Genomic DNA, 72,089 nt, shown 5'->3' on the forward strand with positions numbered 1-72,089 from the left:
CCGAGCCTCTCCAGATCGGTTCCTGACCTGCGGTTCGCTGGTTCAGCTCTTGCCCGAACCTCTCCAAATCGGTTCCCAACCTATGGCTCGCCGACCCAGCTTTTGCCCGAGTCTCTCCAGATCGGTTCCCGACCTGCGCCTTACTGGCCTAGCTCCTGCCTGGGCCTCTCCAGATCGGTTCCCGACCTATGCCTCACCGACCCAGCTCCTGCTTGAGCCTCTCCAGATCGATTCCCGACCTACGGCTCGCCGGCCCAGCTCTTGCCCGAGCCTCTCCAGATCGGTTATTGACCTGCGCCTCGTCGGGCCAGCTCCTGCCTGAACCTCTCCAGATCGATTCCGGATCTACGGCTCGTCGGCCCAGCTCTTGCTCGTGTTGGGAAGAAACCTGTTAATGCGGAATAATCTTTTCCCTCTTTGTGTATCAAAATGGGTTCCTCATCAAAATACCAACTTGATATCAAAATGCTAATATCAATCAGCACAGCATAAACAATAGAGCAATAAATCAATCACACAGTGAGACCAAATCTTTTAACGTGGAAAACCCAATGTGGGAAAAACCACGGGACCGCAGTCCACCTCAAACTTCCACTATCAATAATAATGATAACAGGTTTACAGTAGGTCTTCTCTAGAATAACTAGAGGATCAGAATAACATCAAGATCATAGATCTTGGCTCAAGGATAGCATATCTTCATCACGTGGGATGAATCTCCTCAAAAGAGAATTCTAGGTCTCACAGAGTGAATATCGTAGGAAAGTACCTTAGAGAGGGTAAACTGTAGATCAACACCGTTAGGATTGTAGAGTTTGCTGCAAGGATTCTCCACATAAAATTTGGGCCGAAACTGACAACGTTTGGCCACAGATCGTCAAGCAGAAAACTCAGAAACCTAATTTTTCTCTCTCTATTTCTCTCTCATCTTTTCTCTGCACGCCGCAGGCTGCACGCTACAATCTCACTGTGCGCACACACACACTGCACACTGCCCAATTTTATCCTTTCTCTCTTAATTACTGATTTGGGCTCAATAGGCCCAATTGTCCAAGCCCACATATGGACTGGACCCAACAATTCTCCCCCTCCAGCTCATATGGTGGGCTGTACCAAGCCCGCTCTTCGCCTACATGCTTCAAGCTTCTCCTTAGGCAAAGACTTTGTCAACATATTTGAACCATTATCATTGGTATGCACCTTTTCCAACTATAATTCTTTCATCTCAAGCACATCACGAATCCAGTGATATCTCACATCAATATGCTTGGATCTAGAATGGTATGTTGAATTCTTGGAGAGGTGAATAGCGCTCTGACTATCACAGTAAACAGTATATCCTTCCTGTTTCAAGCCCAATTCCTGTAGAAACTTTTTCATCCATAAAGCTTCCTTGCAGGCTTCAGTAACTGCTATGTATTCTGCTTTTGTGGTTGATAGAGCAACACACTTCTATAACTTAGACTGCCAAGAAACTGCTCCTCCTGCAAATGTCATCAAGAATCCCGAAGTGGACTTCCTGGAATCAGTATCACCTGCCATGTCTGCATCTGTGTACCCTTCTAACACAGGTTCATCATCACCAAAACATAAACACAACCTGGAAGTACCTCTTAGATATCTTAATATCCATTTCACTACTGCCCAATGTTCCTTTCCAGGATTTGAGAGAAATCGGCTAACAACTCCAACTGCATGAGCTATATCTGGCCTAGTACAAACCATAGCATACATCAAACTGCCTACTACAGATGAGTAAGGCACTCTGGACATTTCTTCTTTTTCTTTCTCACTTGTAGGACATTGTTTTGAACTCAGCTTGAAATGACCTACAAGTGGAGAACAAACTGCTTTGGCTTTACTCATGTTGAATCTTTCAAGAACCTTTTCAATGTAAGTCTCTTGAGATAGCCAAATCTTCCTTTTCTTCCTATCACGAAGAATCTTCATGCCAAGTATTTGTCTCACCGATCCTAAGTCTTTCATGGCAAAAGACTTACTTAGCTCTCTTTTAAGCTTTTCAATTTTTCCAACATCATGGCCAACAATCAACCTATCATCAACATATAGCAGTAAAATAATAAAATCATCATCTGAAAATTTCTTTATAAACACACAATGATCAGATATGGTTCTATCATACCCTTGGCTCATCATAAAGGAATCAAACTTCTTGTACCACTGTCTAGGTGCCTGTTTGAGTCCATATAAGCTTTTCCTAAGCTTACATACCAGATTTTCTTTTCCCTTGACTTTGAAACCTTCTGGTTGCTCCATGTAAATTTCTTCTTCTAAGTCACTATGAAGAAATGCTGTTTTTACATCAAGTTGCTCAACTTCTAAATTCAAGCGGGCAGCCAAACCAAGAACAACTCGGATAGAGGACATTTTCACAACCGGAGAAAATATTTCTTCAAAGTCAATACCTTTCTTCTGACTGAATCCTTTCACAACTAGTCATGCCTTGTATCTCTGTTGTGAGCTATTATTTTCAGTCTTCAATTTATAAACCCATTTATTCTTGAGAGCTTTCTTCTCTTTCGGCAGCTTTACCAAGTCATAAGTGTGGTTCTCAAGTAAGGATCTCATCTCTTCTTGCATGGCTTTAACCCACTCACTCTTATTCTCATGTAGAATAGCTTCTTGGTAAGTTTCTGGCTCTCCCCCGTCAGTAAGCATAACATACTCATATGGAGGATATTTGGTAGAGGGTTGTCGCTCTCTAGTGGATCTTCTCAATGGAATCTCAACTAGTGGTGGAGGTGTCTGTTCAGTTGGTTCAGTATCATCAACTGTAGGTGTATCATCACTAGTATTCTCACCACAATCTTCTTGTTCATCTCCCCCATGATCATCATGAACTACAGGTGAAGGAACTGGACCCAAACTCCAAGGAATATAAACAGAGGTTTCTGGCTTCTCAACATTATCACCATCATCAAACAATTGGTCTTCAAGAAACACAACATCTTTGCTTCTAATAATCTTCTTATTCACTGGATCCCATAATCTGTACCCAAACTCTTCATGACCATATCCCAAGAAGATACATGCTTTTGCCTTATTATCAAGCTTGGACCTCTCATCTTTGGGAATATGAACAAATGCTTTACACCCAAAGACTCTCAAATGATTATAAGATATATCTTTTCCTCTCCATACTCTCTCTGGAACATCACCTTGCAGAGGAACTGATGGAGAAAGATTTATCAGGTCAACTGTAGTTCTCATAGCCTCCCCCCAAAATGACTTTGGTAACTTGGCGTGGGAAAGCATACACCTAATCCTTTCTTCATTGGTTCTGTTCATCCTTTCTGCCACACCGTTCTGCTGAGGAGTTTTAGGAACTGTTTTCTCAAGCCTGATACCATGGAACCTGCAATAATTCTCAAAAGGACCCCTGTACTCGCCACCATTATCTGATCGAACACACTTGAGTTTTCTGCCAGTTTCTCTTTCAACACTGACATGAAACTCCTTGAAAGCATCGAGTACCTGGTCTTTAGATTTCAAAGCAAAAGCCCAAACTTTTCTAGAATGGTCATCAATAAAAGTAACAAAATAAAGAGCACTTCCAAGAGTTCTAGTTTGCATAGTACAAACATCAGTATGAACTAAATCAATAACATCAGATCTTCTAGATGATGGATATGTCTGAAATGTAACTCTATGTGTTTTTCCAGCTAAGCAATGATCACAAGATTTAAGAGATGTACCTTGCAACTCTGGTAAGAACTGCTTTCTAGCAAGAGTTTGAAGTCCCTTCTCGCTGATATGTCCAAGCCTCTTATGCCAAAGATCTATACTTTCACCTTTTCGAATTGCATTAATCTCTCCTTTGTGTAGCTTAGCTTCCATGATATAAAAAGAGTTAATCTTCTTTCCTTTTACCATAATTAGAGAACCTTTAGTGAGTTTCCATTTACTTTCACCAAAATAATGTGCAAAGCCCTCATCATCAAGTCTACTTGTAGATATCAAGTTAAGACGAATATCTGAAACATGCCTTACATCTTTGAGTATTAATTTGCTCCCAATACTGGTCTCCAAACAAATATCTCCAATACCCACAATTTTAGATGTACCATTGTTTCCCATTCTAACATTACCAAAATCACCAACAGTGTAAGATCTAAAGAAATCACCATGAGAAGTAACATGAAATGAAGCACCAGAGTCAATTACCCAATTACTGTCCTGAGCTACAAGGCTAACATAACCTTCATCACAGACAATAGTGATATTACCTTCAGCAGCAACTGTATTGATCTCTTTCTCATTTTTCTTCATTTCATTCTGTTCTCGCTTCCAAAACCTACACTCTTTCTTCATGTGACCTGGCCTATTTCAGTGAAAACATTTGATATCTCTTCTAGACTTGGATCTTCCTCTATAACCATATGGATTTCTGCTATGACTTCTTCCACGTCTTTCTTGTTTTTCAGTAACAAATGCATCAGAAGAAGATTCACCCTGTTCTTTCCTTCTTGCATCTTCATTTAGCAAACTGTCTTTAACCATATCTATGGTTAGAGTCCCCTCTGGCGTGGAGTTACAAATAGTCACTACATACGTTTCCCAACTTTCTGGTAAAGAGTTGAGAAGTAATAATCCCAGCATCTCATCATCTATATTCATTTTCATAGCAACCAACTTGTTTGCAAGACTCTGAAATAGGCTTATGTGCTCAATAATGTTACCACCATCTTTATACTTCAAATTTACAAGCCTTTTGAGGAGAGAAATTCTATTTCCCACTATCTTTTTCGCAAAAAGATTTTCTAACCTTTGCCAAACAACATCAGCTCTGGTTTCATCTGAAATATGCTCATGCAAGTTTATATCCATCCATCTTCTAATATAGGCAATAGCTTTTCTATGTTGAACTTCCCATTCTTCATCGTCCATAATAGAAGGTTTATCTTTAACCTTGATAGGCTTATACAAATCTTTGCAATAGAGCAAATCTTCCATCAGACGCCTCCAAGTGGAATAATTTGATGAGTTCAATTTAATCATACCATCTGACTGCTCCATTTCAATCACACAAGAAAACTAGCACCAAACAACCTGATGCTCTGATACCACTTGTTGGGAAGAAACCTGTTAATGCGGAATAATCTTTTCCCTCTTTGTGTATCAAAATGGGTTCCTCATCAAAATACCAACTTGATATCAAAATGCTAATATCAATCAGCACAGCATAAACAATAGAGCAATAAATCAATCACACAGTGAGACCAAATCTTTTAACGTGGAAAACCCAATGTGGGAAAAACCACGGGACCGCAGTCCACCTCAAACTTCCACTATCAATAATAATGATAACAGGTTTACAGTAGGTCTTCTCTAGAATAACTAGAGGATCAGAATAACATCAAGATCATAGATCTTGGCTCAAGGATAGCATATCTTCATCACGTGGGATGAATCTCCTCAAAAGAGAATTCTAGGTCTCACAGAGTGAATATCGTAGGAAAGTACCTTGGAGAGGGTAAACTGCAGATCAACACCATTAGGATTGTAGAGTTTGCTGCAAGGATTCTCCACATAAAATTTGGGCCGAAACTGACAACGTTTGGCCACAGATCGTCAAGCAGAAAACTCAGAAACCTAATCTTTCTCTCTCTATTTCTCTCTCCTCTTTTCTCTGCACGTCGCAGGCTGCACGCTGCAATCTCACTGTGCGCACACACACATACTGCACACTGCCCAATTTTGCCCTTTCTCTCTTAATTACTGATTTGGGCTCAATAGGCCCAATTGTCCAAGCCCACATATGGACTGGACCCAACAGCTCGAGCCTCTCCGGATCGGTTCCTGACCTATGCCTAGCCGGCCCAACTCCTACCCAAGCCTCTTTAGATCGGTTCTCGACCTATGGCTCGTCGGCCCAACTTTTGCCCGAGCCTCTCCAGATCGGTTCCCGACCTGCGCCTCGCTAGCCCAGCTCTTGCTCGAGCCTCTCCAGATCAGTTCCTGACCTTCGCCTCGCTAGCCCAGCTCTTGCTCGAGCCTCTCCAGATCGGTTCCTGACCTTCACTTGGCCGACCCAACTCCTGCCTGGGCCTCTCCAGATAGGTTCCTGATCTGTGCCTCGCAGGCCCAACTCCTGCCCGAGCCTCTCCAGATCGGCTCCCAACCTACTACTCACCGGCCCAGCTTTTGCCTGAGCCTCTCTAGATCGATTCCTGACCTGCGCCTCGCTGGCCCAACTCCTACCCGAGCCTCTTCAGATCGGTTCTCGACCTACGGCTTGCCGGCCCAGCTCTTGCCCGAGCCTCTCCAGATCGCTCCTGACTAGCGACCCGTGAGCGCCCCAAGCTCGATTCTTTCTCGGGTCACTCTAGATTGCTCTTGACGGGTGATCCGTCAGTACTTAATTCAGAGCCAAGCTCACACCTTGATCCCTAAATTCTATTCAAAGCTAAGCTCACAACTCGATCCCCAGATTCTCTTCGGAGCCGAGCTCACAACTTGGTCCCCAGATTCAATTCGGAGCCGAGCTCACACCTCGGTCCCCAGATTCTATTCGGAGCTGAGCTCACAACTCGGTCCTCATATTCAATTCGGAGCCGAGCTCACACCTCGGTCCTCAGATTCTATTCGGAGCCGAGCTCACAACTCGGTCCCTAGATTCTATTCGGAGCTGAGCTCACAACTCAGTCCCCAGATTTAATTCGGAGCCGAGCTCACAACTCGGTCCCCAGATTCAATTCGGAGTCGAGCTTACAACTTGGTGCCCAGATTCTATTCGGAGTCGAGCTCACAACTCAGTCCCCAGATTCTATTCGGAGCCAAGCTCACAACTTGGTCCCCGGATTCAATTCGGAGCCGAGCTCACACCTATGTCCACAGATTCTATTCGGAGCCGAGCTCATAACTTAGTCCCTAGATTTAATTCAGAGCCGAGCTCACACCTTGGTCCCTAAATTATATTCGGAGCCGAGCTCACAACTCGGTCCCCAGATTCAATTCGGAGCCGAGCTCACAACTCGGTCCCCAGATTCAATTCGGAGCCGAGCTCACAACTCGGTCTCCATATTCTATTCGGTGTTGAGCTCACAACTTGGTCCCCAGATTCTATTTGGAGGCGAGCTCACACCTCGGTCCCCATATTCTATTCAGAGCCGAGCTCACAACTCGATCCCCATATTCAAATCAGAGTCGAGCTCACAACTCGGTCCCTAGATTCTATTAGGAGCCGAGCTCACAACTCGGTCCCCAGATTCAATTCGGAGCCGAGCTCACACCTTGGTCCCTAGATTCTATTCAGAGCTGAGCTCACAACTCGGTCCCCAGACTCAATTCGGAGTCGAGCTCACACTCGGTCCCCAGACTCAATTCGGAACCAAGCTCATAAACTCAGTCCCCAGACTCGAATCAGAACCAAACTTATTCGGTCCCTAGGTCCGATTCAGAGCCGAATATACCCACTCGGCCCATAGGTTTGGCTCCGATGCCCGAGTCACATCTTGGCCAGATCCAATGCCCAAGCCATGCCTCGCGGCCAATCAAATGCCCGAGTCACATCTCGGCCTGATCCAATGCCTGAGCAATGCCTCGCGGCCAATCTAATGCTCGCGTCACATCTCGGCCCGATCCAATGCCCGAGCCATGCCTCGCGGCCAATCAAATGCCTGAGTCACATCTCAGCCTGATCGAATGCCCAAGCCACGCCTCATGGCCAATCTAATGCCCGAGTCATATCTCAGCCCGTGCCACGCCTCGCGGCCAATCTAATGCCCGAGTCAGATCACGGCCCGATCCAACGCCTAAGCCACGCCTCGCGGCTGTTGAATCTCAGATTTTGATGATGAAGTCAATTGTCATTTGTTGTCTAACCTATATGTTGAGATAAGTGTGCAGGATTAACTACGATGAAAGTAAGACATGCAACAGGAGTTACGCCGGAGTCATGACAATGATCATGTTGGGAGTTCGAGAGCTCGACGGAAGTTAGGACAGTCGTCGGAGGTTCTACGGGAACAAATCCGAGAAGTCCATAAGCTTGCCAAAGAAACTCATCGGAACTCGCTAAGTGGATCGTCGCAAGTCCAGGAGTTTGCCGGAAGTCCGCAGGAGAATCACCGAGGGTTCATCGGATGATCGACGGAAGTTCGCCGGAAACTCGCCGGAAGAAGCGATTGACGCACCGGAGCAAGCTGCAGAAATTGTCTTAGGATTTATCGTAGTTAGCACAATGATTAAGTTGGTAATGGGAGGTGATCCCATTGGCTTAATCTTGGGGCAATTAGGCCCTTGAAAGACCCAATTTAGGCCGAATGGATCTACCAATTCGGACCCTGATTACTGTGGGAGGTGCAACCGCCCAAGCCAGGAGGTAGCACCGCCTGGGCTAAGTCTCCCAAGGAGACTGGGCGGTGCAACCGCCCCAGCCAGGAGGTGCAACCGCCTGGGCTCAGTCTCCAAGCGAGACTGGGCGGTGCAACCTCTCCTGATAGGAGGTAGCACCGCCTGAGCTCGGTCTTCGAGCTCTGGTAGACGGTGCAACCGCCCTAGTCAGGAGGTGCAACCGCTTGAGCTCGGTCTTCGAGCTTTGGCAGAGAGGTGCAACTGCCCCTGACAAAGGTGGCACCGCCCAGAGGCTCAGTCTTCGAGCTCTACTAGGCGGTGCAACCGCCCCAGTCAGGAGGTGCAACCGCCTGATCCCGGAATTCTGGGAATTGACAGTTTTGAGCTCCAAATTTGAACTAGGTTGGGGCCTATAAATACCCCACCCATTCAGCACTAAAAGGTAGCAACTAACACTCGAAATCTTGACATCTTTCTGTGATTCTTAGAGCTCAAAATTGTTGTAAAGGCCAAAAGTTCTCCTCCCTCTGTTCTTCAAAATTTTGAATTGTAAAGAGAGGAGAGAAAATTTCTGTAAGGGTTGTCTCCTAAGCCCGTCAAAAGGAGTGAAACTGTAAAAGGGTGGTTGGCCTTCGCCTATTGAAGGAAGGCCTCTAGTTGATGTCGGTGACCTCGTCGGTGGAGGAAGCCAAAAGTGGAGTAGGTCAAGATTGACCGAACCACTCTAAATCTCGGTTTGCATTTACTTTGAGCATATTATCTTTACTGCAAACCTCCTCTGAAGCTTACTGCCTTCTGCGCTTTTACGATCGGGTTTCAAGCCTTTTTCTTTCCGAATCAGCGTTTAGACGTAAATCTGCCTTTTTCGTACGATCATCATATTTCAGATTGCGTTTATGTTTTGAGCTTTACCATAACTACAAACTGCCTTCATACTCTTGCTTAAACTGCATCTTGCCTAATCAAGTGATTTACGAATCAGCATTTAGACATAAATCAGTTTCTTCGTACGAACGTCGGATTTCAGTTTACGCCTATATTCTTGTTTTCATCATAGCTGCAAACTGCCTAGATTAACTTTAATATCATCTTGCTTAGAATTGGATTTTACACAGAAATTGTTTTTATCATTCGAACGTTGTTTCGTTTTAATCGCAGAAAATTTACCGCTGCACTAATTCACCCCCCCTCTTAGTGCTCTCAATCCTAACAATTGGTATCAGAGCAGGGTTAACTCTCAAACGGATTAAAACCCTAGAGAGATGGCTTATGCCGGAAACCAAGAGGGCTATTCTATTACACGTCCACCCATGTTCAATGGGACGGACTACACCTATTGGAAGACTCGAATGAGGATCTTTCTTATTTCTATGGATTTTGAACTTTGGAATCTTGTTGAAAACGGTTTTTCAAAGTCTTCTCTTCCAATGATCGATTGGAATGATTTGGAGAAGAAGGCTTTCGCTCTTAATGCAAAGGCTATGAATGCCTTATTTTGTGCACTTGATAAAAACGAGTTTAATCGTGTTTCGATTTGTGAAACCACATTTGATATTTAGCACACACTCGAAGTGACTCATGAAGGCACAAGTAGAGTGAAAGAGTCAAAAATCAATCTTTTGTTATTCTTTTGAACTTTTCCGGATGAAACCGAGTGAGACTATTGGCGACATGTTTACCCGTTTCACGGATGTCATCAACGGTCTAAAAGGACTCGGAAAAAGTTTTTCGGATTTTGAGCTCGTAAATAAAATTCTAAGATCCCTTCCTAAGAGTTGGGATCCTAAAGTCACTGCTATTCAAGAGGCGAAAGATCTAAACAACTTCCCTCTTGAAGAACTAATTGGGTCATTAATGACCTATGAGATGACTTGCAAAGCTCATGAAGAGCAAGAAGACATCCTTCCAAAGAACAGGAAGGATATGACACTTAGAACTTTGGAAGACCACTTGAAAGAAAACTCAAGTGATGAGGATTGTGACGATGACTTGGCACTTCTAATAAGAAAATTTAAAAAATTCATTAAAAGAAACAAGTTTAAGAATGACACTAAAAATAAACTTGAACCCAAAAAGGACCAAGTTATTTGCTATGAGTGCAAAAAGCCGGGACACTACAAGAGTGATTGTCCCCAAGTCAAAAAGAGAACAACAAAGAAGAAGGCGCTCAAAGCAACATGAGATGATTCGAGCGCGTCCGAAGAAGAGGAGTCCAACACCGAGCAAGTTGCTCATGATGCCTTAATGGCCATCGGAGAAGAGGTAACGAATTTAATAGATGCAGATATATCTTTCGATGAATTATTAAATGCCTTCAATGACTTATTTGATGAATGCAAAATTATTGATATAAAATACAAATTGCTAAAAAAGGAGCATGATAGTCTTACTTGTGATTTTGATAAGTTAAAAACTGAATATCATGATAGTTTAAATTCATGCATCAAATGCCATGATCTAGAAACTTTCCAAATGGAAAACTTACTACTTAAGGACACCTTAAAGAAATTTGAGGTTGGTAGTAAGTCACTGAACATGATCCTTGCAAACAAGGGTCACGTTCCCAAAAGAAGTGGAATTGGATTTGTGAGAAGTCCTCACCAAAATCCAACCACCTTCATAAAAGGCCCCATCCTACATGTTCGACACCAAAACAAATGCAACTTTTGTTGTAAATTTGGACACAAGACGCATTATTGTCCATTCAAGAAAATTAGTCCAAAAAAATTGATTTGGGTTCCTAAAGGAACCATGATAAACTCTATGTAATATGATAAACAATGTAGATCTATTTGTGAGGCACTCAAAAGCAAATGGGTACCTAAAAATTATCCCTTCCTGTAAAAACATTAAAAACATAAAAATTTTAGGCTGGAGCAAGAAATAATATTCTGCTCCTTGATTCTCGATATTCATAACCCAAGATCCAAAAGGGAACTCGCAATGCTCTCTAGCCTAAATTACAAACGGAGATTATAAATTTAAAATCACAAATGCGACTTAGATACAACCTTATTTGACTTTTCAGAATTAGAAACGTATGATTCCCAGATTCACATATCCCCTGGATTTTCGAACCCATCAATTTCATCCGTTCATAACCTTCGAATCTAACTCTGTATCATGAAGTGACTAAGTCTGTCATGAACTTGCAAGACTTACCAACTTGAAGAAACTATCACAAACATGTGTACGACATTGAGAGTATGCACGTTAAAAATCTATCTTGATCGTGCAAAAGTCCTTGTCTTAAAACAAAAATTCTTATGTAATTACGTAAGTAAAGTTGATTGCTCTGAATGAAAATTATCCTCAAGACAGAAAAACTCTCATATCAGATCAGACTGATCAGAACAAGTGCTCACTGCCTGCAGGCGGTGGCACCGCCCCAGCTGGAGGTAGCACCTCCAGCTGTCACGTGTTGCAAGCGGTTGCACCGCTCCAGCCAGAGGTGCAACCGCCCGCAACTCTGCCCCTTTTTAACCCAAGCTAGGGCCGACGGTGAAACCGACCCCAACTCACTCCCTTCCCTCCTCTGCTCTTCCAAGCCTCCTCCATCCCCATTTCTCCCATCTTAGCATCCTAAATACCCCTCATTTCGAAGCAAAGCATCAACAATCCTTCCCTCCCTTGAAGATCTCACTAAGGTACTCTCTAAGAAGCCCTTAAACTCTATTTTTTGATTCATTTACTCTTGCTCATCACTATTGTTCTAAACAACAGTAGTTATGGGATCTAGAAGATCCTCAAGGGATAAAGGAAAGAGGAGATTAGTAGAAGATTTTTATCTCACCCTTTTCGATTCAAAATACCATGCTGAAAAATTTTCCTCTTTCGAACTTAGGAGTGTCAATAAGGGAAAATACTTAGACTTAAATGAACTAAGAGACTTAGAGACAATCCAATGGTTTGCAAACTTAGATCTACTTCCAATTTTGCAAATTAACGAACCCATCTATCCAAGACTTGTTAGATTGTTTTACAACAACATACAAGTAGATGAAGAATAAAGAATGTCCACCTATCTTTTAGGACAACACATCTCAATTACGGATATATTCATTTGCGACATGATAGGCATTCCCATGAAAAGTAGAGGACTTTACTTTAGAGGATCATGGGATGATGAAACTGTTGGAACAACATACGTTGAAGCCCTAGGAACAATTTTTGCCAATCCCAATTTAGCATTTGTTCCTAAAAGTTGTGAACATCTACTGCCTCTAAACACTAAGGTACTTCATCATATCCTAACTAGCATCATTCTCCCTAAACAATACCATCATGATGAAGTAAGCCAATTAGAATTAGGAACTATGTATTTGATCATGAAAGGACATGACATTTGTCTTGGTTATCTTATCCAACAAAACATGTTAGAACTATCTAAGAAAGACATGATGCTCCCATATGATAGTATAATAACTAGAATAATGAAAGCCTACGATATTCTAATACCACCGGAAGAAGAAGTAATAAAAGTAGATAGATTTAGCATAATTAATAAAAATCTACTTCACCGATTAAGATATTTTTATAGAAACGATAACTGGGTTAGAATGCCAAGAAGAACTGATCCACCTCAACCTGAACCAGAACCGGAAACACTAGTATTTAGGGGTACCCAATCTCCTACGATCTGTCCCTTTGAGGAAACATATCCATCTGAGCAAACTCATACATCATCTGTCGAAGATATTGGGATTCGGATGGACCGATTCGAACAAAGACAAGAACGGCTTGAACAACGACAAGATCAAATCCTATTTGAGCTGCAGCAAATTCATCGTCAATTTGACTCCTTGTTTAGGCACTTTAATTTTCCACCTCATGAATGAGCTTGTATGAACACAATCATCTGTTGTTATTGTAAACTCCTTATGTTACTCACCATGATGTGCTTTGACTTGATCCTTGATATGGTTACTTGATATATTTTGAGCATATGTAGAGTTGTAAACATCTATCGTGGTGAATATATGCCCTGTGCCTTGTGGTAAATATAAACTAAATGGTTATCTCGGATTTTATATTAAAACTAAAAGTTTTGAAAACCTTGTGCTTTGATTTCCATGATAAATATAGTTTGGAAAAGTGATATACCAATGCAGTTGATAAGTCATTGTCATTGATACTAAACATCAACTAGTTGACATGTTTTGATTTCATAAGAACAATTTGATTTCATAAGAAGAGAATTAGGAATATTGATGTGTCCGAATAGATAAACCAGTCAAAGTTATTTTTCGGACTTTATTGAATGATCAAATCACTTGATTGCCATGTGTTGAAATGTTTTGATTTTTGAAAAACTGTAGCATAATCTTGTCCGAATGCATGAAAGAATTCATCCCATTTTCGGACTCGCTTAACAGTTGGAGTGACAAAAATCAAATACACTCTTATGAAAAATATTTTGAAATGGATTTGATAAAATGACTTTCCTCCTTCATGCACAAAGGATTATAACAAAAAAAGGGAGAAGAAGTATTCAAAGCATTATACGTATCATGCCTTACTTTATATGCTTGATAACTTGCTTATATTGTTCTCCTGGTATCACATCTATCATGCTTTTTGTTGATGACAAAGGGGGAGAAATATATGAATTGATTTGATGCTATAAACACTGATGCTATGATTATGCCATGCCTGCATCATCAAGAGATATATGAACGGATGCCATATATAGAATATGCTATAAACACTGATGCTAATGATATCAAAATCTTACTTCACAGCTTTACATGTTGATATCTTACAATATGATGAATTGCTTCGATTATCATCATTCAAAATTATTATGTAAGAATGAATGTCAAGCCTTGACATCATCTTCAGAGATGTCACTTGAATTCTTAGAATGACTGATCTCAAGTATGACATGTAGACAGGGGGAGTTAAGGTTAACTCCATTATCAATTGATTGCCATCATCAAAAAGGGGGAGATTGTTGAATCTCGAATTTTGATGATGAAGTCAATTGTCATTTGTTGTCTAACCTATATGTTGAGATAAGTGTGCAGGATTAACTATGATGAAAGTAAGACATGCAGCAGGAGTTGCGCCGGAGTCATGACAATGATCACGTTGGGAGTTCGAGAGCTCGACGAAAGTTAGGACAGTCGTCGGAGGTTCTGCGGGAACAAATCCGAGAAGTCCATAAGCTTGCCAAAGAAGCTCGTCGGAACTCGCCAAGTGGATCATCGCAAGTCCAAGAGTTTGCCGGAAGTCCGCAGGAGAATCACCGAGGGTTCATTGGATGATCGACGGAAGTTTGCCGGAAACTCGCCGGAAGAAGCGATTGACGCACCGGAGCAAGCTGCAGAAATTGTCTTAGGATTTATCGTAGTTAGCACAATGATTAAGTTGGTAATGGGAGGTGATCCCATTGGCTTAATCTTGGGGCAATTGGGCCCCTGAAAGACCCAATTTGGGCCGAATGGATCTACCCATTCGGACCCTGATTACTGTGGGAGGTGCAACCGCCCAAGCTAGGAGGTAGCACCGCTTGGGCTAAGTCTCCCAGGGAGACTGGGCGGTGCAACCGCCCCAGCCAGGAGGTGCAACCGCCTAGGCTCAGTCTCCAAGCGAGACTGGGCGGTGCCACCTCTCCTGACAGGAGGTAGCACCGCCTGAGCTCGGTCTTCGAGCTCTGGCAGGCGGTGCAACCGCCCCAGTCAGGAGGTGCAACTGCCTGAGCTCGGTCTTCGAGCTCTGGCAGAGAGGTGCAACCGCCCCTGACAGAGGTGGCACCGCCCAGAGGCTCAATCTTCGAGCTCTACCAGGCGGTGCAACCGCCCCAGTCAGGAGGTGCAACCGCCTGATCCCGGAATTCCGGGAATTGACAGTTTTGAGCTCCAAATTTGAACTGGGTTGGGGCCTATAAATACCCCACCCATTCAACACTGAAAGGTAGCAACTAACACTCGAAATCTTGACATCTTTCTATGATTCTTAGAGCTCAAAATTGTTGTAAAGGCCAAAAGTTCTCCTCCCTCTATTCTTCAAGTTTTGAGTTGTAAAGAGAGGAGAGAAAATTTCTGTAAGGGTTGTCTCCTAAGCCCGTCAAAAGGAGTGAAACTGTAAAAGGGTGGTTGGCCTTCGCCTATTGAAGGAAGGCCTCTAGTTGACGTCGGTGACCTCGTCGGTGGAGGAAGCCAAAAGTGGAATAGGTCAAGATTGACTGAACCACTCTAAATCTCGGTTTGCATTTACTTTAAGCATATTATCTTTACTGCAAACCTCCTCTGAAGCTTACTGCCTTCTGCGCTTTTACGATCGGGTTTCAAGCCTTTTTCTTTCCGAATCAGCGTTTAGACGTAAATCTGCCTTTTTCGTACGATCATCATATTTCAGATTGCGTTTATGTTTTAAGCTTTACCATAACTACAAACTGCCTTCATACTCTTGCTTAAACTGCATCTTGCCTAATCAAGTGATTTACGAATCAGTATTTAGACATAAATCAGTTTCTTCGTACGAACGTCGGATTTCAGTTTACGCCTATATTCTGGTTTTCATCATAGCTGCAAACTGCCTAGATTAACTTTAATATCATCTTGCTTAGAATTGGATTTTACACAAAAATCGTTTTTATCATTCGAACGCTGTTTCGTTTTAATCGCAGAAAGTTTACCGCTGCACTAATTCACCCCCCCTCTTAGTGCTCTCGATCCTAACAGCGGCCACTCAAATGCCCGAGTCACGTCTCAGCCCGATCCAATGCCCGAGCCATGCCTTGCGGCCAATCTATTGCCCGAGTCACATCTCAACCCGATCCAATGCCCGAGCCACGCCTCGCGGCCAATCTAATGCCCGAGTCACATCTCGGCCGGATCCAACGCCCGAGCCATGCCTTGCGGCCAATCAAATGCCTGAGTCACATCTCGGCCCGATCCAATGCTCGAGCTACGCCTCGCGGCCAATCTAATGCCCGAGTCACATCTCGGCCCGATCTAATGCCCGAGCCATGCCTCGCAGCCAAGCCAACACCTGATCCATGCACCTCGACCAAATCTAACATCCAAACCATGCGCCTCGGCCATCCAATGCCTGAGTCGCATCTCGGTCAAATCCAGCGTCCGAGCCATGCACATCGACCATCCAACGCCCAAGCCATGCATCTTGGCCAAAATCCAATGTCCGAGCCACGCACCTCAGCCATCCAACACCCTAGTCGCATCTTGGCCAAATCCAGTGTCCGAGCCACGCACATCGGCCATCCAATGCCTGAGCCACGCATCTCGGCCAAATCCAGCATCCGAGCCATGCCTCGTGGCCAATCTAATACCCGAGTCATATCTCGGCCTGATCCAACGCCCAAGCCACGCCTCGCGGCCAATCAAATGCTCGAGTCACATCTCGACCTGATCCAATGCTCGAGCCATGCCTCGTGACTAATCTAATGCCCGAGTCATATCTCGGCCTGATCAAATGTCCGAGCCACACCTCGTGGCTAATCCAATGCCTGAGCCACGCACCTCGGCCAAATCTAGCTTCTAAGCCATGCACCTCGGCCATCCAACGCTCGAGTCGCATCTTGACCAAATCCAATGTCCGAGCCATGCACATCGGCCATGCAATGCTCGAGCCATGTATCTCGGCCAAATCTAGTGTCCGAGCCACGCACCTCGGCCATCCAACGCCCGAGTCGCATCTTGGCCAAATCCAGCATCCGAGCCACGCACATCGGCCATCCAATGCCCGAGCCATGCATCTCGGCCAAATCCAGCATCCGAGCCACGCCTTACGGCCAATCTAATGCCCGAGTCACATCTCCGCCTGATCCAATGCCCAAGCCACGCCGTTCGTGCTTAGTGCACTAGGGGAGGGGGGGGGGGGGGGGGGGGGGGGCGCGGGGGGGGGGTGAATTAGTGTAGCAGAAAACTTTTGATGATTTAAAATGATGTTCCGTATGATGAAATCGTTTCCGACGTAAAACCATTTTCGGAAACTTAACTTGAAAGCGAGTTCGTAAAGGAGTGCAGCAAAAGTAATGAGGAAGTAAAGCATATATGGAGGTTTGCAGTAAGGTAAGCAGCAAGAATAAATGCCAACTAGAGAGCCTCGTAATTTTAGAGTGGTTCGGTCAATCTTGACTTACATCCTCTTTTGGCTTCCTACTCCGACGAGGTCACCGACGTCAACTAGAGGCCTTTCTTCAATAGGCAAAAGCCAACCACCCTTTTATAGTTTCACTCCTTTTGATAGGCTTATGAGACAACCCTTACAAAATTTTCACTCCTCTCTTGAATGATCGAAACTTGGAAGAAAAGTGGGAGGAGAACTTTTAGCTTATACAACACTTTTGAGCTCTAAAAATCACAAAGTAAGATTGGATTTTCGGTGCCCTTTCATGTAGGAAAGGGTGGGGTTTATATAGGCCCCAAACTGGTTTGAATTTGGAGCTCAAAAATATTATCTCCCAGATTTTCGGGGTCCTAGCGGTACTACTGCCATAACTCGACGGTACTACCTCTCGGAGACCGAGCTCAAGTGGTACCACCGCTTGACAGGGGTAGTACCATCGCCCAGTCTCGTTCGGAGACTGAGCCCATGCGGTACCATCGCTTGATAGGGGCGGTACTACCGCCCAGTCTCGCTAAGAGACTGAGCCCAGGCAGTACCACCGCCTGACCTGGGCGGTTGTACCGCCCAGCTTTCCTGAGCTACTAGGCGGTGCCACTACTGGCTAGGAAATCTGGGTCCGAATGGGTTGATCCATTTGGCCCAATTTGAGTCTGTCAAGGGCCCAATTGCCCCCAGATTAAGTTAATGAGATCACCTCCCATTCCTAGCTTAATCTACATGCTAACTACGATATTTCTTAAGACATTTATTGTAACTTTCTCCGGTATGTCAATCGCATCTTCCGGCGAGCTTCCGGCGAACTTCCGGCGAACATCCGACGAACCCTCGGCGATGCTCCGGTGGACTTCCGGCAAACTCCTGGACTTGTGATGATCCACTTGGTGAGTTCCGATGAGCTTCTTTGGCAAACTCCTGGACTTCTCGGATTTGTTCCCGCAGAACCTCCGACAACCATCCGGACTTTCGTCGAACTCTCGAACCCCCAATGTGATCATAGTCTTGACTCCGACCCAACTCCTGCTGCTTGTCTTACTGCCATCGTAGTTAATCCTGTATACTTATCTCAACATATAGATTAGATAACAAATGACAATTGACTTCATCATCAAAATCCGAGATTCAACAATCTTCCCCTTTTTGATGATGACAATCAATTGATAACGGAGTTAACCTTAACTCCCCCTATCTATATGCCATACTTGAGATAAGTCATTCTTGAATTCAAAGTCTTTGAATTCAAGAGACATATTGATAAGTTAAGATCGTTTAACCTTATCAATACTCCCATCATGATTCCTATCATGATGTATTTCTCTGAAAATGATGTCAAGGCTTGACATCCATTTTCAGGGTTTACATTTCAAATGTGAAAGATAGTAGTTGTAGCAATTCATCATATGGGAAGATATCAAAATATAAAATTATGATGTAAGTTCTTGATATCTTAACATAATGCAAATATTTCAAATGTTTAGCAATCATAGCATTTCATCACATGACAAGATATTAATTTGTAGAATTGCGATATAAGCTCTAGATATCTTAACATAGTGTAAATATGACAATCATAGCAATTCTATCACCAATTTATCATATATTTCGATGCAAGCTTTTGATATCTCAACATAATTCAAATTTAAGTATGGCACTCATAGCATCAATTCATATAGCATTAAATTCAAATATGACACTCACAGCATCAATTCATATATTTCTCATTCAAATATGACACATAGTATCAATTCATATATTTCTCCCCCTTTGTTATCAACAAAAAGGAGAATGATATAAGCAAATTTTAACTCGGTTTATATCATTTTTTAACAATGAGGGATAAGATACCAATAATACAAATATCTCAAGGAAAACATGACATGGAGATAACTTTCATTACTTCTTCCTCTTTATTTGTTATTATCTTTTTGCATGAAAGAGGAAAGTCATTTGTGAGCTTACTCGAATGAAGTTAAAATTGATAAGATATTAAAACACACTTCATTTTTACAAGGATCAAGATATGTGTATGAATCAAATCCTTGCACGTAAAACTATTTCTTAAAAGATATAAGAAGGAATCATCAAATCCATTTCTCGAAAGATATTTTTCACACGATAAGTCTATGAGAGATGCATTTGCTAGTTGATTTTATATGTCAAAAATCAATAATGTGAATCAAACTCGATATGACATATGTTTATTAAGTCCAAAAGAGAATAATGTATCGAGAAAATCTGATTGTTAGGATCAAGAAGATCCGAAAATGAAATTTAACACTTTTATGCATTCGGACAAGGTTTTGCTATAGATTTTCAAATTCAACCATGAAGATAAAACATGCTTATTATCATGGAAATTTTTGTATCCAAAACACATAATTTCCAACATGTAATTAAGGCATGTAATTATGTAAAATCATCATGGCAATTAAGTGATTTGATCATTAAATAAAAAAATCTGAAAAATAATCTTAACAAGTTCATGCATTCGGACATATTAACATTCATAATTCTCTTCTATTGAAATCAAATTGTTCTTCACTTAAAGGTTTTATAAAAATATCAACTAGTTGATGCTTAGTATCAATGAACTCTATGATTACATCATAATTAGTGACATGATCTCGTATAAAATGATGTCTAATATCACTATGTTTTGTTCTTGAGTGTTGAATATGATTCTTTGTTAAACATATTGCACTTGTGTTATCACATTTAATGAGAATGTTTTTAAGAAGGACTTTATAATCTTCTAAGGTGTTTTTCATCCATGTTTCTTAGATGACCAAGAAATAAGGGAATGTCCAAAAAATTGACATGTTCCTGATGTGCTTTTTTTTATCTAGTCTACACCCAGCAAAATCCACATCAACATAAGTAATTAACTCAAAATTCTCAGTTTTTGGATACCATAATCCTAGATTTGTGGTACCTTTAAGATATCTAAGTATTCTTTTAATCGCTTTGAGATGAGATATCTTAGGGTTTGATTGAAACCTAGCACAGAGTCCTACACTGAACATGATATCTGGTCTAGTTGAAGTGAGGTAAAGTAAACTTCCTATCATACCCCTATAAGTTTTTTGATTGAAGCTTTCTCCACTTTCATTAACTTCTAACTTAGTGGAGGTGCTCATAGGAGTGTTAATAGCTTTTGAGCTATCCATATTAAATCTTTTTAGCAGATCTAAAGCATATTTAGTTTGACTAATAAAGATGCCATTGCTTAGTTGCATAATTTGAAAGCCTAAGAAAAAGGTTAATTCTCCCATCAAACTCATTTCAAATTCGAGACTCATGGTTTTAGCAAAAGATTCACAAAGAGATTCATTCGTAGAACCGAAGATAATATCATTAACATAAATCTGAACAATGAAAAAATTATTTTTAAAATTCTTGATAAACAATATAGTATCGACCTTGCCTTTTGTGAAATTATTTTTAATAAGAAAAGTACTAAGTCTCTCATACTAAACCCTTGGAGCTTGTTTTAAACCATAGAGAGCTTTAGTTAATCTAAATACATGATTAGGGAGGCCATTATTTTCAAATCCGGGAGGTTGTTCAACATAAACTTCTTCAGAAATAAAGCCATTAAGAAAAGCGCTTTTAACATCCATTTGAAACAACTTAAAATTATTATTACTAGCATAGGCAAGGAGCATCCTTATGGCTTCTAATCTAGCCATAGGAGCGAAGGTTTCTTTGTAATCGATATCTTTTTTTTGGTTGAAACCTTTGGCCACTAATCTAGCCTTATTTCTAATCATGATACCATATTTATCTTGCTTGTTTCTAAAGACCCATTTAGTATCAATAACTAAATGGTCATTTGGCCTAGGAACAAGCTTCCACACCTCATTTCTCTCAAATTGGTTTAACTCATCTTGCATTGCGATAATCCATGAATCATCTTTCATGGCTTCGTCAATACATTTAGGTTCAATTTGGGAGAGAAAAGCGGCATTGGCACAAAAAAGTTTTAAGAGAAGAACGTGTTTCAACCTCCTTAGATGTATCTCCTAGAATTAGCTCCATAGGATGAGCATCTACATACTTCCAATCCTTGGGTAAGGATATTTTGAAAGTGGATGCATCCAAGTTGCTAGTTGGAGAAGGGGTTTCATTTAAATTCAAAGAATCAAAATTAACATCATCATCAAAATCATTTTTCTTGATTTTGGAAATCTCATTGAAAACAACATGAATGGATTCTTATATAATTAAAGTTCTTTTATTGAAGATACGAAAAGTTTTAGAAACCGAATAATAACCAAGAAAAATTCCTTCATCAGATTTACCTAAGGAATCTTTTTCATTCAAGATAAAACACTTACACTCAAAAACTTTAAAATATGAAACATTGGGTTTTTTATTGTTCCACAACTCATAGGGAGTTTTGGTGAGTAAGGGTCTTACTAAAACTCTATTCAATATATAGCATGTAGTGTTTACGGCTTCGGCCTAAAAATATTTGGGTAGGCTATGTTTATTCAACATGGTTCTTACCATTTCTTATAAATTTCTATTATTTCTTTCTACTACTCCATTTTGTTGAGGATTTCTTGGAGTAGAGAAGTTGTGGTTATATCCATTAGATTCACAAAATTCTTAGAAATCACAGTTTTGAAATTTACCACCGTGATCACTTCAAATTGATGAAATCATAAAACCCTTTTCATTTTGAACAAGTTTACAAAACTTGGTGAAATATCTAAAGCATTCATTTTTGTGTTTCAAGAAATAAGTCCATGTGTATCTACTGTAGTCATCTACAATGATGAAGGCATATTTGCTACCTCCTAGGCTTGATGTAGAGATTGGTCCGAATAAGCCCATATGGATCAATTATAAGAGCCTAGAGGTGCTTATTTGATTCTTAGATTTGAAACTACCCTTAATTTGTTTTCCTAATTGACAAGCATCATACACGTTATCTTTGATGAACTTGATATGAGAAATTCCTCGTACAAGTTCTTTGGATGATATTTGAGTGATTAGTTTCATGCTAGCATGACCTAATCTCCTATGCCAAAGCCAAGCATCCTCATTCAAAATTGAGAAACACACTTCATTACAAAGATCATTGATGTCAATGGTGTATACATTATTCTGTTTTAATATAATCGTAGATGTGTTTTTGTATGATTTTTCAATGATGCAAGCATTAGATTCGAATTTGATGATATATCCTTTATCACATAATTGACTAATGCTCAAGAGGTTATGTTTTAAACTATCAACTAACAAAACATCTTCAATAAAGAAGTTGGATTTGTTACCTATGGTTCCTTTGCCAATAATTTTACCCTTGTTATTGTCTCTGAAGGTGACATAGCCTTCGTCGATGCTAGTGAGCTTAGAGAATTGAGATGGATCTCTGGTCATATGCCTTGAGCATCCACTATCAAGGTACCATCTCTTGCTCCTAGCTTGTGATGGTGTATGTCTCTACAAGAAAGGATAATTTTTAGGTACCCATTTACTTTTGGGTGCCTCAAAAACTAATCTACATTGTTTATTATGTTACATAGAGTTTATCATGGTTCCTTTAGGAACCCAAATCAGTTTGTTCGGGCTAATTTTCTTGAATGGATAATGATACATTTTATGTTCATATTTACAACAAAATTTACATTTGCTTTGGTGTTGAACATGTAAGATAGGGCCTTTAATGAAGGTGGTTAGATTTTGACGAGGACTTCTCACAAATCTGATTCCACTTCTTTTGGGAATATGACCCTTATTTGTAAGGATCATGTTCAAAGACTTGCTACCAACCTCGAATTTCTTCAAGGTGTCCTTAAGTAGCAAGTTCTCTTTTTGGAGAGTTTCTATATAATGACATTTTATACATGGAGCTAAACTATCATGATATTCAGTTTTTAATTTATCGAAATTACTAATAAGACTATCATGCTCTTTTTTTAATAATTTATATTTTCTACTAATTATTTGGCATTCATCAAATAAGTCATGGAAGGCATTTAATAATTTATCAAATGATAAATCTGCATCAATTAAATTTGTTACCTCCTCTCCGATGGCCATTAGGGCATAATGAGCAACTTGCTCGGTGTTGGACTCCTCTTCTTCGGACGTACTTGAGTCATCCCACGTTGCTTTGAGTGCCTTTTTCTTTGATGTTCTCTTCTTGGCTTGGGGACAATCACTTTTGTAGTGTCTCGGCTTTTTGCACTCGTAGCAAATAACTTGGTCCTTTTTGGGTTCAAATTTATTTTTTGCATCATTTTTAAACTTGTTTCTCTTAATGAATTTTTTGAATTTCCTTGTTAGAAGTGCTAAGTCATCGTCACAGTCCTCATCACTTGAGTTTTCTCTCAAGTGGTCATCTAAAGTTCTAAGTGCCATATCCTTCCTATTCTTTGGAAGGATGTCTTCTTGCTCTTCATGAGCTTTGCAAGTCATTTCATAGGTCATTAATAACCCGATTAGTTCTTCAAGAGGGAAGTTGTTTAAATCTTTAGCCTCTTGAATAGTAGTGACTTTAGGGTCCCAACTCTTAGGAAGGGATCTTAGAATCTTATTTACAAGCTCAAAATTCGAAAAACTTTTGTCGAGTCCTTTTAGACCATTGACGACATCCGTGAAACGGGTGTAACATGTCGCCAATAGTCTCACTCGGTTTCATTCGGAAAAGTTCAAAAGAATGTATTAAAAGATTGATTTTTGACTCTTTCACTCTACTTGTGCCTTCGTGAGTCACTTCGAGTGTATGCCAAATATCAAACACGGTTTCATAAACCGAAACACGATTGAACTCATTTTTATCAAGCACACAAAATAAGGCATTCATAGCTTTTGCATTAAGAGTGAAAGTCTTCTTCTCTAATTCATTCCAATCAATCATTGGAAGAGAAGACTTCAAAAATTCATTTTTGACAAGATTCCAAAGTTCAAAATCCATTGAAATAAGGAAGATCCTCATTCGGGTCTTCCAATAGGTGTAGTTTGTCCCGATGAACATGGGTAGATGTGTAATAAAGTGACCATCTTGGTTTTCGGCATATGCCATCTCTCTTAGGTTTTAATCCGTTTGAGAGCGAACCCCGCTTTGATACCAATTGTTAGGATCAAGAGCACTAAGAGGGGGGGGGGGTGAATTAGTGAAGCGGAAAACTTTCGACGATTTAAAACGACGTTCGTACGATGAAATCGTTTCCGACGTAAAACCATTTTCGGAAACTTAACTTGAAAGTGAGTTCATAAAGGAGTGCAGCAAAAGTAATGAGTAAGTAAAACACATATGCAGGTTTGCAGTAAGGTAAGCAGCAAGAATAAATGCAAACTAGAGAGCACCACAATTTTAGAGTGGTTCGGTCAATCTTGACTTACATCCACTGTTGGCTTCCTCCTCCGATGAGGTCACCGACGTCCACTAGAGGCCTCCCTTCAATAGGCAAAGGCCAACCACCCTTTTACAGTTTAACTCTTTTTGACAGGCTTAGGAGACAACCCTTTTAGAATTTTCACTCCTCTCTTGAATGATCGAAACTTGGAAGAAAAGTGGGAGGAGAACTTTTAGCTTATACAACACTTTTGAGCTCTAAAAATCACAGAGTAAGATTGGATTTTCGGTGCCCTTTCATGCAGGAAATGGTGGGGTTTATATAGGCCCCAAATTGGTTTGAATTTGGAGCTAAAAAATGTCATCTCCCGGATTTCCGGGGTCCTGGCGGTACTACTGCCATAACTGGGCGGTACTACCTCTCGGAGATCGAGCTCAAGCGGTACCACCGCCCAGTCTCGCTCGAAGACTGAGCCTAGGCGGTACCACCGCCTGATAGGGGCGATACCACCGCCCAGTCTCGCTCGGAGACTGAGCCCAAGCGGTACCATCGCCTGACCTGGGCGGTTGCACCGCCCAGCTTTCTTGAGCTCCTAAGCGGTGCCATCGCCGGTCAGAAAATCTGGGTCCGAATGAGCTGATCCATTCGGCCCAATTTGGGTCTGTCAAGGGCCCAATTGCCCCCAGATTAAGTGAATAGGATCACCTTCCATTCCTAGCTTAATCTACATGCTAACTATGATATTTCTTAAGGCATTTACTTTAACTTGCTCCGGTGCGTCAATTGCTTCTTCCGACGAGCATCCGACAAACTTCCGGTGAACATTCGACGAACCCTCGGCGATGCTCCGGCGGACTTCCGGCAAAGTCGTGGACTTGCGATGATCCACTTGGCGAGTTCCGATGAGCTTCTTTGGCAAACTCCTGGACTTCTTGGATTTATTCCCGCAAAACCTCCGACGACCGTCCGAACTTTCATCGAACTCTCGAACCACCAATGTGATCATGGTCTTGACTCCGACGCAACTCCTGCTGCATGTCTTACTGCCATCGTAGTTAATCCTGCACACTTATCTCAATATATGGATTAGATAACAAATGACAATTGACTTCATCATCAAAATCCGAGATTCAACACGAGTCACATCTCAGCCCGATCCAATGCCGAGCCACGCCTTGTGGCTAATTAAATGCACAAGTCACATCTCGGCCCGATCTAATGCCCGAGCCACACCTCACGGCCAATCTAATGCCCGAATCACATCTTGGCCAGATACAATGCCCGAGCCACGCCTCGTGGCCAATCAAATGCTCGAGTCACATCTCGGCCCGATCCAATGCCCGAGCTACGCCTCACGACCAATCTAATGCCCGAGTCACATCTTGGCCCGATCTAATGCCCGAGCCATGCCTCGCAGCCAATCCAATGCCTGAGCCACGCACCTCGGCCAAATCTAGCGTCTAAGCCATGCACCTCGGCCATCCAACACCCGAGTCGCATCTTGACCAAATCCTGTGTCCGAGCCATGCACATCGGCCATCCAACGCTCGAGCCATGCATCTCGGCCAAATCCAGCGTCCGAGCCACGCACCTCGGCCATCCAACGCCCAAGTCGCATCTTGGCCAAATCCAATGTCTGAGCCATGCACATTGGCCATCCAATGCCCAAGCCATGCATCTCAGCCAAATCCCGCATCCGAGCTATGCCTCGTGGCCAATCTAATGCCCGAGTCACATCTCGGCCCGATCCAATGCCCGAGCCACGCCTCGTGGCCAATCAAATGCCCGAGTCACATCTCGGCCCGATCGAATGCCCGAGCCATGCCTTGCGACCAATCTAATGCCCAAGTCACAACTCGGCATGATCCAATGCCCGAGCCATGCCTCGCAGCCAATCTAATGCCCGAGTCACATCTCAGCCCGATCCAACGCCCGAGCCATGCCTCGCGGCCAATCAAATGCCCGAGTCACATCTCGGCCCGATCCAATGCCCGAGCCATGCCTCGCGGCCAATCTAATGCCTGAGTCACATCTCGGTCCGATCCAATGCCCAAGCCATGTCTCGCGGCCAATCCAACGCCTGAGCCATGCACCTTAGCAAAATCTAGCATCCTAGCCACGCACCTCGGCCATCCAACGCCCTAGTCGCATATCGACCAAATCCAGCGTCCGAGCCACGCACATCGGCCATCCAATGCCCGAGCCATGCATCTTGACCAAATCTAGTATTCGAGCCACGCATCTCGGCCATCCAATGCCCAAGTCGCATCTCGGCCATACCAGCATCCAAGCCACGCACATCGGCCATCTAATGCCCGAGCCATGCATCTCGGCCAAATCCAGCATCTGAGCCACGCACATTGGCCATCTAATGCCCCAATCATATCTCAACCAAATCTAGCATCCGAGCCACGCACATCGGCCATCCAACGCCTGAGCAGCGCACCTCGGCCAGTCCAACGCTCGAGCCATGGCCTCAACACACTTCGGCCAGTCCAATGCTTGAGCCACGTCCTAGTCGCATCTCGGCAACCATAACTCTGGGCCATGCCAAACCCGTAATCCGACCTACGACACGTCAGTTTCGCCTCGATAGGCCCCTATCATTCGATCAGTAGAGTCAATCCTGCCTGAAGCACGAGGCACCGCCCCTCTAAAACACCCCCCGATGAGTCAATCTAGCCTCACCACGCAGGTCTCGCCTCGCCGGTTTCGACGCTTCGGTTTCGCCTCGACAGGCCCCTACCGTTCGATCGGCAGAGTCAATCCTGCCCAAAGCACGGGGCACCGCCCCTCTAAAATGCCCCCTGACAAGTCAATCCAACCTCATTGCGTAGGTCTCGCCTCACCAGTTTCGATGCTTCAGTTTTGCCTCGACAGGCCTCTACCGTTTGACCAACAAGGTCAGTCCTGCCCAGATCACTAGGCATCACCCCCCCTAAATTACCCCCGACAAATCAATTCGTTCCTCCCACAAAAAGCCCAATGCTGTTATATCCCTCAAACCCAGGCATGCCTCCCGAACCATCAGCGATCCGTCAGCATGCCTCGGAGGGGGGGGGGGGGGGGAGTGATAGGGCATATTTTGGTCCTATGTGAACCACCGACAAACACTGCAGACCAATGCAACATCGTACGCCTCCAAAACCGTGGGGTGCATGCCACGTCAAGCTCCAATGGTGTAATTGTGTGGCCTGACCAACCCAAGAGCTGGGGGCGGTGTCGTCTGCTATTATGGCAGTGCCGTCTGATGCCGCTCAAGCACCCCCAAAGATGCCACCTCGTTAGAGAGGTTGTTTTGCCCCAGAGTCAATGGCCATGCCGGACCAGGGCCCGACCAATTCCCGCACGTAGGTATAAATACCCCCAACCTGATCTAGGAAAAGGGGAGAGAGGAAAAAAAAGATCAATTGATCACTCCATTGACTTGGTTGTTGGAGGGGCCTCGTGGGGTGATCCCGACAAGGGCCATTTTTGTAGGAAAACGTAGCCACCTCACAAAAGCGAGTTGCCAACCACCCAGGAATCACCATCCAGTGCACCAAGGAGAGTAGCTAATCGACTCGGCTCTCGACCAATGCCAACCAACACCCCAACGCGAGGGCCTGGTCGACCTCGACATCCAGCTTAGCCGACAAAAGACTCCCGACATCGACCCATGGACCAAGCCATGCTGACTCATCAGCCATGGCACATTTGTTCACTAACACTATGAAAGGATAGGAAGAGAGGAGAAATGATCTACTTTTTGTAGATTCCGTAGCGATCTAGGATTAAAGACGGTGTTTGCATATCAAATAGAAATCTCTGAACAGATGGCATCAAAAGGTACGCATTGTTAAATAAGATCTATGTATTTGATTTCAATCCTTGCATAAAGGTTATTTTCGTATTTTAATACAGCATAATTATAGATTTTTATGCTTACAATTGGTATCAGAGCCTAGGTTTTCGAGATCAAATGCATTAGATTTGTTAATTTGTTTACGATGCATGAATTACCTTTATTCTCTAAGAATTGCTAAGCAGCAATGGTCACCGTCGACCTCGCTGCGAATCTGCGGCAAAGGCTACGCTGGGTAGCGTGTGCACCGCAGCACATGCAGCCACCGTACTCGGGCATCACAGTGCCCACACGACGGTCGATAGCACGAAGGCACACAGCCCCGGCGGCGGTCATGCCTACGGGTAGGCCGCGCCCATGCGGCGGCCAGGCGCAGGCTGGAACTACCGTAGGTAGTTGCACACAGGCGACGGTCGCGCACAAGCAACAGTGGCGTCGTGCACGGCAGATTTGAGTTTTGGCATATTTATGATTTTACCCTCGAGTCTAGGGTTTTACAAAATTACAATTCTGCCCCTTATAAATTTCATAATTTCAGTTTATGTTCTATCAACATATTTATGATTTTGTCCTCGGGTCTAATTTCTGCCAAATTATAGTTCTACCCTTCATAAATCGCATATTTTCGCTTTATATCCTATCAAATATTTTAGTTTTTTTTTATCATTATGAAATTGAGAAATTTAGTTTATATTCTCAATTATAAAATTGATAAGTGTGATTTATTATAATTATGATTAAATTTAATCATGATTATATTTTTGATTATTTGATTGGATTTAATTTTGATTAAAAAAATATAAATTATGGTTTACTTTATAGTTTTCTCATATGAATTATTGATTATACATATGGTAATTAAAATTAAAATCCAATTATTGTTCTTGAAATTTTATTTATTTATTCTCATGTATATATTTGAAATTTTGAAATAATGTTTACCTTTCACATGAAGGCATTATTATATGTTATCATGATTATCATATGAGTTTTCTTGTTGATTAAGGTTCAATAATTATTATGATTATTCTATTATTAAACTATTTGCTGATTAATGTTCAATAATTATTATAGTTGATATTTATTATTGAACTGCTTAGCATTAATGTTCAATAATTATTATTATTATTTATTATTAAACTACCTAGTATTAATATTCAATAATTATTATGTTTATTCTATTATTGAACTGCTTAGTAAAAATTAAAGAAATTTGATGAACATTATTTATAATTCATCTTCTAAGATTTATCTGACTTATAGCCGCCAAAGTGGCTTGGGATGATAGACTTTTGTGATATGAATTACAATAAAAATGTTATCATTTATAGGACATTTTAAATTTTATTTTATATTATTGCATTAGTCTTGTAGCCACAGAAGTGACCTAGACTAATGACTTATAAAATAATATTAAGAAATTAGTCCTAAATGATATTAAGGAAATAATATTCGTAATGGCACATATAATTAGGAGATTTAGATAATCTCAAAGGAGAATCTAATTCAAATAATTATGTGATAGGGTAGGATGATACTGTTTTAGATATCCTTGTAGTTTAGGGTTGTATACCCAAAGGTAACAATACTATTTCACAAGGATGGTATCAGCCCTCCATAAATATTCTTGAGTAAATACTAGATATGTCAATATTTCACCCAAAAGTGTAATATAGATGATATCAATAGTTTATCAATTTTTGACAAACTCAAAGCATTAATGTTATTCTATATTTTTGTAGTGGTACTTCCGCATATACATTCTTATGCTTCTAGTGTCCTGTTAGGATCCTTTTTCTGAGCTTTTGAATAATATTTATTGAGTCTATTTAGTCCAGTTGTTTATTGAGTCGGTTTGGTTCAGTTAGAGTCAAGTAGAGTTTTATTTAATATTTATTTATTATTAGAGTTCAAGTCCTGATGGACTCTGGGTGGAACTCTATAAATAGGGATGTAATTGCTTCTTTTCAATAATCTATGAAAAATACTATTATGTCTTTTGACAAACCCTAGGAGGCCGATCCCCTCGAAGTGATCAAAGAGGGTTGATCCCCTCGAAGTGATCAAAGAGGGCCGATCCCCTCGAAGTGATCATCCCCTTTCTCTTCTTCTTTTTTACGATAAGACTTTAGGGTCTTATCATTTGGTATCAGAGCGACGATAAGACTTTAGGGTCTTATCAATTGGTATCAGAGTGGCGATCCTTGATGTTCTCGTTGTGTTGCCATAGCTATCATTCAAAAAAAAAGAAAAAAAAAAATTTATGAGAAAGGGTGAAGTCAGCAGCCCCGCACGTTGTTCCTTCTCAACCGAGAAGGAACCTTTGCTTCCCTTATTCCCCACCACCACTACAAGGCAACTCTTTCTTCACCGTTGTCGCTGTTTCCCTGGCCAGCGACCTTCGACCACCGCTCGACCTCCTCGCTGTCCCATCTCGTTCAAAAAATAAAAAAGAAAGAAAGAAAAAAAAAAAGAAAAGAAGAAACACGAGAGGAAGAAGAAGCTGCAGCCACCCCTGCTTCCGGCCAGCCCACCCGCCGCTGTTGCTCTCCGGCCAGCGCCCACCATCGCCCCGCTTCCCGACCGACGACCACCGCCACCGCTGTTCCCCAACCAGGAGACGATGCTGCCAGCGTCCATCCCAGCCCTACTGCCGCCGCCTGCCTCCCCTTGCGTCGCAGCGTAGCCGCTCGACCTCTCCTCCTCGGCGATCGTTGGTGATGCTGCTCCCAGCCGCGCCACCACCGATGTCTCTCCACCACCGCTCGCCTCCCCTTGGGTCGCAGCCGCAACGACCGATTGTCGCCCTCCTCGCGGTGACCGAAACAGGGCAACTCACGGATTGCCCTTGTTCCCAACCGCGTCACCACCACTTTTCCTAGCCGCATCACCGCCGCTCGATCACCTGGCCAGCGACCTCTTCTCCTCGCGTCCCCATCTCGCTCGAGCGAGAAGGACTGCCAGCACCGCAGCCGGTTGCCGCAGCCCCTCCTTGCAGCGGTTGTAGAAATAGAGCTTCCTCTGTTACCACAGCCCCTCGTCGATCGCAGCCACGCCTTGAGCCCGTCGCCTTCCACCACCACTGCCAGCCACTGTGCGGCGACCGCTGCTCGCCTCCCAGCCACTGCTCCTCCTAGCTTGGGCGAGAACGACCGCCGCCACTCCCCCTTGCTTTGCTCATGACTGAGAAACAGGGCAATCCTCTTGCTACTGCGAATGCCGGTTGGCACCACCGTCGCCACTACTGCCTAGCCAGCGACGACGCCGCTCGCCGCCTAGCATGCCACGACTACTGCTGCCAGCCACCGCAGCCTTGACCTCAACCCCCTCATTTGCACCGTTGCTGCAGCCCCCTTGCATCTTTGCCGCAACCGCCGGTTGCCACCACTACAGCCTCAACCCCGGCCGCTTCAACGTCACCTCCCTCTTGTTCTGCCTATGCTACTGCAGTTGTTGGTTGGCATCACCGCAGCCTCAACCCGGCTGCTCGGCGATTGCTTCCTTAGGTCACAGTAGTCACAACCGTCGCCTTTCAGCCTCGGCGCTCTCATCTCACACAATGACAAAAACACAAGGTAGCAACTCTTCCTCCATCACAGCCACTGCAGCGGTGAGTCCTTGCCGGCGCTGCCCCCAACCACATCACCATCGCTGCCTCCCAGCCCTCAGCAGCAGCGATCCCTCCACGCAGCGATTGCAACAAGCATCGTTGCCTCTCACCAACGCCTCCTTCCACAGTGTGATAGAAACAGAGCAACGCTGCCTTCCATCCGCATCGTCGTAGCCATCGCAGTGGTGAGCCCTTGGCGGTGCTGCCCTAGCCGCACCACCATCGCTGCCTCCAAGCCCTCAGCAATAGCGATCCCTCTACGCAGTGACCGCAACAAGCATTGCTGCTTCCCATGCGGCGACCGCAGCTACATCCCTGCATCCTCGCAGCAACCCTTCATTCTCATAGTGTTGCCACCGACTGCGTCACAACAGCAGCACCGAATAGGACAGTGATTGATGCCCTTGACCAACACCAAAAATAGGAGTTGAGATTACAGATTTGCAGTCTTACGAAATGGCCACCGATAACTCAGTGAAAGCACAAATGGAAGCATTGGAAATTAGAATTGAGAACTGGTTACAAGAAGTACTTAATGATTTCAAAAAGGATTTACTGGGGAGCCTTAGGAAATTTCAACAAGGTGGGAGCTCAAGTTCTACATTGCACAGATCTGGAAATACTAGAAAAGGGCCCCAAGATTGTGACATAATCTACTCATACATGAAGGTGGATGGACAGCTCTCAAAAATTTGTCAGACTTCTACAGTGTTGGAATATCAGAGTAGGTTTGAAAGATTATCAAATCAAGCTAGAGATTGGTCAGAACGATAACTTCTGGATACATTTATTGAAGGTCTTATTCCAGAGATCCGGTGTGAAGCTAAGGCTCGTCAACCTCGCACTATGATAGCTGCGATCTCATTCGCACATCTACATGAGAAAAAAATCAACAGGGAAAATCATGGAAACATAAGTGATAATAACCAGATGATCAGTAAGCCACCAGCCCTATCTATTCCCAACCAAAGTCTTGACACCCGAAGACTAACCCAAGAAGAACTTAAGGAAAGATCAGCAAAGGGTTTGTACTATGATGAAAAGTGGAGTATGGAGCACCGATGTAAACAAAGGCAATTTCTGATGATTGAGCCAATTAGAGAGGAACCGAAAGTAAAAGAGTTGGACTCCGATCATAAAGGTATGAAAACTGATGAAGATATTGAAGCCATCACACATACAATGCATGCATTGGCTGGCTACACTAACCCACAAACTATGAAAATCGGAGGAACTTTGAAGCATCAACCTGTCACTATTTTGATTGATACAGATAGCACTAATAATTTTATGGACAAGAAAGTTGCAGCCCAATTAGCCCACCACATTGAAGGATGTGATATATTCGAAGCTGATGGACGGATTTTAACTTATGATAGCAAAGGCCAGGAATTTCTTACAACGATTACTACACTGAAAGATCGACCTATTGCTTACACTGTCAAAAAGTGGAGACCATACTTACTTGATCAACAGGTTGTGATGTGTTGCAGATAGTCTATGACTGAAGTGCTAAAAGATAAGCTCCCCGAGATTGATGCTGCTCAGCCTTGAGGACAAGGCTGATTTGAAGAGGGAGGAACTGTTAGGACCCTTTTTATGAGCTTTTGAATAATGTTTATTGAGTCTGTTTAGTCCAATTATTTATTGAGTCGGTTTGGTTCAATTAGAGTCAAGTAGAGATTTATTTAATATTTATTTATTATTAGAGTTCAAGTCCTAATGGACTCTGGGTAGAACTCTATAAATAGGGATGTAACTGCTTCTTTTCAGGGATCTATGAAAAATATTATTCTGTCTTTTGACAAACCCTAGGAGGCCGATCCTCTCGAAGCGATCAAGAAGGGTTGATCCCCTCGAAGCGATCAAGGAGGTCGATCCCCTCGAAGTGATAATCCCCTTTCTCTTCTTCTTTTTTACGATAAGACTTTAGGGTCTTATTATTTGGTATCAGAGCGACGATAAGACTTTAGGGTCTTATCATGTCCCTGTACTCTTTGGATCAAATTATTCAGAATGGTTAGAGCATGTGCAATTCACACTGGGTGTATTAGATCTTGATTTAGCATTACTTGTTAAAAAGCCTGCAGACTTGACTGATGAAAGTACAGTAGAACAAGTTAATGAAATGAAGGCTTTGGAAAGATATGATAGGCCTAGTTTAATGTTCATAAGAATGACAATTGCAAATAACATAAAGACTTCATTACCGATTACAACTAGCACAAAGGAATATTTAAAGGTTATTGAAGACAGATTTAAATCTACTGATAAGTCGCACATTAATGAAAGAACTGACTATGGCTTAGTATGATGGCACTCGAGGAATTTATGATCACATCCTCAATATGGCTGACAAAGTTGTAAAACTTAAAACATTAGGCATGAATGTTGATGAGTCTTTCCTCATGTAGTTTATTCTCAATTCTCTTCTTGAGAATTGAGATTAAGGCAGGAAAGTTCATATAATGTCATGGCTACTACTCAAGGAGCTGGTAATAAGAAAAGAAAATTGAAGCATTATTAATCAAAGAAACTTGCCGAGTTTGGGAATGTTAAACAGACTAATGAAAAGAAAGCCTTTACTGTAAAGTACTTCTTTTATGGCAAGAAAGAACATATCAAGAAGGATTGCATTAAATGCAAGACTTGGTTCGAAAAGAAAGGTATTAACTCGACCTTTATATGTTTCGAATCAAACATTATAGAAGTTCCTTCTAACACTTGGTGGATTGATTCTGGTGCTTCAACTCATGTTACCAATAATATGCAGGGATTTCTTTCAATTCGAAAACCAAAAGAACATGAAAGATTCATCATTATAGGAAATCGTCTTAAAACGAAAGTGATATCAGTGAGAACTTATCATCTACGCTTAGAGACGGGTCACCTGATAGATCTTATTGACACATGTTATATTCCTATAATTTCTAGAAATTTAGTTTCTCTTTCTAGAATTGATGAGTTAGGATATTATCTTTCTTTTGGTAATGGTAAACTCAACATGTTTTATGATTCAATAAATGTTGGTTTTAGAATTCTGTGTGATGGTTTGTACAGAATTAATTTGGATCTTGAGTTTACAAAAACATTAATGACCCTGCAATCATGTGTTGGATTGAAACATAGTTTCAATAATGAAAGATCTTCTATATTATGACATAGATGATTGGGACATATCTCCAAGGAAAGAATTGAAAGATTAGCAAAGTATAATATTTTGGAACATTTAGACTTCATAATTTTGATGTTTGTATAGATTGTATTAAGGGAAAGCAAACTAAACATATAAAGAAAAATACCATAAGAAGTAAAGAACTCCTTGAGATTATTCATACTAATATCTGCGGACCATTCCATAATCTTTATTTTAGTGGAGAAAAATATTTCATCACATTTATAGATGATTTATCTAGATATGGCTATGGTTATCTAATACATGAAAAGTCTTAAGCTATTGATACTCTTGAAATGTACATAAATGAGGTTGAGAGACAATTAGATAGAAAAGTTAAAATTATTAGATTTGATAGGGGTGGTAAATTTTATGACATATATGATGGATCTGATCAGAATATTGGTCTTTTTACTAGATTCCTAGAACAACGGGGTATTTGTGCTTAATATGCATTACTAGGTGTGCCATAGTAGAATGGCGTTGCTGAAAGGCAAAATCGTACTCAGATGGATATGGTTAGGAGCATGATGAGCTATTTTTTGCACCTGAGTCGATGTGGGGTGAAGCTCTTAGGACAGCTACGTACATCTTGAATAGGGTTCCTAGTAAGTCAGTTTCATTGACTCCATTTGAGTTGTGGACTGATAGGAAGCTCAATCTAAGACATTTACATATTTGGGGGTGTCTTGCAGAGATAAGAGTATTCAATCCAAAAAGAAATTTGATCCAAGAACTATTTCAGGATATTTTATTGGTTATCTAGAAAAATCTAAGGGATACATATTCTATTGCCCTAATCATAGTATGAGGATAGTAGAATCTGGTAATGCAAAATTCCTAGAAAATGACAAAATCAATGGGAGTGAAAAATCTCGAAGGATTAATTTTGATATTGAGGAGATTCAGATTAATTCTCCCATATCATCTCCTATTTGAGAGATTGTTGTTCCTCAAATCAATGAGAGTATTGATGAGGGTGAACAATAAAATAACATCGAAGAACTCTCACATGATGTTGATGTTGTTACTGATGATTTTGTAGAACAATCACAATTGGTAGATTTGAGAAATCTCAAAGGAAAAAGAAACATGTCATTTCTGATGATTATGTGGTATATCTATAAGAATCAGATTATGATATATGAATAAAAAGGGACCCTTTATCGTTTTTATAAGCCATAGAAAGTAACGATTCTGAAAAATGGTATGGTGCAATGAAAGAAGAGTTAAAATCAATGGTCCAGAATGGTGTCTGGGATCTCGTTGAATTGCCTAATAATTGTAAAAAAGTCAGTTATAAATGGGTCTTTAAGACAAAACATGACTCAATGGGCAATATCGAACGATATAAAGCCAGACTTGTGTTCAAAGGTTTTTCTCAAATGGAAGGCATCGACTATAATGAGACTTTTTCTCCGGTTTCTAAAAAAGACTCATTGAGAATCATCATGACATTAGTAACTCATTATGATCTTGAGTTGCATCAGATAGATGTGAAAACAACATTTCTGAATGGGGATCTAGATGAGGAAATCTATATGAAACAACCTGAAGGATTCATTGAAAAGGGAAAAGAAAATTGGGCTTGTAAACTTAAGAAATCCATTTATGGCCTTAAATAAGCTTCCAGACAATGGTATATAAAGTTTCATAATACCATTACTTCCTTCAGATTTAAGAAAAACACTATTGATCAATGTATATACCTGAAGGTAAGTGAGAGCAAGTTTATTATATTGGTCTTATATATGGATGATGTTTTACTTGCCAGTAGTGATCTTGGTTTATTGCACGAAGCCAAGATATTTCTCAACAAGAACTTTAAGATGATTAATATGAATGAGGCAGCCTATGTTATTGGCATTAAGATATTCAGGGATAGATCTTAAGGATTATTAAGCTTATCTCAGAAAGGATATATTAATCGTATCTTGGAGAGATTTAATATGCAACTTTGCTCAGCCAATGATGTACCTATTACTAGAGGTGAAAAATTCAGTCAAAACCAATGCCCAAGAAATGACTTAGAAAAGAATCAAATGAAAAATATTCCTTATGGGTACGTAGTTGGAAGTCTATTATATGCTCAAACCTGTACAAGACCAGATATCAGTTTGAAGTTGCAATGCTGGGAAGATACCAAATCAACCCAGGAATGGAACATTGGAAAACTACAAATAAAGTAATGAGATATCTACAATTGACGAAAGTGTAAAGCAATCGCTTATTACATCATCAACAATAGAAGCTGAATTTGTGGCTTGCTTTGAGGCCACAAATCAAGCTTTATGGCTACGAAATTTCATCTCAAGACTTAGTGTGGTTGACTCAATTGCCAAGCCGCTGAAGATATTTTGTGATAACACCACAGCAGTTTTCTTCTCTAAGAATTGCAAGTACTCTAGTGGTTCCAAGCACATTGAGATAAAGTACTTGGTGGTTAGAGAAAGAGTCCAAAAACAACAAGTGTCAATTGAGAACTTGAGCACTACTATAATGATTGCTGATCCATTGACAAAAGCCTTACAATGTAAAATATTCAAAGAACATATTCTTAGAATGAGGCTTGTGAACAAGTTATAAAAGATATGGTGATGCATGTTTATGTGGATACTATTATTGACATTCTTCTTGCTTAATTAAAGTTATCTATTTTTGCTATCCTGTTTACATTTGTGTTTATGCATATTATGGTTGAATGTAATAACAGGATTGTTTTGACAAGATAAATTATAGGGGTCATTATGGACTATATTAGGAAAGACTAATAATATTGTGGTATATAGAAGGGAGTATAACATTGATGAAATATAACCGTTATGACTCGCATTGATAGTTAGACTTGATATAGTATTATTGTGTTTATTGGACTTATTAGTTTATTTTAAAAACATGGCCATGTATAAAATGCTTTTCAAAATTCTTTAGAATCCAATTAGGTAAAATTATTTTTCAAACAAATTTTGTTTTGTTTATTTTGATTTTGAATATCTCTTTTATATCTTATCAATTAATGAGCCAAATGGGAGAATGTTAGATTTTGTGGCCCTTTATAACTAGATAAGATGTATAATATAACTAATTGGGTTCCGTTGAAATATTTTTACCAATAGAATAGAAGTCTACTTACTAAATGATTCCTTAGGAGATAACCTTGATGGGAGGAAATCTCCTAAGATCTTATTGTAGACCCTCTGCTCTCGCCTATAAAAAGACAGGGCCTCTAGGGACTGAGGGCATGTACTCACGTACAGACGTACAGATGCACCTCTCCGTCTCCGTTGAGGGATTACAGTTTTTTCCTCAACTCTCTCCCCAAACCCTCTCACTAAAACTATCAAACTAGATTGAAATCTAGTTGGTCCTGTGAAAGGATAGAAAAAGAGGAGAAAAAATCTACTTCTTACAAATTCTGCAGCGATCTTGGATTAAAGATGGTGCTTGTAGTGATCTTGGATTAAAGACGATGTTTGTAGATCAAACAGAAATCTTTGAACATATGGCATCAAATGGTATGCATCGTTAAACGAGATCTATATATTTGATTTTAATCCTAGCATAAAGGTTATTTTCGTATTTTAATACAGTATAATTACAGATTTTTATACTTACAGTAGCATCACATGGCAAATACCCTTTTGCTTGGAAAGTTAGCAAGTGATCGGTACAAGAGGCCTCCTCGTAGCAAAATAGAACTGCTTCTCCTGTCAACGCTAATCTGCATCGACACTTCTTCCTGATCACTACCATCGCTACAATAATAGTTCCTCCAAGGAAGAAGTATAACTGCCCGCACTTAATCACAGTTGTTTTCTCACCCACATAATCATTATAGACTCCCACCTTGCTCCCTTAGATTGGTACATATTCCCAATATATCCTCATCATCTAAATCTGACGCTCCAGTTATTGTTCCTACAGGAAACCATAATATCTTTTCCTCTACAGGCCTTATTTCCATCAATGCTGCAACTCTTTTCCCCTTCAAGTTATCCAAAGGTGGTAACTACGCATCCTGGCATGCTTAATTTTCTAATCTCTTATTTAGCTATGATCTATTAGGCTACATCGATGGCTCTCTCCGTTGTCTACCAGTAATGCTCAACATTCCAAGAGCGCTCAATCTAGTACCAAATCTAGACCACAAACTATGGCTACGCAAGATCGTCTTGTCCTTCAAGAAATTCAAGCTTCAGTCGCTGGATCCCTTGCCCCACTCATATCTTCATGTGACACTACTGTGGAATCTTGGTGCAAACTGCAAACCACCTTGGCAAATCGTTTGTGCACTCGCCTACTTAGTCTCTTATCTAGTCTCATGCAAGCAAAACTAGAGGGAAGTACTATTACTGACTATCTACAAAATATAAAAGTTATTATCGATAACTTGGCCTCGATAGATCATAATCTTAGTGATAAAAAAATCATTATCTACACACTTAACGACCTTAGGGATGAGTATAAGGAACTAGCAGCAGCAATACAAGCACGTGACTCACCGATGTCATTTGAAGAACTCTATGTGACTGACTATGAGATATATCTCAAGCATGAGGATAAGTTGTCAGGACCATCCATCACAGCCCAAGTTAGTCAAAAATCCAAGAAGAAAAGCAACTGGTACAACAAAACCATCAACAAAGGTTTGGCCAGTATACCTCCTGAATTTGTGGGCTCTAAACAAACCTCCCCTCTTTAAACTCCTCAACATTTCAATTACAACCATCAAAGCAGCTACTTCAATTATCCTCAACCCTAGCGTCTTGATCATATAAATCAATAAAGAGTTGTCTGCCAGTTGTGTGATAAAGTTGACTACTTTGCAAAAGTCTATAGAACTCAACCCAGACTTCCTCCTGTTAGGATCGGAGCGGCACTAAGAGGGGGGGGTGAATTAGTGCAGCGGATTAAATCTTTGATTTCGACAAATCTTTTGATACGATAAAAACCGAACTTGAAAAGCTTAACTTGAACGTGTGTTCGTAAAGGTATGCAGCAAAGGTAATGAGAAAATAAAGCATGTAAGAAGGTTTGCAGTAATGTAAATAGCGATAATAAAATGCAAACCAGAGATCACGCCGATTTTAAAGTGGTTCGGTCAAATGACCTACATCCACTTGCGAGGCCCTCTTCGATGAGGCTCCCACCTTCCACTAGTAAATCTCTTGAAGGGGAAGGGCAAATACCCCTCTTACAACTTTTTACAAGCGGTTCACACTCTTACAAATTTTCAGCAAGAAAGAAGGAGGTGAACACTCTAGCAAATTGAAAACAAGACTTACTAAGACTTTTCTAAGACCTTTCTCTCAATCAATTGCTTCTCAAAAAGTTGTAATCTTAGTTGAGAATTGAGGGGTATTTATAGGCCTCAAGAGGATTCAAATTTGGGCTCCAAAATTTGAATTCTCTTTGGTTCCCGATGCTGGCGGTGCCACCGCTTGTCAGTGGCGGTGCCACCGCTTGTTAGTGTCTGACACTGACAGTGTACTGGCGGTGCCACCGCCCAGCCAAGCGGTGCCACCACCTGGCTCTCGGGTGCTGGGCGGTGCCACCGCCTAGCCAAGCGGTGCCACTGCCTGGCTCTCAGGTTCTAGGCAGTGCCACCGCCTAATCTGGCGGTGCCACCGCCTACACTATTTCAGCTCACTGGTTGGGCTCCAAACTTGGCCCAAACCAGTCCGAACTCGGGCCCAATTGGCCCCTACTTGGGTTATAGGATTAACACCTAATCCTAACCCTAATTAACGTGCTAACTATGAATTTAAAGATATTTCCTAAGCTATTACAAAGTTCGCAAGTCAAGACTTTTTCCGGCGAGCTTCCGGCGAACTTCCGGCGGTCTTCCAACAAACTCTCGGAAACCATTCTGCAGACTCCCGGCAAGCTCCTACACTTCACGATTTGATCTTGGCGAGTTCCAACCAGCTTCTTCGGCAAGCTCTGATCTTTCTCGGCGAGCTCCGCGAACTTCCAACGAACCTTCCGGCGAGCTTCCGAAAAACCCTTCGGCAAGCTCCCTACTCATTCTCGGCTAGTTCCAGTAGCATTCCCGACGAACCTTTGGACTTCCGTCGAACTCTCAAACTCGCAACAAATCCTTCGCGCTTGACTCCGACACTTTGTTTCGCTTTATGTCTTTATCGTTATCGTAGTTAAACCTGCACACACAAGCCAAAACTCTACTCCGATCTAGACAATTATTACAATGCGAATTGACATTCTGTTGCCCGGCACGTCATTGGTTGGCCCGATGCCTGACGTCCGAAGCCTTCTGCCATCCAATATCCTAACGTGATCTCCTCCAGCGCAACGTCAATTCCTCCTGCGTTAATTGTCTAATCCTGATCGAGTAGACCTGCATCACTCAAAACATAGATTAAATCATAAACACATATCAATTAGTTTCATCATCAAAATCCGAGATTCAACAATCTCCCCATTTTTGATGATGACAACTAATTGATGACTAACGGAGTTAATCTTAACTCCCCGGAGTTTAACCAAACTCCCCCTATCAATATGTCATTGATAGAACACTTGGATTATAACATTCATCATATGTTATGAAAAATATTTAAACCATCATGTAAATATATATAAAATATTCAATTCAATGCATGAAGTCATCAATATACTTCTCCCCTTATGTCATCAACAAAAAGGAGAAGTAGCTCTAACTATTTTAAAAGATATGCAAATTTTTGCAACATAAAGCTAGATCACAACATATAAGCACAAAAGCAAAGCAAGATTCTTAAGTTCATGACAATTCAACACTTGAATTTTTGTGCAAGATTGCACTTTGCTTTTTTTTGCATGTTCTAACTAGCAAAAGCTTTCTCCCCTTTGTTTTTGTCGAAAAGAAGGGAAGAGTACAAGCTAGCCAACATTTGCCCTGAGCTAGCAATCTTTCTCCCCCTATGTCATTGTCGAAAAGAAGGAGAGGAACCAATGATTTAGACTTTTACATAAATTATGAATTTGCATCAATCAATATTTCAATTCATCACATGATATATACAAGACAAAAATGCAAAGAAATCATGGCATGAAAGACATCAATTGTTAAACATGATATGATAATAGTCTCAAAAATTTCAATTTGCGATACATGTGATACATTGCGGATACTAAAAAATTTAATGCGATGCTTTTAAGGATATCAACCTATTTTTGATACAAAGCATGGCAAGAGCAATTATATTACAAGTTTTCTAAGTTTTGCATTTTTTGCTTCTTTCGAGATAGCAATTCTTTGCTTCTCCACAAGCTAGCAACTTTTACGATAGCAAATACAAGATAGCTTTCTTGTTGAAGTGTGTAAGCTATCGATTCTTGCTTCCTATTGTAATGTGCAGGTTGCAAGTCTTGCTTCTTGAGATAGGCAAGATAGTGATGTTCAAAAAGATAACTTTTGCTTCTTGAAATAAGCAAGTTAGCAATCTTTGTTACTTAAGATAGGCAAGCTAGCAATCAAGTTTTTGCATCTTCTTGACTTGTGCAAGCTAGCTATCTCCCCCTTTGTCATTGTCAAAAAGAAGGGAAGACCCTTTACATCAATTATGACAAAGGTAAGTATCAATCTTATTTGTGCATCATCATATTTTCAAATTAGAATATGCACATTTTCAAAAACCTTATATTTATTCATGCACGATATTGAATAAATTGATCAACATTATGAGGATATCATACATGATACTAAAATTTTTAACTATTTGTCAACATTTTGATCATGATACCAAACATTCATCATTTAGAGTATTCATGATACAAAACATTAAATCAATATTTATAATACATTATTTTAGCAACAACTCATAGTATTTTAAATCATGATTTACATCATATGTAATACATCACATCATAATTAGAAGGCACAAGTATTGCATACATCATTGCAAATCATAAATGTTTCATATCATGATGGTATCAATTTGTCAAATTATATCCTACCATGCATGATCAAAACTTCTCCCCATTTGTATTTCATGCATAATTTCACTTCATCACGTTAGGAGTATCAAGAGGAATTAATTGGGTGATGAGATAAATATTTCACGAATACATGGAATTGTATAAAAAATCATATCATAAGTGTTTCATACATTCATATCATCACATGAAGGAATATAAACAAAAATTAGTGATGAGATATTACTTCATGAATATAATAAAATTCATATAGTATATCATGGTTTATTAGAATTAGTCTTCCTTTTGGTGAATAGCAAAAAGAATAGTAGGAGAGCAAGATCTCAATTCATGCACATCAAATATTCAATCATAAAAATCATGATTCATCTAGAAAATTCTCCTCTAAAATATTCAAAGAGAGAATCATGATGAACATTCTTGGTTTACATAAAGCTTCAAAACATAATTATCAAGATCGTGATTTCGATAAAAAATTATTCAAATTTAAATCATCAAAATCATTATCAAAATCCAAGAGATTCACAAAGATGATACAAATGGATTCATCAAAATCAATAAGATTGAGCAAAATAATTTTCAAGAATGTTTTCCTCTTTTCGATTGTTTCAAAACATATGATTTTGTTTCATTTATGCCAAATAAAAATATATATCATGTTTAAAACCGAAAGAGTAAGATTTATTTCAACAAATATCAATAAGGTACTTTCATTATGGTAAAAATCAATAATCTATAAATCGTACGATTCATCATGCATAATTTCGAAATTTATTAAGCATGATCAATATGCATGACACTAAAACATGGTTTGAAAATGTTTAATATGTTTATTACACAATTTCATCATTATGCATCATTATATATAACTTTACAATGTCATGCATAAAATAATCAAATCATAGTATTAAAATATTAATATTTTCATTACAACTTTATGCATCATTAAGTATACAATTGTCAAGCATGACACTTCACTATTTCATATAAGCATGCCTATTTCATTTATGTCAAATCAAAACATACATCATTTTTTAAAGTCACTTTTATGTCAAATCAAAAAATGTATCATTAAGCATGATCATTATGCATTACTTCAAATCAAACATGATTTTATTTATTTTCAAAATATTTATCATGATAGAGCATATAAGCCAAAAAAACTATTAAACATAAAGCATATTCATCAATGATGGTTTCATTGAGTATAAAGTATTTTCAACCAAAATCATTTGTTATTTGTTGTAGTCATACATTTTTCTTTTTAGGTGAATCTATCTTTTCATGCTTAGTTTGCATACAAAAGCCGTGCATCATTTTCTAAAGCAACTTTCATCATGGTATAAATCGATAATCCATAAATCGTAAAAGATCATAATGGAAATCATCAATAATCAGTAAACTATAAATTACCCAAAACTCATCATCATCATGTATAGCTTCAAAAAATAAATTTATTAGGCATGATATCATATTTCATAAGGCATTTTTAATCAAAATCATTTTGTTTATCATAAACACACAATTTTCATGATTATCTTCAAAATTACTAGAATGATAAGCATGATTTCTCATTTTTTTTTATATTTTCATGTAATTTTTAAGAAAATTAATCCTAAACTAAATTAAAAATAACTCATGAAAAGTATTATGTAATTTCAAAATAATTCAAGAGAGTTGAGTTACTTACCTTGTAGTCGAAGCTCGTCAAAGCCCAATTCGCTATTTCACCTTTGGAAGTTTTTGATTTATCCTCGGTTGCCTTCCACTTCTTTGGCTTCTTCCTTCGTTCAAGTTCATTGTTTATTTTAGATTTTTGTTTAATAAACTTATTAAGATTCAATGTTCGAAGTTCAAGTTCATTATTATCCTCATTACTTGAGTCATCGCTCAAGTGGTATTCATTTGTCCGGAGTTCCAAATCCTTCCTGTTCTTTGGAAGGTGATTTTGTTCATCATGTTCATTATGTGCATTGTGCACCATTTCATATGTCATCAACGAACCAATTAGTTCTTCAAGTGGAAAAATATTTAAATCTTTTGTTTCTTGTATTGTGGTTATTTAAGGATCCCACCTTTTTGGAAGGGATCTTAAGATCTTGCTTACGAGATCAAAATTCGAAAAAGATTTACCAAGAACTCTTAGATTATTGACGACATCCGTGAAACGGGTGTACATGTCGCCTATAGTCTCGCTTGGTTGCATTCGAAAAAGCTCAAAATCATGCAATAAAATGTTAACTTTCGAGTCTTTGACTCTACTAGTTCCCTCGTGCGTGATTTCAAGTGTTCGCCAAATATCAAAAGCCGTTTCGCACGTTGAAATCCGATTGAACTCATTTTTGTCCAAAGCGCAAAATAAGGTATTCATAGCCTTTGCGTTTAAAGAAAAATACTTCTCCAAATCTGACCATTCGTTAATCGGTTTAGAGGGAAGTTGAAAACCGTTTTCAATGATATTCCATAAATCCAAAATCATAGAAATCAAGAAAACTCTCATTCGATTTTTCTGTAGTCCAATCCGTTAAACAACGGTGGATGAACAACCGATAAGCCCTCTTGAAAGCCATAAAGAGTCATTTCTCTCGGGCGTAAATCCGAAATGAGAAATACCGGGCTTTGATACCAATTGTTAGGATCGGAGCGGCACTAAGAGGGGGGGGGGGGGGGTGAATTAGTGCAACGGATTCAATCTTTGGTTTCGACAAATCTTTTGATACGATAAAAACCGAACTTAAAAAGCTTAACTTGAACGTGTGTTCGTAAAGGTATGCAGCAAAGGTAACGAGGAAATAAAGCACGTAAGAAGGTTTGCAGTAATGTAAATAGCGATAATAAAATGCAAACCAGAGATCACGCCGATTTTAAAGTGGTTCGGTCAAATGACCTACATCCACTTGCGAGGTCCTCTTCGATGAGGCTCCCACCTTCCACTAGCAAATCTTTTGAAGGGGAAGGGCAAATACCCCTCTTACAACTTTTTACAAGCGGTTCACACTCTTACAAATTTTCAGCAAGAAAGAAGGATGTGAACACTCTAGTAAATTGAAAACAAGACTTGTTAAGACTTTTCTAAGACCTTTCTCTCAATCAATTGCTTCTCAAAAAGTTGTAATCTCAACTGAGAATTGAGAGGTATTTATAGGCCTCAAGAGGATTCAAATTTGGGCTCCAAAATTTGAATTCTCTTTGGTTCCCGATGCTGGCGGTGCTACCGCTTGTCAGTGGCGGTGCCACCGTCTGTCAGTGTCTGACACTGACAGTGTATTGGCGGTGCCACCGCCTAGCCAAGCGGTGCCACCGCCTGGCTCTCGGGTGCTGGGTGGTGCCACCGCCTAGCCAAGCGGTGCCACCACCTAGCTCTCAGGTTCTAGGCGGTGCCACCACCTAATCTGGCGGTGCCACTGCCTATACTATTTCAGCTCACTGGTTGGGCTCCAAACTTAGCCCAAACTAGTCCGAACTCGGGTCCAATTGGCCCCTACTTGGGTTATTGGATTAATACCTAATCCTAACCCTAATTAATGTGCTAACTACGAATTTAAAGACATTTCCTAAGCTATTACAAAGTCCGTAAGTCAAGACTTTTTTCGGCGAGCTTCCGGCAAACTTCCGGCGGTCTTCCAACGAACTCTCGAAAACCATTCAGCGGACTCCTGGCAAGCTCCTAGACTTCACGATTTGATCTTGGCGAGTTCCAACGAGCTTCTTCGGCAAGCTCCAATCTTTCTCGGCGAGCTCCGTGAACTTCCAACGAACCTTCCGACAAGCTTCCAAAAAACCCTTCGGCAAGCTCCCTACTCATTCTCGGCTAGTTCCGGCAGCATTCCCAATGAACCTTCGTACTTTTGTCAAACTCTCGAACTCGCAACAAATCCTTCGCGCTTGACTCCGACACTTTGTTTCGCTTTATGTCTTCATCGTTATCGTAGTTAAACCTGCACACACAAGCCAAAACTCTACTCCGATCTAGACAATTATTACAATGCGAATTGATATTCTGTTGCCCGGCACGTCATTGGTTGGCCCGATGCCTGATGTTCGAAGCCTTCTGCCATCCAATATCCTAACGTGATCTCCTCCGGCGCAACGTCAATTCCTCCCGCGTTAACTGTCTAATCCTGATCGAGTAGACCTGCATCACTCAAAACATAGATTAAATCATAAACACATATCAATTAGTTTCATCATCAAAATTCGAGATTCAACACCTCCTTTATCGCATTGGCCTCATGCAAATCTTACAACTACTTCGACTATTAGTCATCAAAATTAGATTGTGGACTCTGGTGCATCTCATCACATCACCTTTGATCTATAGAACTTGTCCATCCATAACAACTATGGTAGAAACGAAGATATTATTGTTAGTGACGGTAACAGACTCCCCATTACTCATACTAGTTCTACAATGCTTAGTTCACATAGCACTACGTTTACGCTCGATGATGTTTTATGTGCACCCCACATCAAACGAAACCTTATTTTTGTTTCTTAATTCTGCAAATAGAATCATACCTCAATTAAATTCTTTCCTAACTCCTTTCTTATCAAGGATTTGAGCACGAGGGCATCTTTGGTCCGAGGCCAGAGTAAGGACTGTTGAATCTTGGATTTTGATGATGAAGTCAATTGATGGGTTAATTGATCTAATCCATATTATTGAGTTAAGTGTGCAGGATTAACTATGATAGCTTGAAGATATAATGCAAGTTTACTGGAGTCAAGTTCAATGGGTGTTCGAGAGTCCGCCGTAAGTCCGAAGAATCGTCGGAAGTGCTACCGGAACCAACCGAGAAAGAATCAGGGACTTACCGAAGTTTTCAAAAGTCTACCGGAAAGATCGTCGGAGGTTCGTGGAGATCACCGAGAAGGTTTGGATACTTGTCAAAGATTCATTGAACTCGCCACAAAACCGAGAGCCTACTGGAAGTCTGTTAGAAGAAATCCGAGGGTGCATCGGAAGTCCACCAGAAGTTCACCGGAAGGAAACTCGACATTGCCAGTTAAAAATTTACTTAGGGCTATGTCTTAATTTCATAGTTTGCATATAATTTGGGTTAGAATTAAGGGTTAATCCTATAACCCGGTTAGGGGCCAATTGCGCTTGAGTTTGGACTAGTTTTGGCCCAGTTTAGAGCCTAACTAGTGAACTGGAACATTCCAGACGGTGCCATCGCCGGATTGGGTGGTGGCACTGCCTAGAACCCAAGAGGTCCAATGGTGGCACCGCCAGTACACTATCAGTGTCAGACACTAACAGGCAGTGGTACCGCCACTGATAGGCGGTGGCACTGACAAGTAGTGGCACCGCTACTGATAGGCGATGGCACTACCAGCACCGAAAAACCAAAAAGTAATTCAAATTTGGAGCCTAAATTTGAATCCTCTTGGGGCCTATAAATATCCCTCAATTCTCAGTAGAGATTATACCTTTTTGAAAAGTTAGAAAGTGAGAAAAAGCTCTAGCAAAGTCTTGTTTTCAATAGCTTAAGTATTCACCTCCCTTTTTCTCTTTGAAAAAAATCTATAAAAGTGTGAACCACTTGTAAGAAGGTTGTAAGAGGGGTATTTGGTCCTTCCCCTTCAAAGTGATTTCCTAGTGGAAGTTGGGAGCCTCATCGAAGAAGGCTTAGAAAGTGGATGTAGGTCAGTTGACCAAACCACTATACATCGTGGTGTTCCTTGAATGTGTGAGTGTTTAATTTTCTGAACCATTTCTTTACTTAGCTACAAATCATTCGGTTTTCATCTCCCTACTCTTGACTAACTTTACTCGAGCTATTTTAGCTAAGTCATCCTTCGTTGAATCGAAATCTCTACACATTTATGAAATTGATTTCAAACTTACGAGTTTTAATCCGTTGCACTAATTCACCCCCCCTTCTTATTGTCGCTCCGATCCTAACAATTGGTATTAGAGCAAGGCTCACTCTCATATTTGGTTTAATACCCAAAAGAGATGGCTTACTTCGGCATGCAAGAGGGTCACTCTATTACATGTCCGCTTATGTTTAATGGGTAGAATTACACATATTGGAAGACTCGTATGAGGATCTTCCTTATTTCCATGGATTTTGAGCTTTGGAATATTGTCAAAAATGGATTTCAAAAATCTTCTCTTCCGATGAGTGAATGGGATGAATTGGAGAAGAAGGTTTTTGCTTTAAACGCAAAGACTATGAATGCCTTATTTTGTGCACTTGATAAAAATGAATTTAATCATGTTTCAATTTGTGATTTGGCTTTTGATATTTGGAGAACTCTTAAGGTCACTCTTGAAGGCACTAGCCGAGTAAAAGAGTCCAAAATCAACATTCTTGTGCATTCTTACGAACTTTTCTGGATGAAACCAAGTGAGTCCATTAAAGACATATACACCTATTTTACGGATGTTATCAATGGACTCAAAGCTGTTGGTAAAGGTTTTTCTAACTTTGAACTAGTAACTAAAATTTTAAAATCCCTTCCAAAGAGTTGGGATCCAAAAGTTATGGCCATTCAAGAGGCCAAGGACCTTAAAACATTTCCTCTCGAAAAACTTATTGGGTCTCTAATGACCTACGAAATGACGTGCCATGCTCATGAAGAGCTCGAGAACCCCCTTCTAAAGAACAGAAAGGATATGACACTTAGAACATAAGAAGACCACTTGAAAGGAACATCTGTTGGGAAATCATAGGGGGGGCGACATCATATGCGCAGCGGAAGAACAAGAAAAACAAAAATCCCCGATTCCCAAAAAGATGTTCATCGTCGTGCGAAGATTGGTGCGCAAAATCCGCAAAAACTCAAAAAACTGCGTATAGAGATTGTGTTACCTAGGGAGATCGTATATCCCTGTTTCCTTGCAGATCCTTAGGAGAGGGTGAAGGAGGTCAAGCGTCCTCCTCTCTAGCGGTGATCCACACAGCAGGGTTGCGACGACGCTCCTCAAAACTCCAGGCCTACTCTGAGGTGGAGAGGGAGAGGAGAATAGGAAGGGCAAGCAAAGACTCTAGCCTATGAGGCTGTGAATCCCTCCTATTTATAGAGATCCCGTGTCAAAACCCTAATGGGTCCTTTCCCTAGTGGGTATTGGATCTGCATCCAATAAGACAAGGGCTCCGTCGGATATCTCATATCCGAACCTCTACTCATCGCAATGCCTACCATATGTGTGTGACCCTGTAGGCCCAATATCGAGCTGGCCGTGAGTCATACCTGTCAGAACTCCTTCTAACTAAGTGAATTATTATCTCTGTAATAATTCACTCGACTCATCGACTACGGAAGTACTAGGCCACTACGCCGTAGTCCCCAGACGATACAGGGGAATCCAATCCATTGGACCTGTCTGTCCTCAGTTACCATGTACCTATAGTCCCTCATCCATCTAATATCCCAGAGACCGTATATCGAGCATGGTGCTGTCAGACCCATACGGTTTCTACTCGAGTCTTGCTCTAATCGGATTCTCCCGGAGAACTCTTTCTCTCTCAACCCGAATGACCCTGGCCAGGGATTTGTCTGAGCAAGAACACATGGGATATTCCTCTCATGATACCAAGAGTGGATGATCCTCTATCGACACTCAATAGCCCTCGTAAGGTCGACTACCACTCCCAATGACCAGCTGTACTAGATCTGGGAACAGCCAAACCTATAAGTCTGGTATCAAAGAGTGGAGCACTCATACAGGACATCCTTGGTGTCTCAAGTCTAAGAACCAGATACACCACTAGGACTACGGAATTGTTGTTTGACAATAAGGCATCATCAACCATCCAGCATTCCGTAAGCGGATCAATCAGTGAACTCATTCTCCAATGAGCACCTGTACTGTATCCCTAGTGTCCCTACACGAGCAGCTATGAGACCAGCTGCATCCATCATATGGACGGGTATACAGCACACCAGTCTATCCGGTTATCACGATGTCCCTCTCGAGTAACCTATGACCGGGATTATTTAGGATATGTGTTTAAAGGTGAATCGATCTCATTATCGTGATCTCATCACGATCCGATTCCCATTGCACAAATCCAAGGACATCACAATATATATGCATTTATGCAATAGTTATAAAGTGATATACGCCAAAATATAATAAGCAAAAAGATTCTGTATCAAGTCACACGTGCCATCACTCACGTGATTGGCTTGCTGGGCACTTATGACTAGCAATCTCCCACTTGACCTAAAGCCAATCACCTATGTGTCTGATCCCCATCAGACCCCTGTGACGCTCAAAGACAATCTGAGACAATGGCTTTGTTAGTGGATCTGCAATGTTATCTTCGGATGGAACTCTTTCCACTGCTACATCTCCTCGGGTCACGATCTCTCTGATAAGGTGGAACCTCCTCAGAACATGCTTAGATTTCTGATGAGACCTAGGTTCCTTCGCTTGAGCAATTGCCCCGTTGTTGTCGCAATATAGGGAAATCGGCTCCTCACTATCCGGCACGACTCCCAAATCTGTGATGAACTTCTTCAACCAGACTCCCTCCTTTGCTGCATCTGATGCAGCAATGTACTCCGCCTCTGTGGTCGAGTCAGCAGTGGTATCTTGCTTGGAACTCTTCCAGCACACTGCTCCTCCATTCAAGGTGTACACATACCCTGAATTCGACTTGCTATCATCGACATCAGACTGAAAACTTGAGTCAGTGTAGTCTTCAACCTTAAGGCTATTACCTCCATATACTAGTAAAAGATCCTTAGTCCTTCTCAAGTACTTAAGGATACACTTTACTGCTTTCCAGTGCTCCAAGCCTGGATCCGCTTGATACCTGCTCGTGACACTCAGAGCATGCGCTATATCAGGCCTAGTACATAGCATGGCATACATGATAGACCCTATTGCTGAGGCATAAGGTATCATATCCATGTTCGCCCTTTCTTCTGGAGTCTTTGGGGACATACTCGTAGAAAGCGATATCCCATGTCTCATCGGTATGAGACCTCTTTTGGAATTTTCCATGCCAAACCTTTTGACAATAGTTTCTATGTACCTGGACTGGGACAAGCCAAGCATCCTTTTGGATCTATCTCTATAGATTCTAATCCCCAAGATATAAGATGCTTCTCCTAAGTCCTTCATGGAGAAGTGTCTAGATAACCAAGTCTTTACTGTGGATAGCATTCCTACGTCATTCCCAATGATGAGGATGTCATCCATATATAACACCAAAAAGGTGATAGCGCTCCCACTTACCTTTCTGTATACATAAGGCTCATCTTCGTTCTTAACGAAGTCATAAGATCTGATTGCCTCATCAAATCTTATGTTCCAACTTCGGGAAGCTTGCTTTAGTCCATAAATGGATTTAAGCAACCTACACACTTTATCTGGGCAGTTCTTGGACACGAATCCCTCAGGTTGCATCATATACACCTCCTCCTCGAGGTTCCCATTGAGGAATGCGGTTTTTACATCCATCTGCCAGATCTCATAATCATAGTGTGCTGCAATAGCCAATAGAATTCTGATGGATTTTAGCATTGCTACGGGTGAGAAGGTTTCGTCATAGTCAACACCTTGTCTTTGACGATACCCTTTAGCCACTAGCCTTGCTTTATAGGTCTCTACCTTTCCATCTACTCCGATCTTTTTCTTAAAGATCCATTTGCAACCGATGGGTACAATACCTTCGGGCGCATCAACTAGGTTCCAAACCTTATTGGAGTACATAGAATCCATCTCAGAATTCATGGCTTCTTTCCACTTCCCGGAGTCTATACTCATAATAGCCTCCTCGTAGGTCTGAGGATCAATATCCTCTACATCCTCTGCTCTAATATGTCCCACATATCTCTCAGGAGGATGGGATACTCTATCAGACCTGCGTAAAGTTGAAACTTGTGTATTAGATACCTGAACAGACTCGGGCTGTAGAGTGGTGCTTGAGCTTGGTTCTCCAACCTCGCTCAACTCTATCATTCTCCCACTGTCTCCGCCAAGAATGTGTTCCTTCTCAAGGAACACTGCTCTCTTAGCTACAAAGACCTTTTGGTCCTCGAGATGATAGAAATAATACCCACAAGTTTCCTTGGGGTATCCCACAAATTTGCATCGCTCTGTCCTTGATTCTAACTTATCGGGGTTGTGTCTTTTAATGTGGGTAGGGCAGCCTCAAATCTTAACAACCTTAAGATCAGGCTTCTTCCCTTTCCATATCTCATATGGTGTAGACACTACCGACTTAGTTAGAACTCTGTTCAGAAGGTAAGCTGCGGTTTCTAGGTCATATCCCTAGAATAAGATGGGTAGGTCAGCGAAACTCATCATGGACCGTACCATATCTAATAATGTACGATTTCTCCTTTCAAAGACACCATTGAGCTGAGGTGTATAAGGAGGTGTCCATTGGGATAATATCCCATGGTCCTTGAGGAAGTGAGTAAACTCTGTACTTAAGTACTCACCTCCTCGATCTGATCGAAGAGTTTTGATACTCTTTCCAGTCTGGTTCTCCACCTCATTCTTATACTCTCTGAATTTCTCAAAGGCCTCGGACTTGTACTTCATTAAGTACACATATCCATACCTTGAGAAATCATCAGTAAATGTAATGAAGTAGGAGTAACCTCCAATGGCATGAGTTGACATGGGTCCACATACATCATTATGTATGAGTTCCAACAACTCAGTGGCTCTCTCTCCAGTTCCACTAAATGGAGAGTTGGTCAGTTTTCCACGAATGCAAGGCTCACAAGTTGCATATGACACATAGTCGAATGGATCTAGATATCCATCATTTAGCAACTTTTGAATCCTTCTTTCATGGATGTGACCTAGCCTACAATGCCACAGGTATGCACTGTTCAACTCATCTCGTTTCCTTTTGGACACATTTATATTCATGATATGTGGAGTGGTGTCTAACATAAATAAACCATTATGCAATGTTCCTTTCGTGATGATCTTATCATCTAATAATATCGAACAACCATTGTTCTTAAAAACAAATTTATATCCACTAACTGTTAAACATGAAATGGAGATAATGTTTTTGATAATAGAAGGAACAAAATAACATGCATCTAATGCAATAAAAGCTCCACTAGGCAGATGTAGGGCGACCTCGCCAACAGCTAATATAGCAACTTTTGCTCCATTACCCATCTTGAGGTCCATCTCGCCTCTCTCTAGTCTCCTAGGCCTTGCCAGAACCTGCAACGAATTACATATATGATAAGCACTACCGGTATCTAATACCCATGTGTTATCATAAGAGTCTGACAAATGGAGACTGATTATGAATGTACCTGAAGCTTCATCAAGCTTTTGTTTCGCCCTTTCTGCAAGGTACTCTTTGCAGTTTCTCTTCCAGTGCCCATCTTTACCACAGTGGAAGCACTGGCCTTTGTCCTTTGTTGGGTCTTTCTTAGCAACCTTTGCTTTACCTTGTTTGCCCTTGCCCTTTCCCTTCTTAAGGGACCTTTATGCTTTCCTTTTCTTTCTGGTCTCACCAGTGTAGAGAACTGGCTTCTCTTTCTTAATAGTACTCTCTGCCTCCCTCAACATATTGAGGAGCTCTGGGAGAGTCACCTCAAGCTTGTTCATATTAAAGTTCATTATGAACTGTGAAAAGGAATCTGGTAGGGACTGAAGCACAATGTCCACACACAAGTTATCCTCTAGGACCATTCCTAGACCTGTGAGTTTCTCTATCCACTCAATCATCTTTAGGACATGGTTCTGAACCGGTGTCCCCTCAGTCATCCTAGCGCGGAAAAGGCTCTTGGATATCTCATATCGTTGAGTCCTTCCCTGTTCCTCAAACAATTTACGGACATGTAGGAGAATGGATCTGGCATCCATCTTTTCATGTTGTCTCTGTAACTCTGGAGTCATAGAGCCCAACATATAGCACTGAGCAAGAGTGGAGTCATCAATGTACTTCACGTAGCGAGCGATCTCATCCTCGCTTGCCCCTTCTTCGGGCGTAGGCATCACTGTATCAAGGACGTACACGATTTTCTCCGCTGTGAGAACAATTCTCAAGTTACGGAGCCAATCCGTATAATTTGGACCAGTGAGGCGGTTGACATCAAGTATGCCACGTAAGGGATTTGAAAGCGACATTTTCTGAAAATAAAGATGTAGCAAAAATGAATAACATGCAGATTTTGCAAGAAATAAACTATCAAGATATGGACTTCTATCTTAATATGCTCCCACTATTTTACTAACGAGTCACGCGACACCCTCAGCACGTGAAACGGAAGTCTCCGGCAGACTTCTAGTGGGGATCAGGATCCAATCAGCGTCTTAGTGTAACCTCGAGGGACTCGACCAATCACACTAAGCCTAAAAGGTAGACAACTCTTGCCGATCACAACTCCTTGTGATTCCCGTCCTGTTCGGCCTCCGAATCACCATGGCCTCGAGGGACTCGACCAACCATGATGCTCGGTTAAGTCAACACCTTCGTTACAAGATGAGTCTGATTTGATGATATACCCTCGAGGGACTCGACCAAGCATACCATGCCCTCAGGTCACCGGTGACATCTCTATGTCGTAAGCAAGATAGCGAATCGCGATATAGGTGAGTCTCGAGGGACTCGACCAACTCAACCTACACCGGGAATCGGTTCCTACTCATAACGATGGAAGGCCACGTGGGTCAATCTAATTGCCTCACGTTTACCGACTTAATATTATCGAGAAATGTTTCTATAATTTGGTCTCCTAATATGACATGTCACACATATACATATTTAATATATATCTACATCGCATGCAAATATATATACATATCTAGTATGTGTATAAGCAATCACACCAGATGATCATGGACCACAACCTAATATGATTAGGCCCGAGCCAGTAGGCCTAATCACTCACATCAAGATCTATGTGTGCAACGGTGCATCTCCATGCCCTGTGATCGTCCATCTCGTCCTCGTCGGTTCCGTCGACATCTTAATGCATCTCCATGCATCACGATCGTCCGTCTCGTGGGTCCCGCTATCGCATCCACGCTCCCGCTGCGCCTCCTCATGTGATTACAACTTAATCATAGGCACGCAGGCCCGACAATAAACGAGAAATATAATGGAGGTTCGCAGACCTCAATAATAATAATCACAAGTACACACATCACACGGTCCATGATCATCCGTCCACACATCATACATCACATGTATAAATAATCATCATCATGTAGGACTACTAGATAATAATAAAAATAATAATCAACTAAACCTTTTAATTAATTAATATTTTCTGAAATCAGGGACATGTAGGGAATTTCTCAATTCCTAAGGGTATTTTCGTAATTTGGACAAAAGATAGAAACTGGAATTTCTCAAATTCACAGGGGCAAAACTGTCTTTTTGCCCAAAACCCTAATTCCCTCTGCTGCTTCCGTCGCCGCCACCCTGCCGGCGGAGCCTGTGCGGCGGGGCGAGGGCACTGCCCTCGCCTGCAGGCGGCACGCCCGCTGGCGGCGACGCCGCTGCGGGTGGGCGCCCCCTTCGGGCGCCGCTGCCTCCGCAGACGGTGCTGTCCTGCTAGGCGGCCGCCCCTGTGGGGGGGGTTTCGCCCGCGGGAGTAGCGGCGGCAGGCGTCGCTGCAGGTGGGCTCCCCCTTCGGGCGTCGCTGCCCTGCGGCGGCAGGCGCCGCGTGTCGCTGCCCTGCGGTGGCAGGCGCCGCGCGTCGCTGCCCTGCGGCGGCAGGCGTCGCGCGTCGCTGCCCTGCGGCGGCAGGCGCCGCTTCCTTTCGGCGGTAGGCGCCGCTGCCCTGCGGCGCCTCTGCCCGTGGGTTGCCAGCCCCGCCGGCAGCAAGCCTGCTGCAAGCAGGCCGCCGGCCGGCTGCTACAGGCACAGCGCTTGCGCATGCGCCGGCGCTGTGCTGCCTGGCTGCGGCTGCGGCTGCCGCTGCAGGTGGCTGCAGGCATGCAGATCGAGGGCAGCAACTGTTGTTGCCCTTCCTTGCTTTTGCGTCAACGATTTTGACGTCAAAATTCTTCCTAAACATAACACACGCAGTTCAAAAACCAATCATTCGCACGAACAACCTGGCTCTGATACCACTATTGGGAAATCATAGGGGGGGCGACATCATATGCGCAGCGGAAGAACAAGAAAAACAAAAATCCCCGATTCCCAAAAAGATGTTCATCGTCGTGCGAAGATTGGTGCGCAAAATCCGCAAAAACTCAAAAAACTGCGTATAGAGATTGTGTTACCTAGGGAGATCGTATATCCCTGTTTCCTTGCAGATCCTTAGGAGAGGGTGAAGGAGGTCAAGCGTCCTCCTCTCTAGCGGTGATCCACACAGTAGGGTTGCGACGACGCTCCTCAAAACTCCAGGCCTACTCTGAGGTGGAGAGGGAGAGGAGAATAGGAAGGGCAAGCAAAGACTCTAGCCTATGAGGCTGTGAATCCCTCCTATTTATAGAGATCCCGTGTCAAAACCCTAATGGGTCCTTTCCCTAGTGGGTATTGGATCTGCATCCAATAAGACAAGGGCTCCGTCGGATATCTCATATCCGAACCTCTACTCATCGCAATGCCTACCATATGTGTGTGACCCTCTAGGCCCAATATCGAGCTGGCCGTGAGTCATACCTGTCAGAACTCCTTCTAACTAAGTGAATTATTATCTCTGTAATAATTCACTCGACTCATCGACTACGGAAGTACTAGGCCACTACGCCGTAGTCCCCAGACGATACAGGGGAATCCAATCCATTGGACCTGTCTGTCCTCAGTTACCATGTACCTATAGTCCCTCATCCATCTAATATCCCAGAGACCGTATATCGAGCATGGTGCTGTCAGACCCATACGGTTTCTACTCGAGTCTTGCTCTAATCGGATTCTCCCGGAGAACTCTTTCTCTCTCAACCCGAATGACCCTGGCCAGGGATTTGTCTGAGCAAGAACACATGGGATATTCCTCTCATGATACCGAGAGTGGATGATCCTCTATCGACACTCAATAGCCCTCGTAAGGTCGACTACCACTCCCAATGACCAGCTGTACTAGATCTGGGAACAGCCAAACCTATAAGTCTGGTATCAAAGAGTGGAGCACTCATACAGGACATCCTTGGTGTCTCAAGTCTAAGAACCAGATACACCACTAGGACTACGGAATTGTTGTCTGACAATAAGGCATCATCAACCATCCAGCATTCCGTAAGCGGATCAATCAGTGAACTCATTCTCCAATGAGCACCTGTACTGTATCCCTAGTGTCCCTACACGAGCAGCTATGAGACCAGCTGCATCCATCATATGGACGGGTATACAGCACACCAGTCTATCCGGTTATCACGATGTCCCTCTCGAGTAACCTATGACCGGGATTATTTAGGATATGTGTTTAAAGGTGAATCGATCTCATTATCGTGATCTCATCACGATCCGATTCCCATTGCACAAATCCAAGGACATCACAATATATATGCATTTATGCAATAGTTATAAAGTGATATACGCCAAAATATAATAAGCAAAAAGATTCTGTATCAAGTCACACGTGCCATCACTCACGTGATTGGCTTGCTGGGCACTTATGACTAGCAACATCAAGTGATGAGGACAGTGATGATGACATTGCACTTTTAACTCAAAAATTTAAAAAATTTACAAGAAAGAACAAATTTACAAATGACACAAAAAACAAACTTGAACATAAAAAGGACCAAGTAATATGCTACGAATGCAAGAAGCCAAGGCACTTTAAAAATGAATGCCCCCAAGCCAAGAAGAAGTAACCGAAGAAGAAGAAAGCATTAAAAGCGACTTGGGACGACTCAAGTGATTCCGAGATTGAAGAAGCTAGCAACAAAGAGGAGGCAAACTTCGTGCTAATGGTTTTAGAAGGAGAGGTATGTGATTTAATTAATGAAGATTTATCTTTCGATGAACTTTCTATCACTTTTCACGAATTATTTAATGATTATAGAACTTGTTAGTTTGGCAAGTCCCATAGTCCCACATCGGGAAAATCAGACTTGTTGTCTCGTATTGGAACTATAAATAAGGGCCTGGACTTTGAAGTCAGATGCACCACAAGTGGCACCACAAGAGGCACCACAAGAAAAACCTAAGTGTTTACTTTGGTTTAAGTCCATACTCATTTAAATAGTTTGGACTTATAGTTTGGTTTTTCTTGTTTAGTATTTTCGGGTGTTTTATGGCCTAGGAACATCTTCCTAAGGCATTTGTAATTGTCCCTCTTTTGTAGTAGTAATTTGCTCCTCTTTCGTCCGTGGATGTAAGTCAAAGTCAATTGACCGAACCATGTATATCTGGTGTTCTGGTGTTCTTGTCTCGCTTTTATTCTTTCCATTTTATTGTCTTGTTGGGTTGTCAAAATTACCTTGTGGTAAATTTCCTGGGGCTAGCTCTAACAAACTAGTATCAGAGCCTGGTTCTGGGATCTTTTGGCAACGATGACAATAACAAAGATTGTTGTCGAGAAATTTGACAGAAATGTCAACTTCGGCTTGTGGCAACTCAAGATGGAGGCCATTCTGGTTCAAGACGGAGTTGATTTGGTACTACAGGGAGCCGAGATGATTCCAAATGATATGTCAAAAGAAGAGCTTGCGGGTATGGATAAGAAGGCCCGATCAAGCATCATTCTAAATCTCTCTGACGAGGTTTTACAGGAGGTAGCTATGGAGACTACGGCTAAGAGCATGTGGGACAAGCTTAAAGCCTTGTACATGAAGAGGACAGTGGAGAATCGTCTCTACTTGAAGTAGAGTCTATATATGCTTCGGATGGTTGAAGGTACATCTATACTCTCGCATCTTGATAAGTTTGATTCTTTGGTTATGGATTTGGAGAATATAGATGCAAAAATTGATGATGAGGATAAGGCTTTGTTACTCTTATGTTCTCTTCCCTAATCTTTTAAGCATTTCCGTGATACTTTGATTTATTGAAAAGAAATAGTTTCTTATCAAGAAATTAAATCTGCACTGAAATCTAAGGAGCAGATAGATAGGAATATCACTGGGGAAAGTAGAGAGAATCAGGTTGAAGGTCTGGTTGTTAGGGGGAGAATGGATAAAAGAGAATTTGACAGTAGTAGATCTAAATCTAGATCTAAATCTAGACATAGAAGTTTGGAATGCAGATATTGTCATAAAATGGGGCACATTAAATCTGATTGCTTTAAATTGAAAAATAAATTAAAGCAAAAGGAAAAATTTGTTGAAAAAACTACTGAATCTGCTGAAGTTAGTGTAGCAACTGATGAGATTGTTGGAAATATTTTTTCTGCTATTGATGACAGGACGAGGTCTAAAAATGAATGGATTTTAGATTCGGGTTGTTCTTATCACATGTGTCCCAATAGGGATTTGTTTTCCACATATGAATCTTGTAATGGTGGAATTATTTTGATGGGCAATAATGTCGCATGTGATGTTGTTGGTAGAGGTACAATCCGAATTAAAATGCATGATGGTATTGTGAGAACGCTCACTAATGTTAGACATGTTCCTGATTTAAAAAAGAATCTCATCTCTTTAGGCACCCTAGAGGCCCTTGGGTGTCAATACACAGCTGAAGGTGGAGTTATGAAAGTTTCTAGAAGTGCCCTTATTGTTATGAAAGCTTGTAGGTCTGGTAGCTTATATATTCTACAGGGAACTACTGTCACAGGTTCGGTTGCAGTTTCATCATCATCATTGTCTGATTCTGACATCACCAAATTATGGCATATGCGTTTGGGTCAGATGAGCGAAAAATGTTTGAGCATATTGAGCAAAAGGGGTCTACTTTGCGGACAGAGTACTGGGCCACTTGATTTTTGTGAACACTGCATTTTTGGAAAGCAGAAAAGAGTCAGCTTCACTTCTCCGGTAGTTCACAAAACGAAAGGTACTCTTGACTATATTCATTCAGACCTTTGGGGTCCAACTCATGTTCAATCTAAGGGTGGTGCCAGGTATATGTTGACTTTCATTGACGATTATTCCAGGAAAGTTTGGGTTTATTTTCTGAAGCATAAAAATGATATTTTTCTAACATTTAAACAATGGAAGGCTTTAATTAAGAAGCAAATAGGTAAACAGATTAAGCAGCTTCGAACAGATAATGGCATGGAATTTTGTGAAGGTGATTTTGAAGAATTCTGCAAAAATGAATGAAGGAATCGTTCGGCATCGTACTGTTAGGATGACGCCTTAGCAAAATGGTGTGGCCGAACATATGAACAGAACACTCTTGGAGAGAGCGAGGTGTATGATCTCAAATGCAGGGTTGACAAAGGACTTTTGGGCAGAGGCGATTAATATGGCCTGTTACATTGTCAACCGCGCTCCTTCTGCAGCACTTAACTTTAAAACTTCGGAGGAAGTTTGGTCAGGTACTCCTGCTGATTATTCTGATTTAAAAATTTTTGGGTGTCCAACATACATGCATGTAAATGAAGGAAAATTAGAGCCTCGAGCTAAAAAATGTATTTTCCTTGGGTATGCTTCTGGGGTGAAAGGATATAGATTATGGTGTTCTGATCCCAAATCCCCAAAATTTATAATCAGTAGAGATGTTACTTTTGATGAATTATCTATGTTATCTTCCAAAGAGGATTCTACTAGTTGTACAAATGATAGTGCGCAGAAGCAGGTGGAGCTTGAGATTGGTAGTTCAGATTCATTTCAGTCGAACTCTTCTTCTCGAAGAATGCCAGTAGATGATCCTGAGTCTACTAACGAAGTTGATCCAAAAGAAGAGCAATATTCCATAGCCAAGGATAGACCATGGAGAGAAATTCGACCACCACAAAGATATGCAAATTTGGTTGCATGTGCTTTGTCTGTTGCAGAAGAGACAAGTGAAGTTGGTGAGCCTACTTCCTACTCAGATGCAGTTTCTTGTGATAATTCCGCTAAGTGGTTGATTGCAATGAATGAAGAAATTGAGTCTCTCCATCGGAATAGAACTTGGGATCTTGTGAAGCTGCCTTCGGGTAAGAAAATTGTTGGATGCAAATGGGATACCATTGCTGAGGGAAAGGTCCTTGTTCAGAAAATTCATATGAAGGACAATCCAGTTAATATGCTTACAAAGCCTCTTCCGGTTTATAAGTTCAAGCAATGCTTGGACTTGATTGGTATTTATTGTTGGTGATTGCCCATTGGGGCTTTTATGAAGAAGGTGGAGCAAATTTTGTTGGAACATGCCAAGGTGGAGATTTGTTAGTTGGCAAGTCCCATAGTCCCACATCGGGAAAATCAGACTTGTTGTCTCATATTGGAACTATAAATAAGGGTCTAGACTTTGAAGTCAGATGCACCACAAGTGGCACCACAAGAGACACCACAAGAAAAACCTAAGTGTTTACTTTGGTTTAAGTCCATACTCATTTAAATAATTTGGACTTATAGTTTGGTTTTTCATGTTTAGTATTTTCGGGTGTTTTATGGCCTAGGAACATCTTCCTAAGGCATTTGTAATTGTCCCTCTTTTGCAGTAGTAATTTGCTCCTCTTTCGTCCGTGGATGTAGGTCAAAGTCAATTGACCGAACCACGTATATCTGGTGTTCTAGTGTTCTTGTCTCGCTTTTATTCTTTCCATTTTATTGTCTTGTTGGGTTGTCAAAATTACCTTGTGGTAAATTTCCTGGGGCTAGCTCTAACAGAACTATTAGTAAGAAGTTCAATCTAGTAAAGAAAGAGCATGCCTTGCTACAAAATAAGCTTGATAGTTTTCAAACTCCTCTATGCTCTAAGTGTGAACACTTAGAAGCAATAAAAAATGAGAATTTACTCCTTAAGGAGGTCTTAAACAAGTTTAAGGTCGGTAGCAAAGGCTTGGATAGGATACTTGCAAACAAGGGTCACATTGCAAATAGAAGTGGAATTGGTTTTGTGAGAGAATCCCACTAAAATCCTACCACCTTCATTAAAGGACCCACATTACATGTTTTACCTCATTTGAAATGCAACTTTTATTGTAAATCCGGACATATTATTTACAAATGTTCATTTAAGAAAATTAGTCCACATAAGTTGATATGGATTTCTAAAAGAACTATAAATAATTCAATGATGAATGACAAAATTAATAGATCAATTTTTGAGACACTCAAAATCAAATGGGTACCTAAAAACCATCCTCTTTTGTAGACAAACTCACAAGCTAGGAGCAAGAGATGATATCTTGATAGTGGATGCTTAAGGCATATGACTGGAGATCCATCTCATTTCTCTATGCTCACTAGCAAAGAAGAACGGTATGTCACCTTCGGAGACAACAACAAAGGTAAAATCATTGACAAGGGAACCATAGGTAACAAATCAAAATTTTCAATTGATGATGTGTTGCTAGTTGATGGATTAAAACATAATCTCTTAAGCATTAGTCAATTATGCGATAAAGGTTACATCATTAGATTTGAATCTAATATGTGCATTATTGAAAAACCAAATAATAATATATCAATGATTCTCTTAAAACAAAATAATGTCTACACCATCAACCTTGATGAACTTAGTAATGAAATATGCTTTTCCGCTTTAAATGATGATGCTTGGCTTTGGCATAGGAGATTAGGCCATGCAAGTATGAAACTAATATCTAAGATTTCATCTAGAGAGTTAGTACGAGGGATTCCTAATATAAAGTTTGTTAAGGACAAAGTGTGTGATGCTTGTCAACTAGGAAAATAAATAAAAACTAGTTTCAAACCAAAAAATCAAATTAGCACCACTAGACCATTGCAATTGAACTATTTGGACTTATTTGGATCAATTGACACAACGAGTATAGGAGGAAGTAAATATGCCTTCGTAATTATAGATGACTATAGTAGATACACTTGGACTTATTTCTTGGCTCACAAAAGTGATTGTTTCAAATGTTTCTCTAAATTTTATAAACTTACTCAAAATGAAAAAGGTTTCATGATTTCATCAATTCGGAGTGATCACGGTGGCGAATTTCAAAACCGTGACTTTCAAAGTTTTTGTGAATCCAATGGATATAACCACAACTTCTCCACTCCGAGAAATCCTCAACAAAATGAGATAGTTGAAAGAACAAATAGAAATTTACAAGAAATGGAAAGAACCATATTAAATAAACACAGACTACCTAAGTATTTTTCGGCCAAAGCCGTTAATATGGCTTACTATGTCATGAATAGGGTTCTAATAAGACCATCTCTATCAAAAACTCCCTATGAATTATGGAATAACAAAAAAAACCAAATGTTTCTTATTTTAAAGTTTTTGGTTGCAAATGCTTTATTTTGAATGAAAATAATACTTTAGGAAAATTTGATGCTAAATCCGATGAAGGCATCTTTCTTAGTTACTTTTCCATTTCTAAGGCTTTTCGTGTTTTTAACAAAAGAACCTTAGTTATAGAAGAGTCTATTCATGTAGTTTTTAATAAAATTTCTAAGTTAAAGAAAAATGATTTTGATGATGATCTTGGTTTTGATAATTTGAATTTAAATGAACCCCCTCCTCAAAATAGCAACTTGGATGCATCTTCTTCCGAAATTTCCTTACCCAAGGAATGAAAGTATATAGATGCTCATCCAAAGGAGCTAATTATAGGAGATACATCAAAAGGAGTTCAAACTCGTTCTTCGTTCAAGAATTTTTGTGCTAACGTCGCCTTCTTTTCTCAAATTGAACCTAAATGCATTGACAAAGCCTTGCAAGATTATTCATGGGTTATTGCAAAGAGGAATTGAACCAATTTGAGAGGAATGAGGTATGAAAGCTTATTCCTAGACCTAGACCTAGTGACCATTTAGTCATTGGTACTAAATGGATCTTTAGAAATAAGTAAGATGAATGCGGTATCGTGGTTAGAAACAAGACCAGACTAGTGGCCAAAGGTTTCAACAAAGAAGAAGGTATCGACTACGAAGAGACCTTCACTCCTATGGCAAGATTAGAAGCTATTAGGATGCTCATTGCCTATGCTAGTAGTAATGATTTTAAACTATTTCAAATGGATATTAAAAGTGCTTTCTTGAATGGTTTTATTTCTAAAAAAGTGTATATTGAACAACCTCCCGGATTTGAAAATTCACTTCTTCCTAATCATGTATTTAAATTGACTAAAGCTCTCTATGGTTTAAAACAAGCTCCTAGAGCTTGGTATGAAAGGCTTAGTTCCTTTCTTATTTTAAATAATTTTACAAAAGGCAAGGTTGATACTATATTGTTTATCAAATATTTTGAAAATAATTTTCTTATTGTTCAAATTTATGTTGACGATATTATTTTTAGTTCTTCGGATGAATCACTATGTGAATCATTTACCAAGTGTATGAGTCATGAATTTGAAATGAGCCTAATGGGAGAATTAACCTTCTTTTTAGGATTGCAAATTAAATAACTTAGTAATGGTATATTTCTTAATCAATCTAAATATACATTAGAATTGTTAAAATGATTTAACATGGATGGTTCAAAAGCTATAAACACTCCTATGAGCACTTTCACTAAGTTAGACATGGATGAAAGTGGTGAAAGCTTTGATCAAAAAATATATAGTGGAATAATTGGTAGTTTACCTCACTGCAACTAGACCGGATATCATATTTAGTATAGGACTTTGTGCTAGGTTTCAAGCTAAGTCTAAATTGTCTCATCTTAAAAGTGTTAAAAGAATCCTTAGATATCTTAAAGGAACTCCTAATTTAGGATTATGGTATCCAAAATCTGATAATTTTGATTTAATAGCTCATGCAAATATCGATTTTGGCGGATATAGGATAGATGGAAAAAGCATATCCGGAACATATCAATTTTTAAGACATGCACTTGTTTCTTGGACTTCTAAGAAACAAAATTTAGTTGCACTATCTATGGTGAAAGCCGAATACATAACTGCAAGTGCATACTGTGCACAAGTTGTTTAGATGAAAAATACGTTGGAAGAGTATGAAATTTACTTAAAGAACATTCTCATAAAATGTGATAATATAAGTGCTATTTGTCTAACTAAAAATCCAATTTAACACTCTTGAACTAAGCATATTGACATTAGACATCACTTTATATGAGATCATGTCAATAATAATAATGTCATTCTAGAATTTATTGATACAAAGCATCAATTAGCGGATATTTTCACAAAAGCCTTAAATGAAGATCAATTTGACTTTATTAGAAGGGAATTAGGCAGGTTAAATTGTCCTTGTGAATGAGCTTGATTGTATATATTTTTCGAAAATTTTTTATCCTCTTTTCAATTTTCGTGGATTTGACTTCTTTCTTTTCGATTTTGACTGACATCTTAAAGAGTGATCCAAGACACTATCCTATCTTAAATCAAACACATTAAAACTTCTGAAAACAAAAAAAAAAAATTATTTTTTAACGTGCCAGCGGTGGCACCGCTAGAACTAGCGGTAGCACCGCTAGAACTAGCGGTAGCACCGCTTGGGCACTTGGTCCCCAAGCGGTGGCACCGCTCGGTTGGCAATGGCACCGCCCGAGAACCCCCTTATAAAGAGGGGGGGGGGGGGGGGTGGGGTTGGTTAGGGTCGGTAGTGAAACCGTCCCCAACCCGAGATCACCCTCCCAAGTACTCTCACAAAGCCCTCTAAACCTCTCTTAACCTCATTCTAAGCCTCTAGAAACCTAAGAGAGGGGTTTTCCTTAGATCAAGCTCTCTACCTCCCAAGGAAACTTATATAAGATAAGATCTAAAATTTTTTTTCTTCCTCTCATTATTTGGCCTATTCTTTAAAGTTCTCTCTTAATCTATCATCATGATTAGATATGGCTCCTAAGAGATCATCAAGAACCAAAGGGAAAAGGGTGGAAGGAGATTCCTATGACCAAATCCTCTTTAGATCTAATGAAGTAACCTTTAGGTATCCAAATTTCAAAACAAGAACAATACATAAAGGCAAACATATTGATATAGATGAACTTGGAAACCTAGAACCCATTAGATGGTTTACAAATTTAGATGTCTTATCTATCCTACAAATCGATGAACCAATTTACCCTAGGTTGGTCAGGTTATTTGATGCAAACTTAAGTGTGGACAATGATAGCTTAACTACCTACCTCTTAGAAACACAAATTTGAATATTTGATAGCACTATATATGAGTTAATTAGAATTGCCGAAAAGGATAGGGGTTGTTATTTTAGAAGTAAATGGGATATCAATGCAATCGGAGCAACTTACTCTGAAGCCTTAGAAACTATTTTTGCAAATCCGAACCTAGGCATAATTTCCAAAAGTTGCAAGAACTTGTTGCCCTTTAACTCTAAATTTCTTCATCACATCATGATAAGCATCCTACTTCCTAAACAATTTCATCATGATGAGATTAGTCAAATAGAGTTAAGTACTATGTATTGGATTATGACCGGCCAAAATAATTGTTTTGGATACTTAATCCGGCAACATATGCAAGACATAATAGCTAAAGACTCAATGTTACCGTATGGGGGGTTAGTCACTCAATTAATGCTTGCCTATAATATTTGTGTCTCACCCGATGAAGAAATAATCCAGATCGATCGATTTAACACTATCAACATAAACCTACTCAAGAGACTTAGGTGCACTTTTAGCAATGGTATATGGATTAGGCAACCTAGAAGAATTGATCCAGTTCCTCCACTAGTAGAACACCCTGAAACACCCATTTTTAAGGGAAATGAATTTCTTCCTCCTAGTCCATTTGGTACAGCACCTTCAGAACTAGCTCCTGCTTTATCTTCTGAAGATCCCATCATGGCAGAATTAAATCAAATCAAATCACAATAAGAGCAAATCCAATTACAACAAGTTGAAATTTTGAGGGAACTGCGACAGATGAACTAGAAGATAGATACCATGTATAGGAACTCTGGAATTCCTCCTAAGGAATAATCATTGTATTAAACCTTTCTTATTATTGTAAACCTCTATGCTACCTTGACATACGTTTGACATTATCCTAGTATATGATGTTGGATGTTTCTTTTTGAAATTTTATCAACATATTGATGGCACCTTCATGTTATTTTGGATGATTTGATGTCTTCCTTGAATGATCGATCTAAATGCCAAGTTGAAGCTTTGTCAATTTTGACATCTCTTTTTCAAGATTTTTTTTTCTTATGAGATGATTTTATGAATGACTTCAATGATCATGAGTTTTATGCTTGAAAACTCATCTTCTTTTTGTTGATGACAAAGGGGGAGAAGAATATGCAAAAGATTGATGACTTGTGCAAATATGAAATTAGCATGACTTATATGTATCGTATTGCAATAGCTTATATGCTGTATAATGCAATGAAAAATGTCTTATATATGTTATATTCCTTAAAAGCATCGTAAAACTTTTTAAGCATATCACATATGAAAGTTTTCAGATTGGTTGTCGTATCATGTTTATTATTTTTTTATATATATGATAAGCAATCATCTCATGATCATATGAAATCATGCCTTGCATTTATATCATGAGATCCATGTTAAAATTTTAAATTATTATTATTTCTTATCGAAATGATAATTGTCTTTTATCATTCGTCTTGAAAATAATTTTTATGCCTTAAAATTATGAGAAATATGAAGTTTCGTATTTGCTCATGCTTATTAAGAATAATGATAAGTTCAACGAATAAAACTTATCAGTTTAGGCTTAAATTCAAAGAGATTGAATTCAAGTATTTTTATCTTCTCATAATATGGCATATAGATAGGGGGAGTTATGATTAACTTCGTTATCAATTGATTGTCATCATCAAAAAGGGGGAGATTATTGAATCTCAGATTTTAATGACGAAGTCAATTGATAGGTTAATTCATCTAATCCATATTATTGAGTTAAGTGTGCAGGATTAATTATTATAGCTTGAAGACATAAATCAAGTTTACCGGAGTCAAATTCGATGGGTGTTCGAGAGTCCGCCGAAAGTCTGAAGAATCATTGGAAGTGCTACCGGAACCAACCGAGAAAGAATCAAGGACTTGTCGAAGTTTTTAGAAGTCTGCCGGAAAGATCGTCGAAGGTTCGCGGAGATCATCGAGAAGGTTTGGATACTTGTTAAAGACTCATTGAACTTGCCACAAGACCGGGAGTCTGTTGGGAGTCCGCCGGAAGAAATCCGAGGGTGTATCGGAAGTCCGCTGGAAGTTCACTAGAAAGCTCACCGGAAGGAAACTCGACGTTGCTGGTTAAAAATTTACTTAGGGCTATATATTAATTTCATAGTTTGCATATAATTTGGGTTAGGATTAAGGATTAATCCTATAACCCGACAAGGGCCAATTGGGCCCGAGTTTGAATTAGTTTGGGCCAAGTTTAGAGCCCAACCAGTGAGCTGGAATAGTCCAGGCGGTGGCACCGCCCAGAACCCGAGAGGTCCGGCGGTGGCACTACCAGTACACTGTCAGTGTCAGACATTGATAGGTGGTGGCACTGCCAGCACTAGGAAACCCAAAAGTAATTCAAATTTAGAGTCTAAATTTGAATACTCTTGGGGCCTATAGATACCCCTCAATTCTTAGCAGAGATTACACCTTTTTGAGAAATTAGAAAGTAAGAAAAAGCTCTAGCAAAGTCTTGTTTTCAATAGCTTAAATATTCACCTCCCTCTTTCTCTTTGAAAAAAATATGTAAGAGTATGAACCACTTGTAAGAAGGTTGTAAGAGGGGTATTTGGTCCTTCTCCTTCAAAGTGATTTGCTAGTGGAAGTTGGGAGCCTCATCGAAGAAGGCTTCGAAAGTAGATGTAGGTCATTTGATCAAACCACTATACATCGTTGTGTTCCTTGAATGTATGAGTGTTTAATTTTCTGAACCATTTCTCTACTTAGCTACAAATCATTCGGTTTTCATCTCCCTACTCTTAATTACCTTTACTCGAGCTATTTTAGCCAAGTCATCCTTCGTCGAATCAAAATCTCTACACATTTACAAAATTGATTTCAAACTTATGAGTTTTAATCTGCTACACTAATTCACCCCCCCCTCTTAGTGCCGCTCCGATCCTAACAAGGACAATATTTACGAGTGGCCATCAGTTTCACAAATCACCCAGCCCACTGCCTACTCTTTGGTCGCAGCTCTAACTGATGTGTGGTATCGTCGTCTTAGTCATCCTTCATCTTTTATCTAACAAAAAATATTTTCTCGTTATTCTCTTCCTATGCTTCAAACCAGTAGCATTATAAATCATTGTTATGCTTGTTTAAGTAATAAAAGTCATCGACTCCCCTTTGGACTATCCTCCATATCTTGCTCTAAACCTTTTGAAGTTATTTATACTGATGTTTGGGGCCTTGCCCCAATCACTTCTTTTGACAAGTTTCGATTTTATATTATTTTCGTAAACTATTTCACCAAGTACACATGGTTATACCCTCTCTACCATAAATATGAAGTTTCAATAATGTTTACAAACTTTAGAAGGTTGGTCAAGAACTTCTTTCAGTCTATAATTAAAACAATTTACTCTGATTGTGGCGGTAAATATCAAGCCCTCACATCCTACATCTCTACTTGTCGGTATACAACACCTTAAGTCACCCCCATATACTCCTCAACTTGTTGGCTCTATTGAATACAAACATCAATATATAGTTGAAACTAGTCTAATACTCTGATATCAAGCCTCCATGCCAACAACATTTTAGATTGTAGCCTTTCAAGCTACCGTCTACCTCATTAATTATATGCTCACTCTAGTCCTCCAATACGAGTCACTATTTGAAAAAATATTTCATAAATCTCTAAATCTTCAAAAACTTAAAGTGTTTGGCTGTTTATGTTATCCATGGTTTCGTCCCTATGCCTCACATAAGTTAACATCAAAATCTAAGCCTTGTATTTTCATTGGGCACTCTATTGAACATAATGCCTTTTGATGCTACGAACCCTAAACTCAAAAAGTCTTTACTTCCCGTCATATTATTTTTATAGAGACTACCTTTCCGTTTCACAACCCTGAGTCTCCCGCTGTGCGACCTACTCCAGCAAATATACATCCCTAGAGTATACCGCCGATCCCGTCAATCAAGTCTCCCATAACACCATCCAGTCCTTCTCCTCGGGATCCATACTCTCTTCTTCTCCCGGTTCAGTAGCTTCTTACTCCCTCCATTGCTCCTCTCCCCTCTTCAAAAGGTTTCCCTACTACTAAAGTAATGCCCTCGAAAATCCAACCACGACCTTTATCCTCTCCTAGGACTAATGACATTGAAGTACCTCAACTTGCCTCAACCTATGTCAGTGCCTCTCTACCGCCCATACTTACATCACACCCTATAGCCCTTGGACATCTAATGAGAACATGCTCCAAAAGTGGTATTGTTAAACTATGACAAGTCATTGACTTACATGCTATCACAAAATCCTCGTTAGAGAACAATGAACCTACCAAAATTACTCAAGCATAAAAATCTCCATATTAGCGTAAAACCATATATGAAGAACATGATGCCCTCCTCCATAATTTTATATGGACCCTTGTATCCTCTTATCCCACACAAAATATCATCAGGTGTAAGTGGACCTTTCGAATTAAGCGGAACCCAAATGGATCTATTGCTAGATATGAAGCATGTCTAGTAACCAAAGGATTTCATCAACGTCCTGGTGTTGACTTCACGGAGACATTTAGTCTTGTTGTTAAACCCACAACTATCCGACTTATTTTGAGTTTGGCTATCTCAAAAGACTAGCATTTATGACAACTGATGTTAACAATGCCTTTTTATATGGGATGCTAACTGATGATGTCTTCATGTAGTAACCTCTTGGCTTCATCCACCCTCAGTATCCAAGGCATGTTTGTAAACTACAAAAAGCTATTTATGGACTTCGTCAAGCTCCAAGAGCTTGGTACACTAAACTTGGCTCATT

The sequence above is a fragment of the Musa acuminata genome, chromosome BXJ1-9 (assembly GCF_036884655.1).
Source record: "Musa acuminata AAA Group cultivar baxijiao chromosome BXJ1-9, Cavendish_Baxijiao_AAA, whole genome shotgun sequence".
NCBI classification, from domain to species: Eukaryota; Viridiplantae; Streptophyta; class Magnoliopsida; order Zingiberales; family Musaceae; genus Musa; species Musa acuminata.